At 39.6% G+C, this 72,089-nt stretch overlaps 1 protein-coding gene and 2 non-coding genes across 4 annotated transcripts; 2 read left to right on the top strand and 1 right to left on the bottom strand.

Annotated features, from left to right (window-relative positions):
* The first annotated feature begins 28,435 nt into the window (after nt 1-28,435).
* Nucleotides 28,436-28,542, top strand: LOC142169246 (small nucleolar RNA R71). Its single transcript, XR_012698958.1, has one exon. It is a non-coding gene; the product is annotated as a small nucleolar RNA R71 (small nucleolar RNA).
* Nucleotides 28,543-41,310: 12,768 nt separating this feature from the next.
* On the top strand, nt 41,311-44,662 carry LOC107794138 (uncharacterized). Of its 2 annotated transcripts, none has more exons than XM_016616603.2 (6): nt 41,311-41,526; nt 41,727-41,882; nt 43,482-43,559; nt 43,666-43,791; nt 43,931-44,029; nt 44,249-44,662. In XM_016616603.2, exons 1-6 carry the CDS (start codon nt 41,424-41,426, stop codon nt 44,326-44,328), a joined length of 642 nt encoding a protein of 213 aa, XP_016472089.1. In that variant the 5' UTR covers nt 41,311-41,423; the 3' UTR covers nt 44,329-44,662. The 2 variants fall into 2 exon arrangements, with proteins under 2 accessions (XP_016472089.1, XP_016472090.1); XM_016616604.2 differs by having other exon boundaries at nt 41,316-41,526; nt 44,252-44,662.
* Nucleotides 44,663-55,586: 10,924 nt separating this feature from the next.
* Nucleotides 55,587-55,693, bottom strand: LOC142169269 (small nucleolar RNA R71). The gene has a single exon (XR_012698979.1). It is a non-coding gene; the product is annotated as a small nucleolar RNA R71 (small nucleolar RNA).
* Nucleotides 55,694-72,089: the final 16,396 nt, after the last annotated feature.

Here is a 72,089-nt window from a genome sequence, read left to right as displayed (position 1 = left end):
CACTGCTCTTATGTGTTGCCCGTGCTCCTCCATGCTACGTGAGTAAATCAAAATATCATCACTGAATACAATGTCAAACGAATCAATATAAGTCTTGAACACCCTGTTCATCAAGTCCATAAACGCCGCTGGGGCATTAGTCAAGCTGAAGGACATCACTAGAAACTCATAATGTCCATATTAGTACGGAAAGCAATCTTCGGAACATCCGAGTCTGGAATCTTCAACTGATGGTACCCCGACCTCAAGTTGATCTTAGAGAACACTGTAGCACCCTACAACTGGTCAAACAAATCATCAATACATGGCAGTGGGTACTTGTTCTTAAATGGTAACATTGTTCAACTGGCGGTAATCAATGCACATCCGCATAGTCCCATCTTTCTTCTTTAAAAATAGCACTGGGGCACCCCCAAGGTGATACACTTGGCCTGACGAACCCCTTTGCTAGCAACTCCTCAAGTTGCTCCTTCAACTCTTTCGCAGCCATACGGTATGGGGGAGTAGATATAGGCTGGGTATCTGGAGCCAAGTCAATACAGAAGTCGATATCACGATTTGATAGCATGCCTGGAAGATAAGAAGGAAACACATCGGAGAACTCCCAGACTATTTGTACTGAATCAATCGTCGGAGACTCTGCAGAAGTATCTTGAACATAGGCTAGATAAGCCAAACAACCCTTCTCGACCATGTGTTGAGCCTTCATAAAAGAGATAACCTGACTAGATACACTGACAGACGAACCCTTCCTCTAATCTAGGCAACTCTGGCATTGCTAAGGTAACAGTCTTGGTATGGCAATCAAGGATGGCGTGATATGGGGATAGCTAGTCCATGCCCAGGATGACCTCAAAGTCGGTCATATCAAGCAACAGAAGATCTGCTCTAGTCTCATATCCACAGAATGTGATGATACTGGACCGATAGACCTGATCCATAACAATAGAATCGCCCACAGGAGTGGACACATAAACAGGAGTACCCAAGAACTCACAAGGAATATCTAGAAAATGAGCAAATAGAGATGACACAAACGAATAGGTAGACCTTGGATCAAATAGTACTGAAGGTCCCCTACCGCAGACAAAAATAATACCTGTGATCACTGCATCTGAGGTCACTGCATCTGGTCTGGCCAGAAAAGCATAGAATATGGATGGAGCATTACCTGGTTGTCCCTCGCCTGCCTGACCTCCACCTCTGGGGTGGACTCTACCCACCTACCCTTCGCCTTTAGGCGGCCAGATGGCGGGTGCGGCTACTGGTGCTGAAATCATGACTAGGATCCTCGCACTCATAACAACCTCTCGGAGCGGTGGACTCCTGCCTTGAAGTTTGACGCTGATGCCTGAATACCCGCCAAGAGAATCGTGAAGAGAGGGTGGGTGGTATAAACTCTTTGGCATGTCACTGAAATAGGTACTGGAAGAACCCTGATGACCACAGTACCCACTGGAAGAACCCTGAATAGCTGGCGGGCGGTAAGAACTCTCCGACATAGCACTGAAGTAGGGTTGCATTGGAACACCCCGGGAGGTGGTGGTGCTGAATATGGGGGTCTGCTGGGCTGACCCCTCCCTAAATGACCTCTGCTCCCAGCTGGGGCACCTCTGAACTCTCTAGAAAAATGGGTCCTCTTGTCCCGCTGCATCTGCTCTCGACCCCTCTGGTGGTAGCCATAATTCCTCCGAGCAATCTCTACCACTAGCTGATTCGAAGTCCCCATATCAACCTCCTAGGCCATACTAGCACGAATACCAGAGTGCAACCCCGCAACAAACCTCTGCACTCTCTCTGCGTCAATAGGAAGTATCATAAGTGCATAGTGAGACAACTCAGAGAATCTCGCCTCATAGTCGGTCACTGACATCTGACCCTACTCGAGCTGCTCAAACTGACACCGCAACTCTTCTCTCTGGGAGGGTGGGATATACTTATCCAAGAAAAGCGTTGTAAATTGGTCCAAAGTCATGGGAGGAGAACCCACTGGCCTGCCGAGAAGATAAGACCGCCAACATCTACGGGCCCGCCCTCCAACTGGAAAGTAGTGAAATCCACCCCATCGGACTCCAATATCCTCATGTTGTGCAGTCTATCCTAGCACCTATCAATGAAGTCTTGGGGATCCTCATGCCGCTCCCTTCCATAGACAGGAGGGTGTAGCCTAGTCCATCTGTCCAAAAGCTTTTGCGGCTCGCCGGCCGGAGCTGGTCTAGGTTCAGGTACAACCGCTGCAACTTGCTGGGGCCTGCCCATAGGTAGTATACCCGAGGTCTGATATACGGTAGTTACATGCCCAGGTGCCTGAGAAGTAGGGGTCTGTGCTCCCCCTCCCGCCTGAGATGTGGCTGGGTCTACTGGAAATAAACTAGTCTAGGTCATAGAATCCTTGAATCGTAGCATACGACCCATGACCTCCTGGAAGTCCGGGGCTGGATTTGCTGCGGGCACCTTGCCCTACTCCTCATCAATGAGATCCTCCACTGGATCGGCTGGTGGTGCAACTGGGGCAACTCTAGGACCTCCTCGTCCCCTACCTCGGGCCGGTGCCCTCCCCCTGCCTCTACCTCGGCCTCTAGCAATAAGAGACGCAGCTCCTCTCGGGTTCGGAATGTGTGCTGCGCGCGTTCTCCCCCTCTGTGAGAGAATAAGATAAAGAACTTAGTATACCATCAATTGCATGATAGGAGGTGAATAAAGAGTAGTTTCCTAACACCCTATAGCCTCTCGAAGATAAGTACGGACGTGTCCGCACCGATCCACAATACTCTATTTGGTTTGCCCATAACTTGTGAGACCTATGTAAACCTATTTCTCTGATGCCATGTTGTCATGACCCAATTCAATTTTATGTCGTGATGGCACCCGAGACCATTACTAGGCAAGCCAACAGTGAACAATCCAGTGGTTTCCCGTTATAAATATGTTTGCTAAGTGAATAACATTCCCCGTTGTTAAAAGATTTAGGAATTTATAGATGTAAAATAATTTAATGAAAGCAACTGAGTGCAAATCGTAATCATAAAAATAAATCCAAAATCATAAGTCTACTATTGATTCATGATGGCATCGGGCTACGCGCCGCAGCAGGTACTTTATAGTGCTGAGTGACTGAGTGTGCTAAGTGAGTGAGCGTGATGAGTGGGAGTGTGACACTATGATTTTGAGTACTCAAAGAGTGTGAGTACATGAGTTCATCATTGTGACACATTGCATCTGACATGCATACTTGACATGCAGGCATAGAGATGCATTTCCTCATGTTACACGGTTTTGTGACATTTATGACTTCACATGCACATTGACATGTAGGCATAGAGATGCACTTTCCTCATGCTATTTGAGATATAATAATCTTATCTGTTGTTGAATGTTTTTGGGAAAAATCACAGCTTTCTGACTAACTCATATTTTGGTGATTTCGGTGAAAGATTTGGGTTTACTTTTATACTTGAAAAGTATGCCTATTTTTCATAATTGTGAAAGAGCTGAGCATCATATCTTTGAGTTATTTCTTGTACTATTTTTATTATATTATTATGAGTTGTTGGCTATTGGTGTTGTACTCTGACCGTTGTCCAAGCTCGTCACTGCTTTCAACCTAAGGTTAGGTATGTGACTTATTGAGTACATGTGGTCAGTTGTACTGATACTATACTTGTGCACCTTGCGTACAGATTTTGGATGCTGATGTTGTTGTGTATGGCGAGAACCAGAATTGAAGATGTATCTGCATTCCGGTCATAGCTGCCTCTTGTTCTTGGTAGCTTTAGAATTTTTAATCTTTTCATGTATATTTCAAACAGATGATGTATTTATTTTATACCAGCTTTGTAAACCCTAAATCTTATAAGCTCATGATTTGTACTACCAGTCCTTGGGAGTTTTGTATAAAAGTTTGGTTATTTCATCATTTACTTTTTCTCAGTAGATCTCCTTGAGTTGGATTGTTGCTAATTGGCTTACCTAACAGGTTAGGCTAGGTCCCGTCATGACTAGAGTCTTGCAGATCGATATGTTGACGTCCATACCTTTCTTCGAGAGGCTACAGGGCATTTTGGATAAACTTCCCATTTTTCTTTCCTTATCGTGCGACATTGATTCAACTTGAAGCGTAACTCTTTAAATTCCTTCCACTCACTTGTATGCGTATATGAGCACTCGGTATCAGATGTGCATCGACGGCTTATGATTCCATGGATGAGGTTCGAGATATGATTTTTGTGTGCTGATGATGGGCCAGTCTAGAAGACTTAAGATCGGGTTTTGACTGTAGCTTGAGCACTGGGATTTCGGTTGTGTGAGCATGTACCTTTGGACTTATATGTCCGGTCGTGTCCCTATGATTGGATTTTGTGGCTCGGTGAGTGGTTGGATGGCTATATGATGAGTATGATGTGACTGCGAGATGTGTTCAGATGGTTTGAATGTGACGAGAAGAGTTTGTTTGAGATGTAAAAAGGACTGTTGGGTGCTTGATTTCCATCTTGATGTGACGTATAGTCTCGAGTTATAAGTGTATTGAAGGATCTTTCATGTTGTTTAATTATGGAACGAAGTAGATTTTCATGTCTTGTTGATGAGTTCAGACTCGGGAAGATTAAGTAATTGCATAGTACTTGTGGTTGTGGAAGGGTATAGAGAGATTCCAATTTAAGGCTAAGCAGATGGGTTATCTCCTACGGGGTAATCTACGGATGTGTGATCCTTATGATGTTGTGTGGAGGCTTTCTTTTCTACCAGTGGGTATAGGTGTTGCGATTTGATTCTGGATTGGTTGAGAAAGTTGACCTGACCGTCATGAGGATAGATGCGAGCTTAGCAGATAATTTGAGGTATTATATGGTTTGTGTTACATGAGCTTATGAAGGATTTAGTTGAATCTCACTGCGGTATAATGGTAGTAGTATATTGTGGGTAATGTAAGTTATCAAATGTATTATTGTATGGCTTTGAGCTAAGTGGGGGAGTCTGCTACAGATGATTTGATTGCATGGTTACGTGTTGTATTGGTTTCAGTCTAAGGCATATTTGTGGATCGGTTATGAGGCTGGTTTTGTGGATGGAATAAGCAAGGAAATTTCTTGATGCATGGTGTAGTGTACCTTGTGGATATATAGAAGTAATGGAATGATTTGGGTTTGTTGTGCATGATGGATGTAATGTACTAGGAAAAGGGATTTACTCGGTTGCTTAGAGGTGTGGATTACTTCTTTGGGTGTTGTAGTGCTGATGGGGCACATGTCGTTCGGCCCATTTGGGTGGTACAATTGAGATTTGAGCGGAATGGATGACTCTCGAGAAGATTCTAATGGATTCAAGATTTATATGTAGCAATTGAGAATTTTTCGAACTTATATATGGCTAGAATCTGAGATTTGCATCAGATGGTGTCGGGACTGGCAGTATTTCTAGATCACTATGGATTCTACATTTCAGTATCAGGAAGGTAAAGGAAATAGTTTTAGGTTCACATAAGGTCTCTTCAGAGTGGGTGTCTCAGTTGTGGTACTTTGGGGTGGTAAGAGGGAATACATCGGCTTATGGGCCTTAGGGCGATGTGGCTTTATGATAGGATCTTCTGTGGTGAGCTTCGGGTAAGGATCGTGGTGTTCTGACAATGGGAAGTGTCAACTTGAGGGTAATTCGGAAGGAACTCGAAGTAATAGGATAACTTGGTAGTAGGTTGGATCAGCACAGTAATTGATATGATCGGTTCTTTGGGTACTTATGATGTGGTGAGTCTCTACAGGTATTTTGTGGCAATACTCTTGGGTATGGTGACCTGCGTAGCTTGGTTAAGTTAGAGATATTCAGTTCTTATGGGTTGATTATGTGCAAATGGGTTTCAGAGCATTCTCGATGGTTTCTACCATGGTTTGAGATGGATATTTCCTACTGGCGAGAGGAGCATGTTGCGCATTATGATTTTCTCCTGGGTGAGATCAAATGGAAAGTTTTCGACTGACCGGGTATGAATTCTGCTTGTGACTCAGAGTTGATTATGATATTCTCATACTTTTCATATGATGGCATGATAGATGGGGTGTGTTGTGCGAGATTGAAATTTGCATGTGCAAGGTCACGGTTCAGTTTTGAAGGAAAGGTCATGAATTCTTAGGCAACATGGACGATTTCAGATGACTAGATGAATGATATTACTACTTGGTATTGCCTGAGCAGAGTGTACATTCATAAGGCGCACTGCGTTCTGATGTGTTTTATGTGTTACTCTTCTATGTTACGAGGGGTTGTGATTTGTTCGTTATATGCACACATGGTGCGGGTCTGTTTGGGTCTTGTAGCGCAATTTGAGCGAGATGGTTATTAGGGTGTTGAATGTTTGATTGCGTGTTGATTATGTTCTTTCTGGGTTGTGGTATAAAGTGTTATTCGCTTCTCCATGGTTATGGCCATGCACTTGTGTACTTGGCGTCGAATTTCTTAAGGTTGTTGATTTTGAGCATTGGGGCTCGAGGTATTTCATATGGATCGGTGTTTGGATGGGTGACGTATTACAACGGGCTTATGATGGGATATAATCCTTTGTGATAGATTCGTGTGCTTTGATTCTACTGTGTGTGATGGGTTCCTAGAATTGCGTTGTGGTGGTACTTGTTGAGCTTGCGAAATGGTTCTCTCATTTGAGTCATTTTTCATTTTTGAGTGCATTTGAATTATTGCGTATTAGTGCACGGATTGCATAGATTTGTGGCTCTGGGTAGTATTGGTGTGGCATGTCAGTAGAGTAGCTCGTATTTGATGCGATGAAGCCTTTGGGCCTGAGGTGGTTGCTATCGAATTTGATTACAGTGTATTTGGAAGAGTAATATCGGAAGTCAGCTTAGAATTTAGGCTATGGTTCTGGCTAGGCAAGAGAGGTCCATGACTTGTTGATCTAACTAGTCGTTATGAGTTTCTGCTTGTTTCTTTCATCATCAGCAGTGTACGAATGTTTTAGAATGAGATTTTGTTTGATATGAGGTTTGTTACCGGTACCAGATTTGTTTTGAGCAACTATTGCAGTCAGATGTTATTGTTATGAGTATTTGAGTTATAGAGTATATCATGTGATTACATCTTGGGTAAAGGTTATGGCTCTATATAGCTTGTTCAGACTAATACGTTGTGTAAATGCGAGATTCAGGTATTGTAGGAAGTTCAGGATATTGGAAATTGGATTCTAAGGTTTACAGAGTAAGGTTAAAGTAATGATCTTCAGTTATGTTATGTTGTCGGGACTATATGGAATATGGTGATGTGGGATCACCCCCGGGTATGTGCATGGTAAGGTTACACGGCGATTTGATGGCTTTGGAACTACTCTGGGCACGTTCGAGGATAAAAGTATGTTTAAGTGGGGGAGAATGTAACGACCCGCTCGGTTATTTTGAGCATTCATATTCCGTTCATCTATTTGAAGTCTTGATTAGCTTTGTATGATGTATTATCACTTGTGTGTATGGTTTTGGTTTTCAGGTGTTTCGGTATTTGTTTGGAAGAATGAATTTCATGTTTGAAGCTTTAAGTTGAAATAGTTGACCAAATTTGACTTTTTAGTATTTGACCTCGATTCAAAATTTTGATGGTTCCGTTAGGTTCGTATGGTGATTTTGGACTAAGACATATGCCAGGATTTGCATTTGGATATTTCTAGAAGGTTTCGACGCTAATTGGCGAAAGTTTATAAATTTGAAGGTTTAGAATGTTCATCGGTTTGACCGGGAGTTGACTTTGATAATATCGGGTTCGGACTGTGGTTCTGAGAATTTGAATAGCTTCGTTATATCATTTGGGACTTGTGTGCAAAATTTGAGTTCATTTCGGGTTGATTTAATAAGGTTTGGCACGAGTTTTGGAAGTTGAAAGATTCAAAGATCATTAAGTTCGATTTGAGGTGCGATTCGTGGTTTTGATGTTATTATGCGTGATTTGAGTCCTCAAGTAGGTTCGTGTTATGCTATGGGACTTGTTGTAATGTTCGGACGGGGTCCCAAGGGGCTCGGGCGTGATTCAGATCAAGTTCAGACCATTTTTCTTCATAATTGCATTGTTGGTTCCTGCTGATGTCTGGTGCACCAAGTGTTCTTCGCGATCGCGAAGTTAGAAGTGCGATCGCGTAGAGGAATAATCTGGAGCTGAGTATTTCTTCTTCGCATTCGCGAGTAATTATCCGCGTTCCGTAGGTTGCTGGAGATTGGGCATCGCGTTCGCATAGAGCTGAGCTTAGAGTTGGGAGCTTCTTCAACGTGTTCGCGTGAGAGGGGACGCGTTCGCGAAGGTTGGGCGCCTGTGTGCTTCGCATTCGCAATGCTAATGTTGCAAATGCCTAGAGCTTTTCTTGGTGGCAGTTCTTTTGTGCTTTGCGATCGCGTTGTTTGTTCCGCGATCGCATATAGTATTTCTGGGGCGGTGTTTTTTCTTCTTCGAGATGGTATTTCCACGATCGCGATTCATTGATTCGCCTAGTGATTATAAAGTAGTCTATTTCGGAGGTTTCGGCCATTTTTGCATATTAGGAGCTATGGAGCTCAGATTGAGACGATATTTGAAGCAATGTTTACCATATGGATTGGGGTAAGTGTTCTCTACTCAGTTTGGATTATATTTCATGAATCTATTCTCGTTTTTGGCATTTGGTGGATGAATTCAAAAGAGAATTTGTGGTTTTTTTGTCTAAAGTTTAATATAGTGAATTTTTGAGTTTTGAATAGCGATTCGGAGTCGGATTTGAGTGAAACTAGTATGGTTGGACTCATAATTGAATAGGTTATCGGATTTTGTGATTTTTTTGTTGGGTTTTGAGGTGCGGGTTTGGGTTTGACTTTTGGTTGACTTTGGGCTTTTGATTAAAGATTCCACCTTTATCGATTGGGTTTGTTTGCTTTGGCATTTTTTGATGTTCTTGAGTTGCTTTTTGTTAGTTTTGAGTCGTTCGGAGGTTGGTACGTGTGGGATGGCATTTGTGGAGCATCGTTGGGCTTGCTCGGTATTGGATTTGGCTTGTTCGAGCTAAGTAACACTTCTAAACTTGGTACTGATGGTATGAACCCCATAATATACGTGTTATATTTTCGGTGTTGAGGTGACGCGCATGCAAGGTAACGGGCGTGTGGGCGTACACCGTGTGAAGTATGATTCGGTTGATTTTGCGATATTGTGTAACTACCTAATCTTATTTTTATCCATGAAATTTCTACGTGCTAGAGTAATTGAGTTGTGATTCATGTTAGAAACCATGTTTAGGCTATATGCTTATTCTGTTAGGACCCACTGAAGTCATTTCTATTGTTGAGTTATTTGCCTATATTGCATTTACATACTCAGTCATATTCATTCATTTACATATCATATCTCACTCTCTGTTATCATTTATTGTCACATTATGTTGTGATCATTATTTGTGTTGTTTTGCATGAGATTTGTGATCCCGAGAGACTAGAGAGATTGATGACTGAGTTGGAGCCTGAGGGCCGGATTATGAATGATATTGATGGGATAGGGTTGCACGGCACAACAAGTGTTATTGATTCATAATGGGATCGGGATGCACGCCGCAGTACGTGTTATTGATTCATGATGGGATCAGGCTGCACACCGCAGTAGGTATTATTGATTTATGATGGGATTGGGTTGCACCCTGCAGCAGGTACTATTGATTCATGATGGGATCGGGTTGCACATCGCAGCAGGTACTATTGATTCATGATGGGATCGGGTTGCACGTCGCAGCAGGTTATATTAGCGCTTGGGCAGGATCCGCCCCTCCGGACTCTGCACACCCACATTAATACTGTTGATTCATGATAGGATTAGGCTGCGCGCCGCAGCATGTACTGTACAGTGCTGAGTGATTGAGCGTGATGAGTGGGAGTGCGAGACAATGATATTGATTACTCTGAGAGTGTGAGTACATGATTTCATCATTGTGACGCATTGCATCTGACATGCATACTTGACATAGAGGCATAGAGATGCATTTTCTCATGTTACACGGTTTTGTGACATTTATGACTTCACATGCACATTGATATGTAGGCAAAGAGATGTACTTTCCTCATGCTATTTGAGGGAAAAATCATAGCTTTCTGACTTACTCATATTTTGGTGATTTCGGTGAAAGATTTGGGTTTACTTTTATACTTGAAAAGGATGCCTATTTTTTGTAATTGTGAACGAGCTGAGCATCATATCTTTGAGTTATTTCTTATATTATTATTATTATATTATTATGAGTTTTTGTTGGCTATTGGTGTTGGACTGTGACCGTTGTCCAAGCTCGTCACTGCTTTCAACCTAAGGTTAGGTTTGTTACTTATTAAGTACATGGGGTCGGTTGTACTCATACTATACTTCTGCACATTGCGTGTAGATTTTGGATGCTGATGTTGTTGTATATGGCGGGAGCTGGCATTGAAGATGTACCTGTGTTCCAGTCATAGCTGCCTCTTGTTCTTGGTAGCTTTAGAATTTTTAATTTGTTCATGTATATTTCAAACAGATGATGTATTTATTTCATACCAGCTTTGTAAACTCTAAATATTAGAAGCTCATGATTTGTACTACCAGTCCTTGAGATTTTTGTATAAAAGTTTGGTTATTTCATAATTTACTTTTTCTCAGTAGATCTCTTTGAGTTGGATTGTTGCTAATTGGCTTACCTAGCGGGTTGGGCTAGGTGCCATCACAACTAGTTGGGTTTTGGATAGTTACACATCATGTCTAAAATTTGACTTCATTATAATGTCTATGTTGACACACCTCCTGCATACCTAGGTTGATTGATCTGTCACTAGAACCAAATCTGTCTAATACATGTAAAATCTGCTTGCTTCTTGTGGTTTGGACCTTTATAATGAACAAAATAATCTGATCCTAGATTGCCTGCTCTTCTGTTTTACTCTATAACCTTACAGTCCTTTAGTGAAAGTATTTATATATATTTGAATATCCCTTGTCATGCCTTTGCCTCTAGTTTTCTGTTAATACACTCCCTACTTATCTTTCATTCAAGAGACATTCATGGTGTGCTCTCATGCTTCTCTCTTAGAATTGTATTATGACATAAAGAAGAATATGAACCTTGCTAATGACATAGGATTTGGAACATAAGTTAAACTATGATCACCAAAGAACTTAAAAGAACTCATGGGTATGTCTGCTTTGTTGAATACCATACTGTGTTTACATGAATATATTGACTCTTAATAAGCCTATAAGCCTTTGATAAATTTGAACATAGTCTGATAGCTGTTAAAATATTGTGAATTCAAACTTGAACTTGTCAGTATGACCAATAAGTTGATGTACATATCTTCTCTACCCCTTGAATCACCTAACTTAATATTTAATCCTCTGAACTAGTCTACTAGTTTTTGCCTCTCTTTGTTTACATCTGTGATTGATTTCTTTGGGTATTCTTATGCGTACTGAAGTGTTGACAATGTACTACACTCTTGTGTTTGGGTTGTGACCTCAATAGTGTAATCTGGTATCACACACTTATAATGGTGCTCTATATAACTTATGTGGGAAATATGTACACTAGAATCTGTGTATTTACTGTTAGTTGTCACAATGAATGCCTCATTGGCTACTAAACCTATAGGGAAGAGTAGGTGTGAATGGTTAAGGGTATTGAGGAGTAGGATCTAGCTTGTGGTTGAGATGCCCGCCCTGATACAAGCACTGTTCGGGGTCCTTGAGACCCTTGTGAACTCTTAAGTGCCAGAGATCCAAATAGTGTCTTGTCCATAAATAGGATTTTTCCCTAAGCTCTTAATCATTGACACTTATTGATCCCTTTAGGATTAATGCCAAATGGAAAGAAAGCTTCACTGTGATCCTTATTTTTGTTCACTCTATAGAGCCTTACATTGCCTTTACTACATCTTTAATTATAGCATTTGTTACAATCTCATCGGGCCTCATATTGTTCACGACCCTATTTCCCCTATAGGTCGTGATGGCACCCAACGTCGCCGCCAGACAAGCCAACGGTGAACTAGCCATGTTCTTATTATTTTTAATAAGTTTCCAAGTAATTAAATTCCATTTATTAAGATATTAAGGAGAGGAAAATTTAATAAAATAAAACGAATACAACAGAGTGGGCAAATATAGTGACATAAATACTCCAAAACTATAAAGTCTACTAGTATGTGTGCCAAGACCTAGTGTCACAAGTGTATGAGCAACTAGTAGAATATACAAAACTCTAACTACTATCTGAAATAAAGTAGACAGAAAAATAGATACAAAAGAGAGACTCTAGGTGTTGCAGAACTGCTCGGGAAGCAGCTCAGCACTAGGCCTCGGGGTAACGGGGGTGCGTTCCGATATGACCGCCAGATGCACCTGCCTTAGATCCTGCACGATTAGTGCAGAAGTTTAGTGTGAGTACATAAACAATATGTACCCAATAAGTATCTAGTCTAACCTCAAAGAAATAGTGGCGAGGGGTCGACATCAACATTTACTATGGGCTAATAATAAAATGCAGGAATTCTAAATAAGCATGGGTTATGTAAATAATAAATATAACTCAGTAACAAGCAGTGAATAATAATTCTTTCACTAATAATAAAGTCCAAGTCAATTTCTGTCATTAAATAATTATAACCGCTCAAGCCATAAAATAATATCAAGTATATCTAGGCTCCGAGTATTATCACGCACGATTTATGCCGAGGTCGTACGGCCCGATCCAAAAATATATTGTGTGCACTGTCGAGGGTCAAACGGCACAAACCATTGATGCATCTATTAATCTGCTAAGACGAGCGATCCGCTCCCATGAGAGTAGAGACGTTTACCTCCCTCGCGGAAGTACTTGCGATGCGAGTGGACATGTATTTCTTAGAGTTATTATATATTCCTCAATTCTTTCAAAAAAAAAAAAAGAAATCTAAATTGGAGAGTGTCAACCTTACAATCCCTAATCTCACCATTATTTTACACAATTAATATGCATAATAAACATAATAGTATAATCAAGGCATGGTGTAAATCTAAGACTACACAGACATCTCATGGAATATAGCTATGCACGGACTCACGTCACCTAGCTCCCCATACAAGTAATTCACAACGAAAATACATCTAAGGGGATGAGTTCCCTCTTACAAGGTTAGGCAAGAGACTTACCTCGTTCTCAGCTCACTTTCAATCCACAAATATGCTTTAAATCCTCAACTAGGTGCCAAACAACTTTAAACTAGTCAAATGTTATATAAATTAATCAATACATGTTCAAAAGTTCATAATTTAACTATTAGAGTAATTGCCCAACCCAAATTGGAAGATTCCAAAAATTCACCTCCGGGCCCACGTGCCTGGATTTCAAAAACTTTCAAAGATAGTTGTAACTCGTAACCTCACGAACTCAAATATATAATTTTCATCCCATTCCATAATCATTTTCGTGGTTAAATCTCATTTTTATCAAAACATAGGTTTTTCAACTAAACCCATAATTTTCACAATTTTATATGTTAAAATCTACCCATAATCTATGTATTTAACTTACATTGGATAGAAATTACTTACCTTCAATAGCTAGGTGAAAACCCCTCTCTAAGAAGCTCCAAAATCGCCAAGAAGTGAAAGAAATAAACACAAAATGGCCTAAGTCCCGTATTAAATGGACCTCACTGCCTCCAGCATTTCCACTTCTGTGGACCTGGGGCCGCATCTGCGGCGCTGTACCTGTGGACAAAGCATCGCAGGTGCGGTCCTAGCCCAGGCTGGCTGACTCCACTTCTACGGATGGTCTCCCACTTTTGCGGAGAGTGGAGCGCATCTGCGGTCTTCTCGCACCTGCAAACTTTTCATCGCAGAAGCGAGGCTGCTTATGCGCATCTTCCTCCGCTTCTGCGGACCACTGGCCAAATTCCCAAAGCCGCTTCTGAGGCCAAGAGCTTGCACCTGCGGCCAAAAGCTTGCAAGTGCGGGCACACTAGAACTGGTGCACCAGCAACCCCTTTCAAGCTCTAACTCGATCTGTGCAACGTCCGAGTAGCACCCGAGGCCCCCGAGGCCTTGTCCAAACATACCAACAAGTTTGTAAACATGATACGGACTAGCTTGAACCCTCTGAACATGAAAACGACACCAAAACTAAGAATCACACCCCAAACCAAATTTAATCAACTTAGGAACTTCAAGTTCTTCCAACTTGCTCCGAACACGCCGAATCATACTTAAACTACTTGGAATGATACCAAATTTTGTGTGCAAGTGTTAAATCACCATACGGAACTATTCTCGGGCTTGGAATCCCACACGGACCTCGATAAGCCCAAAACATACTCCTAACCAAATTTAAAGAACGTTTAAACCTTCAATAAGCCAACTTTCACTCTTAGCCGCCGAAACGCACCTAGGTCATCCAAAACTCGATCCGGGTACACGCCCAAGTCCAAAATCATCATACAAACCTATTGGGATCGTCAAATTCTGGTTTTGATCTCGTTTACTAGAAATGTTGACCCAAGTCAAACGTAACCCTCTAAAGCCAATATTAAGGAACTATATATTCCGATTTCAACTTGAACCCTTCCAAACTCGAACTAACCATCCCCTGCAAGTCATAAAATAGTAAAGGCACATATGTGGAGTCTTATTTAAGGGAACAGGGATCTAGAAAGCAAAACGACCAATCAGGTTGTTACATTCTCCACCTCTTAAACAAATGTTAGTCCTAGAATGGGTCTAAAATCATACCTGGAGTGCCGAATAAGTGTAGATATCTGCCCCGCATATCCTCCTCGGCCTCCCAAGTCGCCTCTTCGACTGGTTGGACCCTCCACTCAACTTGTATCGTAGAAATCTTCTTGGACCTCAACTGGTGAACCTTTCTGTCAACAATGGCAAATGGCTCCTCCTCATAACCCAGTCTCTCATCTAGCTGAACCATGCTAAAGTCTAACACATGCGACCTGTCGGCATGATACCCCCGGAGCATAGACACGTGGAAATCCGGATGAACTCCCGATAGACTAGGAGGCAAGGCAACTCATAAGCAACCTCCCCAACTCGTCTCAACACCTCAAATTTTCCTATAAACCTTGGGCTCAACTTGCCCTTCTTCCCGAACCTGATGATTCCCTTCATCGGCGAGACTTTCAAGAGAACCTTCTCGCCCACCATAAATGATAAATCACACGCCTTCTGATCCGCGTAACTCTTCTATCTGGACTATGCTATGCGAAGTCGCTCTTGAATCAACTTTACCGTTTCCAAGGCATCCTTCACAAAATCAGTACCATATAACTTAGCCTCACTGGGATCAAACCATCTGATGGGCGAACGACATCGCCGACCATATAAAGTCTCAAATGGAGCCATCTCGATGTTGGACTGATAACTGTTGTTGTAAGCAAACTCGGCCATAGGCAAGAATCGATTCCACTGTCCTCCGAAGTCAATCATGCATAATCTGAGCATATATTCTAAGATCTGAACCGTCCTCTCCGACTGCCTATCGGTCTGCGGATGAAAGGCTGTGCTGAGCTCTACCCGGGTCCCCAACTCACTCTGTACTGCTCTCCAAAAATGCGAAGTAAATTTAGGGCCTCTATCCGATATGATGGAAATAGGCACAGCATGCAACCGAACAATCTCCTGAATGTAAATCTGAGCCAATATCTCTAAAGAATATGTGGTCACAACCGGAATAAAGTGTGCCGACTTGGTCAACCTGTCGATAATGACCCAAAGTGCATCAAACTTCTGCAAGGTCCGCGGCAACCCAACTACGAAATCCATAGTAATGTGCTCCCATTTCCACTCAGGTATAACTATCTGCTGGAGTAGGCCACGTGGCCCCTGATACTCATACTTAACCTGATGGAAATTAAGGCACCTCGCTACATATTCAACTATGGGTGAATAGAATACCACAAATTGTGTGCTACCTCTAGAATCTTTTCCCTCAATCCATCAATATTAGGGACACATAGACAACCCTGGAGTCGAAGAACACCATCCACACCGATAATAACCTCCTTGTAACCACCCTATAGTACCCTCTCCCTGAGAACCAATAAGTGTGGATCACCGTATAGGCGAGCCTTGATTTGCTTGAATAGTGAAGACTGGGTGACGACGCATGCAAGAACTCGGCTGGGCTCTGAAATATCCAACCTCACAAGTCTGTTAGCCAAGGACTGAATGTCCAAAGCTAATGTCCTCTCCTCTGCTGAAATGAATACCAAACTACCCATACTATCCGTCTTTCTGCTCTGCCTTTCTACTCAAGGCATCCACAACCACATTCGCCTTGCCCGAATGATAAAGGATGGTAATATCATAATCTTTTAGTAACTCAAGCCACATGCGCTGCCTCAAATTGAGATCCCTCAATTCGAACAAATGCTACAAGCTGCGATGATCGGTGTAAACCTTACAGGACATCCCATAAAGATAATGCCTCTAGATCTTGAGAGCATGAACAATCGCGGCCAACTCCAAATCATGTACGGGGTAATTCTTCTCGTGGGGCTTCACGTAACATGAAGCATATGAAATAACTCACCTCTACTGCATCAATACATAACCCGGGCCAACGCGTGAAGCGTCGCAATACATAGTGTACATCCCCGAACCAGAAGGCAGAACTAACACCGGTGCTGAAGTCAAGGTGGTCTTGAGCTTCTGAAAGCTCGCCTCACAATCATCGGACCATCGGAACGGAGCACCCTTCTGGGTCAATCTAGTCAAAGGTACTGCAATAGATGAGAAGCCCTCCACAAACCAACGATAATAACCTACTAACCCAAAGAAGCTCTTGATCTCGCTCGTTGTGGTAGGACGAGGCCAACTCTGAACTGCCTCGATCTTCTTGGGATCTACCTTAATACCCTCTCCTGATAAAACATGCCCCGAGAATGCTACAGAATCTAACTAAAACTCACACTTGGAGAACATAGCATATAGTTTCTGTTCCCGTAAGGTCTGAAGCACCACTCTCAAATGTTGCTCGTGCTCCTCCATGCTATGCGAGTCGACCAAAATGTAATCAATGAAGACAATGACAAATGAATCAATATATGGCTTGAACACCCGGTTCATCAAATCCATAAACATCGCTGGGGCATTAGTCAACCCGAAAGGCATCATTAGAAACTCATAATGGCCATATCTAGTCCGAAAAGCCGTCTTCGGAACATCCGAATCACGAATCTTCAACTGATGGTACCCCGATCTCAAGTCGATCTTAGAGAACACACTGGCACCCTATAACTGGTCAAACAAATCATCAATATATGGCAACGGGTACTTGTTCTTAATGGTAACATTGTTCAACTGGCGGTAATCAAGTCACATTCGCATAGTCTCATCTTTCTTCTTCACAAATAACACAGGTGCACCCCAAGGCGATACACTTTGTCTAATGAACCCCTTTACTAGCAACTCCTCAAGTTGTTTCTTAAACTCTTTCGGAGCCATGCGGTACGGTGGAATAGAGATAGGCTGGGTACCTGGAGCCAAATAAATGCAGAAATCGATATAACGATCTGGTGGCATGCCTGGAAGATCAGAAGGAAACACATCGGAGAACTCCTAGAGCACGGGCACTGAATCAATCACTGGAATCTCTGTAGTAGTATCCCAAATATAAGCTAGATAAGCCAAACAACCCTTCTCGACCATGTGTAGAGCCTTCAAAAAAGAGATAACTCGACTAGATGCACTGACAGACTAACCCTTCCACTCCAATCTAGGCAAATCCGGCATCGCCAAGGTAACAGTCTTGGCTTGGCAATCAAGGATGGCGTGATATGGAGACAACTAATCCATGCCCAGTATGACCACAAAGTCGGTCATATCAAGCAACAGGAGATCCACTCTGGTCTCATAACCACAGAAAGTAATGATAGAGGACCGATAGACCCGGTCTACAACAACAGAATTGCCTACTGGAGTGGACACATAAACAGGAGTACCCAAGGACTCACGGGGAACACCCAAGAAATGAGCAAATAGAGATGAAACATATGAATATGTAGACCCTGTATCAAATAGTACTGAAGCATCCCTACCGCAGACAGATATAATACATGTGATCACGACATCTGAGGCCACTGCATCTGGTCTGGCCGAAAAAGCATAGAATCTAGCTGGAGTGCCACCTGTCTAACCTCCACCTGTCTGACCTCCACCTCTAGAACTGCCCCTACCCACCTGCCCTCCGCCTCTGGTGCGGAAGTTGGTGTTGTAATCATAGGCTGATAACCTTGTTATACTGCCTTGCCCCGAAGTCTAGGACAAAACCTCTTCATGTGTCCAGGATCCCCGCACTCGTAACAACCCCTCGGAATGGTGGACTGCTGACCTGAAGTCTGACCATGATGGCCTGAATAACCACTGGAGGAACCCTGAATAGCTGGTGGGGCGTAGGAACTCTCTGGCATGGCGCTGAAAAAGGGCCGCACTGGAGAAAATCGAGGAGGCGGTGGTGCTGGATATGTAGTTCTGCTAGGCTGACCCCTCACAAACTGACCTCTTCCCACAGTCGGGGTACCACTGAACTCTCCATAATACCGAAACTACTTATCTCTCATCGCCTGCTCTCGACTCTGCTGACGAACACCCTCGATTCTCCGAACTATATCCATAACTAGCTCGTACGAAGTCCCCATCTCAACCTCTCGAGCCATAGTGGCCTGGATACCAGAGTGCAAATCGGCAACAAACCTTTACTCTCTCTGCATCGGTGGGAAGTATCATAAGTGCATGACGAGATAACTCAGAGAATCTAGCCTCATAGTCGGTTGCTGACATATGACCCTGCTGGAGCTGCTCGAACTAAAATTGCAACTCTTCCCTCTGAGAGGGTGGAATATATCTATCTGGGAAGAGGCGTGTGAACTGGTCCCAAGTCATGGGAGGAGAACCTACTACTCTGCCGAGAAGATAGGACTGCCACCATCTACGGGCCCTTCCCTTCAGCTGAAAGGTGGTAAAGTCCACCCCGTGGGACTCTAATATCATCATGTTGTGCAGTCTATCCCTGCACCAATCAATAAAGTCCTGGGGGTCCTCATGTCGCTCACCTCCAAAGACTGGAGGATGTAGCCTAGTCCATCTGTCCAATAGCTTCTGCGGCTCGTCGGCCGCAACTGGTCTGGGCTCCGTTATAGCTGCTACAACTGGCTGAGCTCGGCCCACGGGGGTGCGCCCGAGGTCTTATATACGGCAACTGCATACCCTGGAGCCTGAGCGTTAGGGGTCTGTGCTCCCCCGCCCACCTGAGATGTGGCTGGGTCCACTGGAAATAAACCAGCTTGAGTCATAGAATCCATGAACCGCGGCATACGGCCCATAACCTCCTGAAATCCTGGCGCGGACATGAAATCCGTTGGGGCTGGCTCCGCTGCAGGCACCTCGCCTTGCTCCTCAATAATAGGATCCTCTACTAGATTCCTGCTAGCATAGCTGGAGCAACTCTAGGACGTCCTCGTCCTCTACCATGGGCTGGAGCCCTCCCTTAGCCTCTGCCTCGGCCTCTAGTAACCGGGGGAGCAGTTTTTCCATAATCGGGTACATCTGCCATGCGCGTTCTCACCATCTGTGAGAGAATAAGGGAAAGATACTTAGCATAACATCAATTGCACGATAGGAGATGAAGAAAGAGTAGTTTCCTAACACCCTATAGCCTCTCAAAGATAAGTACGGATGTCTATGCACCGATCCGCCAGACTCTATTAGGCTTGCTCATAACTTGTGAGACCTAGTGCTCTGATACCATGTTGTCACGACCCTATTTTTCCTATAGGTCAGGATGGCACCCAACGTCTCCGCCAAGCAAGCCAACGGTGAACTAGCCATATTTTTATTCTTTTTAATAAGTTTTCAAGTAATTAAATTCCATTTATTAAGATATTAAGGAGTGGAAAATTTAATAAAGTAAAACGAAGACAACTAAGTGGGCAAATATAGTGACACAAATACTCCAAAATCATAAAGTCTACTATTATGTGTGCCAAGATCTGGTGTTACAAGTGTACGAGCAACTAGTAGAAAATACAAAACTCTAACTACTGTCTGAAATAAAGTAGACAGAAAAATAGATACAAAAGAGAGACTCTAGGTGTTGCAGAACGGCTCAGGAAGCAGCTCACCACTAGGCCTCGGGGTAAAGGGAGTGCGCGCCAATATGACTACCAGATGCACCTGCCTCAGATCCTGCACGATTAGTGCATAAGTGTAGCATAAGTACATAAACAACATGTACCCAGCAAGTATCTAGTCTAATATCAAAGAAGTAGTGACGAGGGGTCGATATCGACACTTACTATGGGCTAACAATAAAATGCAGGAATTCTAAATAAGCATGGGTTATGTAAATAATAAATATAACTCAGTAACAAGCAGTGAATAATAATTCTTTCACTAATAATAAAGTCCAAGTCAATTTCTATAATTAAATAATTATAACCGCTCAAGCCATAAAATAATATCAAGTATAATTAGGCTCCGAGTATTATCACGCACGATTTATGCCGCGGTCGTACGGTCCGATCCAAAAATATATTGCGTGCACTACCGAGGGTCGAATGGCATGAACCATAGATGCATCTATTAACCTGCCGAGGCGAATGACCCGCTCCCATGAGAGTAGAGAAGTTTACCTCCCTCGCGGAAGTACTTGCGACGTGAGTGGACATGTATTTCTCAGAGTTATTATATATTCCTCAATTATTTCAAAACAAATAAGAAATCTAAATTGGAGAGTTTCAACCTTACAACCCCTAATCTCAGCTTTATTTTAGACAATTAACATGCATAATAAGCATAACAATACAATCAATGCATGATGTAAATCTAAGACTACCCGGACATCTCATGGAATATAGCTACGCACGGACTCTCATAACCTAGTGCGTACATAGCTCCCCACACAAGTAATTCACAAAGAAAATACACTTAAGGGTATGAGTTCCCTCTTACAAGTTTAGGCAAGAGACTTACCTCATTCTCAGCTCACTTTCGATCCACAAATATGCTTTAAATCCTCAACTCGGTGCCAAACAACCCGAAACTAGTCAGAGTAATTACCCAACTCAAATTGGAAGATTCCAAAAATTCACTCCCGGGCCCACGTGCCCGGATTCCGAAATGTTTCAAAGATAATTGTTACCCATAACCTCACGAACTCAAATATATAATTTTCATCCCATTCCATAATCATTTTAGTGTTTAAATTCCATTTTTATCAAAAGCTAGGTTTTTCAACATTCAACTCATAATCTATGTATTTAACTTATATTGGATAGAAATTATTTACCTTCAATAGCTAGGTGAAAACTCCTCTCTAAGAAGCTCCAAAATCACCCAAGAAGTGAAAGAAATGAACTTAAAATGGCCTAAGTCCCGTATTAAATGGACCTCACTGCCTCCAGCATTTCCGCATCTGTGGCGCCGCACTTGCGGAAAAGCCATCGCAAGTGCGGTCCTAGCCTACGTTGGCTAACTCCACTTCTGCGGACGGGCTCCTGCTTCTGCGCACCTGCGAACTTCTCATCGCAAAAGCGAGCCTGCTTCTGCGCATGTCCCTCCGCTTCTGCGGACCACTATCCACACGCCCAAAGTCGCTTCTGCGGCAAAGAGCTTGCACCTGCGGCCAAATGCTCGCAAGTGCGGGCACACCAGAACTGGTGCCCTAGCAACCCCTTTCAAGCTCTAACTCGATCTGTGCAACGTCCGAGTAGCACCCGAGGCCCCCGAGGCCTTGTCCAAACATACCAACAAGTTTGTAAACATGATACGGACTCGCTTTAACCCTGGGAATACGAAAACGACACAAAACTAAGAATCACACCCCAAACCAAATTTAATCAACTTAGGAACTTCAAGTTCTTCCAACTTGCTCCGAACGTGCCGAATCATACTTAAACTACTCGTAATGATACCAAATTTTGCGTGCAAGTGTTAAATCACCATACGGAACTATTCCCAAGCATGGAATCCCACACAGACCTCGGTAAATCCAAAACATACTCCAAACCAAATTTAAAGAACTTTTAAACATTCAATAAGCCAACTTTCATTCTTAAGCGCCGAAACGCTTTCGGGTCATCCAAAACCCGATCCGGGCACATGTCCAAGTCCAAAATCATCATACGAACCTATTTTGACCGTCAAATTCTGGTTTCAAGGTTATTTACTAGAAATATTGACCCAAGTCAAACTTAATCCTTTAAAGCCAATATTAAGGGAACTAAGTATTCCGATTTCAACCCGAACCCTTCCAAACTCGAACTAACCATGCCCCGCAAGTTATAAAATAGTAAAGGCACATACGGAGAGTTATATTTAGGGGAACGTAGATCTAGAAAGTAAAATAACCGGTCGGGTCGTTAGAATATTCGCCCTATTATATTCTTAGTTGCATTTAAATATTATATTGGGCCTCATCACTAATATCCCTCTTTTCTTTTGCATATATGGATGAGTTGGGCATGTTAAGTTCTCAAGAACATAGGCCCAACTTCTAGCACAGAGTCTGAATCGCAGAAGCCTGCTACTGTTTGTTCGACAGTTGCTGGGCCTGGTATTCCCATTAGGCCCAAAACACTCAGTCCAACCTCCTTCCTCTTCTATTATTTTAAATAAGAACTTGTTATTTGTTTTCATATATGTATGATACTAACAATGTTGATTAAATACCTTTATTATTCTTTAATCCTTTAGAAAACTAGGCAAGCTAAAGACCATAGGTAATTTAAAGGGAAAATCAATGTTTCATTTATTGGTTAGGTGACTTAAAAATGCTTAAGTTATATATTCCTGCTATACGATTTTCGCCTTTATGCAAACTAACCGCTTTTCATGGAATTCTTTCTGAAGTTCAAAATAGATTCAAAAGTGATCAACCTTCCTTCTTTGAAATCCAGAATCGAGAAAAAATGATTTCAAAGACAGTTTTCTACAAAAACGAAACACAGTAGCAATCAAGGAACACCTCAAATGATCTTTCTTCTAAACTTGGATACAAAATTTGAAAATCAATCTTCAAGGTATACCTAAAGCCTACTTCTTTGACATCATTTACTTTACTAAAATTATACAAATAGCCATAGTATTTCAAAGATAAAGTATTTTAAACCTAGCCATATTTTACAAAGCTTGCACATATAAACACTAATAGATATGCTTCCAAAATTCTTTCAATCATGTAGACTTTTTAAAGGCTTTTATAAATGAAACCTATATTATCTTTTCAAAGTGCATATACTATTTTCTTTCAAAAGGATAAGCTTAAAACAAGACATAGAGTAAGCTATAAACCTTTAAGCTCTAACTAAGTAGAATATAGGCATTAAATTCCCTAAACCTAATTTAAGTCGTATGGAGCTACCTTAGGTATATTCTAGGGGGTGCCTAACACCTTCCCCTTAGAAGAACAAGAACCCTTACCCAAATCTCACTGGTTAGCAGACTAATAAGATAATAATTCAATAACTAAAATAGGTACCCTAGTATAGCTTTAAATATTAGGTGGCGACTCTCTTTTATCATCAATAGGAAAATCACTAGTTGAATCTTGTTCTGACTCGCTCAAAATAGGGTGCAACAGTGTCAATATTTAATAATGTTAATATACCACAAAACTCCCCTTGGAGTATATAAAATTTCCATGGCCGAGAGCCTCTGACGAGCGTAAAACACAACACGAACATTATGCTCGCTAGTAAAAGATAGTATATATATGATTATCGTCTCCACATGGATTGGATTTAAACAATGTTCAAGTAATTTCTAGCTTAAAGTTATTTCGTATGACTAACACGTTGGTTGGGGTGATTAATAACTAAAATTAATTATGAACTAAAACAATTAACAATTGATCACAGAAAGACAAGCGTTGAACAACACTGAAATATCAATGGGAGAAATAACAGTCGTGACAGGATAGGTGCAAGATAGAATTTGGGATCCAACTCTCGTTCAATTAACTATAATGTTCTAATGATTCTCATGAATTCACTCGATGATTAGTTTAAATGAGTAGTCAAGACTCGTCTCTCGATTAAATCTTAACTCTACGAGGTGAACTAATATAAGCATTGTGAAAGTATGCAAGCATGCGTTAATGGCTAGTCCTCAGGAAAACGTCTGCCGAATATTCTCCTAACTTGATTTAATTAATAATTCAATAAGCTCTTTCGATTACTTAAGAGAATCACTGAATTAAACCAAATAAAATAATGCAAGATAATCACCACAATGTTCCTCTTTCGATTAAATAAACTGGTGAATAAAGTTGCAAATAATTCAAAGCTCCATAAATAATTCAAAGATCCATAAACAAATTCAAGCAAAGAATTAGAGTTAAGATCCACAAATATCAATTAAAATATCATATCCGTCAAATCTTTAGGGAAACTACTCCATATTCATGGAGAAAATCATCACAAATAAAGTTGAATAATAAAAAAACATGAATTCAATCCAAACTCGGGTGTTGAGTTGAGGAAAGAATGGTGAATTCTTGTGCTTTGAGTCTCCAATGCTCTTCCAATCTTCCGTAGGTCAAAAGTACTCTAAAAATTATGTTTTTGATATATTTATACCATGTTGGAATGTGCCCAGACGAAACTATCCTTTCCAAGCCCAAACAGAAAAATACTCCGAGAAATTTGTACAGGCGCGCCGTGCCTAGCTCCGCACCATGCAGTTTCTGACAGGAAGCAGCAATTTACATAGCTGCACCGTCCCATGCAGCGCGGTAGTGTTAGTTTTCCAGAGTAATTCATTTTCTTTACTTTTTGACATCCAGACTTGACTCTCGACCCCCAAACGCAATCCTAGATTAATTCCTTGGGCTTTTACTGAGACTTCAAAGCTCAAAATTGTTCGATTTAGCTCCAGATTATCTTTTTACCTCGGAATCACTTCTTGCAAGGCATAAAATACATAATAAGTACAATCCACTATCATTTAAGATCAAACACAAGTAAAATACAATAGATAGAGTGCAAAGTATGACTAAAACATGGGTTTCTAGCCTACCATCAACACCCCATACTTAAACCACTGCTCGTCCTCGAGCAATCAAACTGCACTTCACATAGAGACGAACTTATTATCAGACAATTTCCCTAACTCATCATGCCAAGAATTTTAAAGCAGACTAAGCACCCTATCATAACATCCCAGCCTCAAGACTCAACTCACAGATGCGACACGTATTTCAAAAACCTACTCACTTACTCTAACTCAGAGGCCAAAGACATTACATTTCCTTTGCAAATCATGTGCCCTCACACCAAAGATAGAGAGTAGTTCCACACATAATAAAATTCAAGGACAAATAGGAACTCAAGATAAAAAGAACTCACTCACTCTCAGAATCTAAATTCATATGCCATAGAAGACGCACCATATGCTTTCCCATAGTGTAATACTCTACTAATTGACTTATTCAGTCAAAGATCAAGTAGGACTTTAATTGGTTGTAATGTAGGCTGCGGGACGGGTAGGATACATTTGGAAATAATGACTACACCTCCCTCAGCACTTTGATACATATACATTAACAATTCAAACTCCACACTTATGTTGAACCAAACCCCATCCTTCACACATAATAGCATCAAGATCCCAATATCTTTAAGCACAAATAAGGTGAGAACTGCCACTAGCAAGGAATCAATTTTTTTTCTTTTCTAAGTTCTGATTTTTTTTTCAAGAAAACTCATATTTTTTTCTTATTTCAATTCCCTACAAGTGGCTCTCACAATTTTTAAACAATTCACCTTTCTCCTTTTTCAATAGTTTCACTCAAAAACTCGACCATACCTCAACTTAGCTTTTAATGAGCTCATAACAAATTCAAGTGATCAAGAGAGGTAAAAGGTTTAAACAGATAGTCAATTCAAACAAAATAAATTAGGCTTGCAGTGTGATTGCCAAAGAACTAGGATTATAGGCTCAAAGGGGCTAACTAAGATATACAACAATCAGACGGGTTACAGACATATAATTGGCTCAACAAAGAAATTCCCATATCACTTCCTAGACTGAACAAGACTTCTATTTCGCTTTTCAAACACACAGGGAAAGTTCTAGACATTAACTGACATGCACAGAATATCAACGAACACCTCACACACGCACATTGGCACATAACTCACTCAGGATCGGATCTATCCTGACTCTCTAGTCAAAGCAGTTAAGTGACATCAAAATTAAACAATTTAAAGCACTTATAGATGAGTCAAGAATTGAGCCTAGGCGTCACAACTAAGGCACTCACTTCTCTCAAGGCACAAAAAGGTCAAGAAAAAGCATCTTCAGTTAATACCATAGCACCAGACTTCTCTATTCCTAACAAAAGAAAAACTAACTACACCCAGTTCAAGTAAAAACCCCTGGAAAAGAATCGCGGCACTAAGAAAACCCAAGGGGGAATTGTTACACTACTTAAGAAAATAAAACTTTTTTGTCTTCGACTTTGATCCCTCGAGAAGACAGTCAACGAACTCCATCATCGGGAAAAGTCAAATATTTTGTTTTCAAATAAAAAAAAATACACACACATGTACATATTTACATCCCCCACCCCACACTTTACATTGTGGCATGTCCCCATGACACACAAATAAAAAGCAAGAGGTAAAGGAAACTCCCTTGATTCATCTAGGGTCTGAATCAAAGTCGGGATCTCCTTTGCACGCCCAACCCAGTGCACATATTCATGCTGAAAGTTTTTTCTCTTCCTTCTTTGGGTACACCCCACATTTATCATGCTTTCTCTCTCCAGCTCGTTCTTTTAGGGCCCCCACTGCTTCTTCCATCTTGAAGACCACCCTTTCTTCCCCCACTCTGAGCATGAGCTGCCTTTCCTGAATGTCCAGAATCGTTCTGCCAGTAGGTAAGAAGGGTCTCCCTAGAATCAAAGGGATCCCCCCTATTCTCTTCCATGTTTACCACGATGAAATCCACAGGAAACACAAATTTATCCACCTGAACTAGCACATCCTCCATTATTCTTTCAGGTATGATTATGGTCTGATCCGCCAGCTGCAACGACACAGGTATCGATCTGATTTTCCCAATCTCTCCATCCAATTTCCTAAAAATAGACTAAAGGCATAAGATTGATAGAATCACCCAAATCACACAAAGATTTTTCAAACTTAGTACTTCCTAAATAGCAAGGTATAGTAAAACTCCCTAGATCTCCACACTTTTGAGGGAGCGTATTTTGCTGAATGGCACTACAGTGCTTAGTGAGCTTGACTATCTCTTCCACTTTCTGCCTATTAAAATATATCTCCTTTAAGAACTTAGCATAAGCTGGCATCTGAGAGAGCACTTCTGTGAATAGTAGATTAATATGCACATGCTTGAGCACATCTAGGCAACGCCCAAATTGTTTGTCCAGCTTCTCTCTTCTCTGCTTCTGAGGGAAAGGTAGAGCAGGCATGTATTTTCTTTCCTCAGTCTCCTCATTCATTGACTTCCCATCTTTTTTCTTCTGAGCTCTAGTCTTCCCCTTCTTCTTCAGACCATCCTCTTCCATCACATCACCTTCTTGAATGTTGCTACTTTTCTACTCCTCCACAACCTCTACATGTCTTTCAATCAACTCATCCTTTTGTTTTGCCCTGGGATCCTCCAATATGTGCCCACTCCTCAAAGACACTGCATTTATTGTCTCTTTTAGATTTCTTTCAGTATCAACATTGAGAGTTCTCAAAACCCTCTCAGACAATAGATTAGCAAGTTGCCCCACCTGTCTTTCCAAGCTTCGAATGGTCGTGACCTGTTCTCGGATAGCTGTGCCATGAGTTTCAAGCCTCTCATATATTTTAATAATAAAGGCCTTCATTAGATCTTCCATGCTAGACTTACTAGACTGTGGAGGTTGGTATTGCTACCTCTGCTGATTTTGAAAACCTGGAGCTCCTTGTCCCTGGGATCTGGAGTTATTTTGTTGCCATGCATTCGCACTATTACCTGGTGAGCTCCAAGAAAACCTGGGTGCCTCTGCCCTATGGAGTTAAAATTATTGCCACTTTGGTAGTTACCTTTGTCAAAGCTGCCCACAACATTTACCATTTCATCTGTAGTCGAGGCCTGACACTCATGCGTTGGATGACCCATTCCACAAAAATCACAAACCAAGGATGATTGGCTCTGGACTTTGGCTAAGGTTAACCTTCTTATCTCTCTGGCCATGGTGTCTATGTGGGATTGCACTGATGTGTTAGAATCCACTTGATGTACCCCAACCTTTTTCCTTCTCTCATTATCATCTGTATTCCATTGATTTGCATTTTCAGATAATTCATTTAGAGTTGCATCAATCTCCTCAAGAGTTTTCTTCATAAGAGGACCTCCAACTACATTGTTTAGCGTCCTCCTTCTAGAGGTTGTCAGCCCATCCTAGAAATCTTGGAGTTGCATCCACAAGTCTACTCCATGATGCTGACATCTTCTCACAATATCCTTAAATCTTTCCCATGCTTCAAACATCGTTTCTGTATCTTTCTGCTCAAAGTTATGGATCTCTCTTCGAATTTTCCCTATTTTTGCCGCTGAAAAATATTTTTGAAGGAACTTCTTTGTCATGTCTTCCCAGGTTTGAATTGACCCAGTCGGCAAACTCCGTAACCAATGCTTAGCATCTTTCCTAAGTGAAAAATAGAATGTCCTTAAGTATATAGCATCTTTTGATACCCCGTTGTGCTGGAAGGTATTCATAATCTCATCGAAATCCATCAAATGAGTATTTGGATCTTCGTTGGGTTTGCCTCGGAAGACACAATTATTCTGAATGGTCTAAATTAGCCCTTGCTTGATATCTAAATTATTGGTTGCAATCGGAGGAGGTCACACACTAGATACTCCTTGATTGTAGACTGGCCTGGCGTACACTCCCAGTGATCGTCCAAGCTTGGGCATATTATTTTCAAATTCGTCTTCAACCAAAGATCGGTTCATGTTGAATCTTCATCCTCCTTTCCCGTCCATCGTTTCATCAGCTCTGAGAGCTACTTCAGCAATTGCCTGTGCGACTGCTTCCTGTTGGGCTACTTCCCATGCACCCAAATCAACTACCTCCTCATAATTTTTAGCCATGTTCTCTTGGGTTGAAGATTTTCCCAAGAATTTCCCGATGAGTTCTTTCTCCTTAACTATCGCAGACGCTTTTCCACCTCTAGATCGTATGGGATCACTTCCTTAGAAGAAGATCAAGTCATACACCAAAGAGCTTAACATGTTGCCTGCACACGGAAGAGAAAAACCGTGAAGAATAAAACAAAATAGGTTCCTGAATTAGCACCAAAATATAATTTAAATACTATTGATTTCAAATCCCCGGCAACGGCGCCAAAATTTGACGAGCGCAAAACACAACACGGACTTTATGCTCACTAGTCAAAGATAATATAGTTACCATTATCGTCTCCACATGGATTGGATTTAAACAATGTTCAAGTAATTTATAGCTTAATGCTATTTAGGATGACTAACACGTTGGTTGGGGTGATTAATAACTAAAATTAATTATAAAACTAAAACAATTGACAATTGATCACAGAAAGACAAGAGTTGAGCAATACTAAAATATCAATGGGAGAAATAAGGGTCGTGACAGGATATGTGCAAGATAGCTATTTGGGATCCAGCTCTAGTTCAATTCACTCTAATGTTCTAATGATTCTCACGAATTCACTAGATGATTAGTTCAAACGTGTAGTCAAGACTCCTATCTTGATTACATCTTAACTCTACGAGGTGAATTAATATAAGCATTGTGAAAGTATGCAAGCATGCGTTAATGGATTAGTCCTCGGAAAAGCATCTCTCGAATATTCTCCTAACTTGATTTAATCAACAATTCAACAAGCTCTTTCGATTTGTTAAGAGAATCACTGAATTAAACCAAACAAAATAATGCAAGATGATCACCACAATTTTTCTCTTTCGATTAAATAAACTGGTGAATAAAGTTGCAAACAATTCAAAGCTCCATAAACGAAATTAAGCAAAGAACTAGATTTAAAATGCACAAATATCAATCAAAACACCATATCCGTCAAACCCTAATGGAAACTACTTCATATTCATGGAAAAAGTTATCACAAATAAAGTTGAATAATAAGAAAACATGAATTCAATCCAAACTCTGGTGTTGAGTTGTTGAGTTGAGGAAAGAATGATGAATCCATGTGCTTTGAGTCTCCAATTCTCTTCCGATCTTCCGTAGGTCAAAAGTACTCTAAAAATTATGTTTTTGGTGTATTTATACCATGTAAGAACGAGCCCAGATGAAACTACCCTTTCCTAGCCGAAACAGAAAAATACTCTGAGAAATTTGTACAGGCGCGCCGCACCTAGCGCTGCACCATGCGGTGTGGTAGGTAGTGTGGAAGTTCAGAGAGCAGTTTCTGACAGGCAGCAGCAATTTACACAACCGTGCCGCCCCATGCGGCGCGATAGTGTTAGTTTTCCAGAGTAATTTGTTTTCTTCACTTTTTGACATCGAGACTTGCCTCTCGACCCCCGAACGCGATCCCAATTTAATTCCTTGGGCTTTTACTCAAAGTTCAAAGCTTCAAATTGTTCGATTTAGCTCAATATTACCTTTTTAACTCGGAATCACTTTTTGCAAGGGATAAAACACATAATAAGTGCAATTCACTATCATTTAAGCTCAAACAATAATTAAAGTGCAAACTATGACTAAAACACGAATTTCTAGCCTACCATCAGCTTCTCTATCTAAAATTCCAAAACCTTCAAAATCCTTTGTCGTTTCTCTCTCCCAAACTTGGGGAGTATATATAGATCTAACTCAACTATTACAATAGTTGATGGGCACAGTTGATTGCTACGGTCGGGATAAGACCGCAGTTGGGCTAAGCTCTCTTCACACTCTCTTTTGGAAAACATTGAGGATCCATGGCCACGGTTGAAGGCCACAGTTTGGTTGGGGCTTCAACTTCATCCTTAGTCCAAATTTTTCGTCAGTTATGTGCTTGGCCATCCGACCTAGACCCATCTAACTTATATTATGAAGATCTAAATGTCCCAATGACCGTACCCTCGGGTGGGTCTCCACGTGGCTCGAATTTGACTTAAATTGTTCTTTTAGGCTTGAAACTCACCCAAAATTATTGTATAAACTAGTTAATTAGCCTGCGATTCCCGCAGTCAAATCAAAATAAAAGAGAACATTTTCGTAACACCAACATAAAAAAAAATCTAAGATATACGTATGAAAAAATTAGAATAGAAAAGAAAATCCAAATAAAAATATCACATATATAAATTTTTGTACTTTTATAAATTAGGCTTTGAATCCCATTAGTTGCTCTTAAATAATATTATATTAATTATTGTAGATAATAGTATAAATTAGTGGTTGTATTTAGATGCAAATATTGGTCATATGTGATATATAGTAATTATTACAAACAATAATATTTATCAGACTTTTGGCATAAGTAAATCATCTTGCCTTTTGTTCCTACTTAAATTAAAAATTATATTTTAATCCATTTTGTTATTAACACTTTTTTATTTTATTTTTTTCTAATTTTTTTGTCATGTAAGAGTTTTTAGTCATCTAAATTTCTTTAGTTTTTGTATAACCTATATAGGTAATATATGTTTTTGAATTTACGATGCAAGCTTTTCTAAATATCTGATTACTAAAATTAAACAAAAAAATTGGTTTTGCAAAATTGAAGATATTGATAACCAAAAAGTTACTCATAAAAATGATCAGATCATCTCACAAAGTAGAGTATAGAAAAGATAGCATCATGACGTATCTCAAGGACCTTGCATGAATTATAGAGAAAATAGTAGTCTTTGATTACTTCTCTCTGTATATTCTTAAGATAACGCTATCAATTGGTAAGTGATTATCCATTGTATTAATCCTCTATCATAAAGATAAGTTATAGTAGGAAGATATATACAAGCACATGGAAAACTATATTAATTAGTTTAAAATTAACTTGAACTCTATATTAACCGATCATCATATAAACTCGTCAGTTTATATTTTATTTAAATGTCAAACATCCGAAAGGTAGATAAACATGCATCATAATGCAGCAAACGAAAAAAAAAAGAGAAAACGACGTGTCGTTAAAAGAAATATGTGATTTGCTTTGGTGTGGAGGAAATAAGAAGAAGATAAACGATGTGTGGTTAAAATTAAGATGAAGAGTAAGAGGCGTGACTTTTGAAGGAGTAAAAAGAGGCATGTCTTTTGCAGGAAGAGTGAGCACTTAAATAATGGAAAAAAGGCAAGATATAAGAAAATTGAAGAATAAATTTTCTAGCATTTACAATATTGCTGGGAAAAAATAGTTTTCTAATCATTAGTCTTTTATTGTTGTATTATAAATGCATATGCTCTTCAAGTATAACACAAAAGAGTAGAGCACGACAATATAATAATACAAATATAGAGAATTTATATATATTCAAACTAAAATTAGAAAGTATTACAACGGCCATTACAATTTTACTGTGAAAAAATATATTTTCCAGGTCATTACAAAGTTGCGGCTATTAAAAATGCATATATGGCTGCAAGCAGAATACAAAAGTGCAGAGAAGAAGTTGAACAATTATCCAATATCAATTTCAAAGGCTACGCATGAAATGTAAAATAGTCTAAACTCTATATAAGTAAACTATAATCAACATTTAAAAATATTGTTGTCGAGATTTGATCCAAAAGAAATAAAAGTAAAACAACATTTTTGCACCATTAGTAGGCAAATAATTATAGTATCTAAGAATATTTACACCGTAGTTATACATTGTGTAAAAATCATAGTAGTGAAGAATATTATGTTTTTTGCAAACTTTTTAAAATATTTTAGAATCTTTACACCCTTATTTATGAATTAGGAAAAAAGAATCATAGTATTCCAGAATGCTTAAACCATAAGGTATGAATTGTGAATAAAATATAGCAGTGCTTTGGACTGTACCTCAATCTTTTCACGTCGTTTTGGCCTCGTAATCTCTGTCTGTCCACACCTATACATTTAGATTAGGTTGTATAAATTTTATATGTTGCAAATATATAAGAAAAACACATAGATTGTATAGATTAATTTTGAATCATAGACCGGCAGTTGTGGAGTGAATACTAATATTTGCTGAGACCGTAGGCGAGATATGTTTTTCTTTGAAGACTTCATTAGCGGTGAAGTTAGCATTTGGTGAGGTTTTAACTTTCTGGTGAGTGAAAAATATAACGATTACCAGTGAAATAATGAAATTTTTTCTTTCCCCCCAAAAAGAACAAAGAAGGCAAAAAAGATTAGTCTAGAGAAGTTTAACAAAGTAAAGGCAGAGAGAAAATGAGGAGAAAAAAATATGATGAAAGGCTACTGGGTAATTGATAGAGTATGCAAAAGAGAGATAACTATGAAAAGAGTTATAAGTATGGAAACAGAATGGGTTGTGGGAAGAAAAGAATCGTTGTGGAAGAGACGGTTGTGAACAAGAAGCGTTTCGTTTGTAGTGTGAAGAGACTTTTCGTGGTGTAAAATTCGAAAAAATACATAGAGGCAGGAAAATGCATTTCCTGCTAAATAGGAGTGCCACGTAACTGGTCCAAGTCCCTCAATTATATTTATATGTATATATATATATAGATATATATAGATTTATGGGGCTTTACAAATACTGTTTTATTAAAAGCTAATATAATTTTTTTATTTTAAAAATATATTTAGTACTATTTTTTTAAAATATTACTTTTCTTTCATTTTTTTTATTCTCCTTTTTAACACGTTGCTTATGGTGTGCTTTCATATTATTTTAAAACTTCTCATGTTTTACTTTTTTCTTAAAATTCTTTTGTTATTAAACATAAATCCATATCTACTAGCATTATTTTTTATTTAATTAGTAGAAATAATTATTAAAAAAATACCTTCTAAACTCATATCTATCTTTTTGTTATTTAAAAAGTGTAATACAACAACAACAGCAACAACAACAACAACAACAATAACAAATTTAGTGTAATCCCACATAGTGAGTTATGTGGGGTAGTATGCGCATACCTTACCCCTACGTTGTGAAGGTAAAATATTTAAAAAGTGTAAGTAAAATAAATTATAAATTTCATGTTATAATCATATAAGTTTGTAAAGAATTATTGTTTTTAAATTTATTAAATTAAGATATTAATTATTTAAAAGATAAACAAGATACCGATTATTTGTTACGATATTAGTTACCTATTTATAATTATTTATTACTTTTTAAAAAAAATGCAGTTCAGATATCTTGTTATAAGTAGTATCATATTTTTTATATATACATGTACTTTTTACACATTAAAATTTGCTTACATTGTAGTTTATTAGTTTTAGTTTTTAATTATTAGTACATAATTACTATTAAAATATTTTCTAGGCTCATATATAATTTTCTTATATTTAAGAGTTTGTACAAAAATTAAATTTTTATTCAAAGTTTTATAAACTAATTTAGAAATACTATCATTTATTTGTAAAGTATTATTTTTATGATATTATTTACTAATTTCAAATATTTAAATATTATATATATATATATATATATATATATATATATATATATATATTTCGCAATCCGCTAGGCAAACTAAACTAAGCATTTATTTTATTTAACTGTATAATTATATTTGTCCAACTAAATATAAAAGTAAAAATTACTTTCCTTGAAACGAAAAAAAAGAATATAATTATTATACTATATAATTATATACTATATAATTATCAGTATAGTTACTATCCTAATAATTATATCGCCGGTAATTATTGGCTTTCCAAACAGTCTAGAAAAGTCAATATATTTATTGTTTTAGGTAGAGTTCAAAGAATTGGTAGGTATACGGCGTATGATGGGTATAAATTTTGTTCCATTCTATCTAGACAGTTCACATCGTGATCTTCAAATGTACTCAAGACTCATATCCAAATTAACATCTTGCTAGTACTACGGATGCCTACAAGAATTTGCAACTATACATAAAATAAATGTATAATCTCTAAAACATTAAAAGACTTCCATTCCTCTCTCTCCCTAATATTGTTTTCAATTCGAAACGGTTCTTTTTACGAACAACTTAGTAATCAAAAGGTCCCAATTCAAGCTGTAAAATTGTTGAAATCGGTATCGGGGGTATTGACCCTTTTTACGGACGGGGCTTCGAATGTGAAGGGGTCCGGGCTAGGCTTAGTTTTAAAGCCACCCACGAGTAACACTATTAGGCAATCTATCAAATAAATTACTTGGAGCATTCTCTTCGGTTCGAAGACGCATCCCATTTCTTCGGTTTTGGATCTTCCGGAACGGAGGCTCTTTTCCTTTTATTTTCCTTTACCGGCTTTGGGACAGAGGCCAAAGTTTCTTCCTCGATGGACAAGGGCCTCAAAACCGCATCTTTGCCCATATCGATCTAATAATACCCTGTCCTGATTATTTTTCGGACTAATGAATCTGTACCAGAGTGATTCCCACAAGTACCCTCGTGCACCTCACGTAGGATGTAATCGGTATCTCCCGGACCTAAGCATACTGCCAATGGTCCATCGAATGTCCTTCGGTATAGCGTTCCATCCGAAGCCAACGTGAATCGAACACCTTTGGTTCGTAGAACCCTTGAATCTTTAGGGTCCGATGGGAGCTTTCCGTTCTTTAAATATCCAATATACTTATTTCTCCAATCCCAGGTTAAGCTCGTAGAATTTATCTCGGCATGACCTTCTTCGATCATGGATCTCGAGAGTTGAACGACAGTCTCCGAGCTCATCTCACCTTCCTCGACCGATGATCCCAAGTTCGCAAGTACATCAGCCTCGCTGTTTTGCTCTCGTGGAATATGCTGTAAAGTCCATTATTTAAAATAGTGCAAAGTGACATGTAGTTTGTCCAAATACCTTTGCATTCTATCTTCTCGAACTTCGAATATTTTGTTTACTTGATTTACCACCAGCAAAGAGTCATACTTGGATTCAATGACTTATGCTCCCAAGCTTTTAGCTAGCTCGAAACCTGCAATCATGGCCTCATACTCGGCCTCGTTGCTAGTCAACCTGGCAGTTTTGATAGATTGCCTAATAGTGTTACCCGTGGGTGGCTTTAAAACTATGCCTAGCCCGAACCCCTTCACGTTCGAAGCCCCGTCCGTAAAACGGGTCCATACCCCCAATGACGTACCCGATTTCAATAGGAGTTCTTTTTCGACTTCGGTTACGAAGGTTGGCGTGAAATCGAAATAAATGTAGCTCGTAGGCTTAGTAGTCGAGTGAGGCCCGAGCCTCGAGCTCATCTATTCTTCTCGCTTGGACCAGGCCTTTTTCCTTCATTCTTTGAAGTTGGGTTTCGGCCGATGATAACTTGGCTCGAGCAGTTTCTTTCTCTGCAGCAAAGCGGTCCATACCTTCTTTCTACTGCAAAGACTCCGTTTTTATCACATCGACCTCCTCACAAAGCTTCCCGATCATCTAAATTTTTTACTGCAACTGTGAGACCAAAATATTAGCCATCGTTCCGGTATCAAGCCTATAGGCTTTTAAAAGTATCATTACCTGCTCAGACAGATCGGTCTGATCTCGATAAGCCTTGGCCAGCTCAGCTCTGAGGTCTTTTATTTCCTCTTCCCTTTGCCCTAAGAGAAGTTTTAGGGAGTTCCTCTCCTCAGTAACCCGTTGAAGGTCAGCCTCGAATCGACGCAGCTCGTTTTGGGACCAAGAACGTGCTTCTCGTTGAACTGCCGCTGCCTGCAAAGAAACAAGAAGCGAAGTTAGAAACAAAAAGTAAACATGAAGGTAGTACCAACAAAATAATTTTAAGGCTTACCTGATTCAAAGCCTGATGCACCCCGTGAAAAAGAACTGATTCATCACTAGTACCGGCAACGTCCTCGATACTGGTAAATAGGTCACAAAAAGGATCCTCTCCATCATGAGGCATGTCTAGATCGAGGCCCCCAAAAGCTTGGGCTTCCCGAATCACCCCTGCGGAAAAAGCGGGGAAGGTGGTCAAGTCTTTGATTGTTGCTGCCCCAAATGAATCACTTGGAGCATTCTCTTTGGTTCGAAGGGATTCAATTGGGACCCCTTCAGACATATCCCCCATCCGTTGGCTCTGATGGGATGCGTCTTCGATCTCCGACAACTCAGGGACTCCGCCCGAATCTTTCTCCAGTATACCCTCAGCTTGAGGTAGAACCTCATGAAGCATCATCGATTCGGCTTCCGATGGGGCATCAGTTGTTCTCTTCGTTCGGGCTGCCAGTGTGGACCCATCGTTTTCTTCTTCTTCATCTTTTTCCCTTAGACGCAGAACTGATTCTACGGTCAAAGGAATGGCATTCCTGTTCGGCTTACGAGCCGTCCTCTTCTTCGGTTTTGGATCTTCGGGAACAGAGGCTCTTTTCCTTTTATTTTCCTTCACCGGCTTTGGGACAGAGTCCAAAGTTTCTTCCTCGATGGACAAGGGCCTCAAAATCGCATCTTTGCCCAAACCTGCATATGGAAAATTTTATTAAAATATTTGGAAGGCATCTCGTTTGAATTATCAAAGAGTACGAGAAAGGGGCTTACCGTGATTTTTGGCCTCCTACCGACCCTTTGACAAATCAAGGCATGAGCACTCGGCGTATGTGGAGGTCGAAACAAGAGCTCGTACCCAGTTCTTGAGATCGGGTACTGCTCCGGGCATCTAGAGAACCGTTGCATTATAAAAAAAAGAGTATCGATGAGAAAAGAAATGAAAGAGAAAAATAGAAGGAAGTAACAGCAGGATCACAATTACGTTTCATATTCAACTCTTTTCTTATCTGAATCTTAAGGACAGGACCCTACCCTATTCTCGAACCCTCTGCCGAGCTCTACCCTGCCCGCATTTCCTTGTGTTTTGAAGAGGAAAAAAAAATCTCTCTACCTGCTGCCAACAGTCTTTCTTCGGAATTATCTGAACGGGTCGATCCTCCCATCCCGTTTGTTTTAGCAACTTATCCTAAGGTCTCCTCGCCAAGAGCTCCCCGGCGACGACAGAGGAAGCAACCCGTCTGCTGTGGCGGGGCGGCTTTTTTCTTTCACAATAAGACCTGGACGATTATCCCTACCTTCGGTAGCTTACGAGTTTACGTCCATCCCTGGTCGGGTACAGTTTCCTTTCGATTTCTCCCTTGTAGCCGTTACCCGAATTCGCGCAAGTGTGTCCACACCCCCCAAACTTACTTGACAAGGAATCCTTTCTCGCGAACAAACACAACCCCCCTTCGGTCAAGTAAACCAAGCTCACAGAAAAAAGGATCAATCCACGAAGGTGTGGCACTTCTCCACCCTCTGCTAGCAGCTTTCTTCTCTTATGATTTTTTCTTAAGTAAAGCCTAGGGTTATTTGGTATTGACGATAGAAATCAATAATAACGGAATCGAGGGGACCTAACGTGACAGGGTAAGTATACACATTCAAAAACCCTTTCACGTAAGTGGTGATATCTTCGTCAGAAGTAGGAATTATTTTTTTATTCCAATTGCAATCTTTCTTTAACTGTTTGAGGTGCTTCTCGGTTATCAAACACATGTACCTCGATACTGGCTCACATCGGCCAGGGACCGATGAGCCTTTTAGAAGTAAGAACACACGTCTTGGGAACGCACTCCTCAGGCCGTGGTTCTGCCGGTGTCTCATCGACGGCACACTGTGAAGATGAAGCCTTCTCTTTCTGAGGAATGGTTTGTGATGTTTTCGCCATTTTCGAATTCAAAGGTGAGGAGTAGAAGAAGGTGACAAAGATTTGGTAAAATTAAAGGAGGGCTTTTTGCAAAGAGAAATCACAGATTTGCGGGTAAGCCAGAGAATACGAAAAGGGACTTGAGAAATTTGGAAGATTGAAGAGGTAAAAATGGTAAATGATAAAAGAAAGGGTTATTTATAGGTTTGAGTAATGGCGGTTCAGTATCAGCGGTGGCCGACCACCGTTTGACATGCATTAAATGTCTTGAAAGACTAAATCGACGGGACAAATATCACGTGCGTCATGATCGAGCCCGATGAAGACGTCAGCTTATAATCCGATTGAGCTGTTGAAAAATCATATCGTTTCTCACCACATTTTTCCTGAGAAACGAGGGGACTATCTGTATACGGTTGAAATAGATTTCGACCTTCGTACGTCTGATCGAGTTCGAAAGATAATCGATCGAAGTGAGACCTCGAGATGGGTTCCGAAGATGGTACAATCAAGCTTCGAATCCGTGGGGCTGATCAATGTCGAGTTCGATATCATTGTCAAGCTCGGATCCAAATAGAACTATGATGCAAAGTAAATCTATCAAGCTTATGATCCAGAGACCGACCAACATTGACCTCAAATCAATTCGAGCGCTCGAGCCAAGATCGAGAGCTCGAGTTAGAATCGAGCTCAAACCAAGATCGAGAGCTCGAGTCAAGATCGAGCTCGTAGACAAAAGCCGTTGCAATCCCACTAGAGAGAATCTTTGCAGAAATTGTGAAAAAGCTGATTTATCGTGGGTCTCCTACTGAGTGTTTTTTAATTATGTTTAGAGCAAGATCCCTCTACTATAAAGGGCATGGTTATCATTTCTGTAACGAAAAGTTATTCAGGCTTACATTGTAATAAAAATACTATATTCTCCCATAATAAAGAATCGTCTTTTCAGGCTTCTTAAATTAATTTCACTTGTTGAGTCCTAAGATTCATCTTCTTTACAACCTTATCTATTTTGCATTCTTTGCAATTCATATTTATATTTTTATTTATCCTTACAATTTGTATTAAGTTGCGCCACATATCCTTAGAACTACGTACAAATTCAACTCCATCTGTTTTTCGGGTAAACACTAATCACACGTTTAAAGGAATGGTCTTTAGTCACTAATGTGTAATTGTGTCTCTTCTACTTATCATATTTAAAAAGAAAACAAAAAAAGAACCTAATTGAGGCTATCTTTGTTACTCCATTAGAGAGAGAGTTCTCCAATAAAATAATTTTGAGATTATATCAGTAATTCAATAGTTGCAACTCTACTCAGAGGCACTGTTTTAAAAAGCGTGGGCGTAAGGCGATGCGTTTTACATATGCCTCAACGAGGCGTAAGCCCCATAGGTATTTATTTTTAATATTTTATAAAATAATATAATTACAAAAAATATTTATAAACAGGTAAAATTGCATAAAAATGAAGAAAACTATAAGCTCTATATATATATATATATATATATATATATATATATATATATATATATATATATATATATATATATATATATATAGAGAGAGAGAGAGAGAGAGAGAGAGAGAGAGAGAGAGAGAGAGAGAGAGAGAGAGAGAGAGAGAGAGTATCATCTCCACAAAAAACTAGTCAAAACAATCTATTATACGCTACTTAGAAGCTCAAGTAACTTGAGTCGAAAAGAATAAAGTTTTCTACATGGAGGAACAAAAAGGATGACTAACCTTCAATTTGAACTTTGAACTTGCTACTATGAAGGAGAATGAAGTTCTCTTTGTATTTGTAAAAAAAATTGAATATTCGCTGCTTTTGAGAGATATTAGCAGATTAGCGGGCAAGATAAAGAATTGGGAAAGACCTTGAATTGGGGCTTCGATCAATAAAAAGGTCTTGACTTTTAAATTTAATACATTTTAGTTTCTTTTTAAAACTTTTGAGTAATTACTAAGCTGAATTTTGAAAATTTGGATATTATATGAAGGACTTATTCAATAAAATTTGTTTTAATTTGAAAAAACTCTAGGGCTTACGCCTCACTAAAAAAACTCGTCCCGAACGCCCGGGCGTACACCCCGAATTGTTGGGTGTACGCCTTTTGAGACTGAGAGGTCTTTGTTATTCCACTCCCACCCAAAAATTTTAAAACAAAAGAAAAAGAAAGACGAAATAAAAGAGGACTTTGTCTTTGGGAGAGAGAGAGAGCATGTCCCCTTCTAATTTGGACTGTAGTACCGTAAGCTACCAAGTCCAAGAAGCATTTGGGTATTTGAGTATGGAAATTATAGCCACCTCTTCAATGGGATGGGAGAAACAGAGAAACTACTATTATTAATTATTAATTAATTAATTTAAATTAAAAGAAGTAAAACATATCCATAATCCCAACTGCCAACGACTCAGTTTTCCCCAATCTTGATTAAAGCCTTGACTCCTCAATCATCCCTCGTAGCATTCCACACATGACCACGTTATTATTTTTCCAACTTCCTACGTCTTCAGAACCTTCCATTTGAAAAAGGAAAAAAAAAAAAAGTAAGACCGTCCAGCTTCACCCGTTTTCATTTCTCATTTAATACTCCCCAAAATATCTCAGTAAACGCATCAAAATTCTTCTTGTTTTCCTCTGCTTCAGTTTTTTCCCCTCCAACTCATTCTTGATCAGCTATGGCTTCAATTCATATCTTTGCAATTTTCTCTCTAATTTTTATTCTGCTACCATGGTCCACTGCTAACAATGCTCTGCCTCCTATCTTCTCCCCTATCCTCGGTAACTCATAATCTCTATACCTTTTTTGTAAATTTCATTAACTTATATTGACCCCAATAATTGGTGAAAGTTTTAATTTTTATCAAGTGGGGTGTTCTTAATTTGCGTTTCTGTTTGATTCTTTGATTTGGGTCTCGGAAAAGATTCAATCGTGATGGTTATTTTACTGATTTTTTGAGTTTGTTTTTTGTTTGGGACAGAAAACGTGTGTAAAGAGGTGAGTTGTGGAAAAGGAACTTGCAAAGCTTCTTCGAATGGTACTTTTGGTTTCGCATGTGAATGTGATCCTGGCTGGACGCAAACTCGTTCCAAAAACGATAACTTTTTCAAGTTTCTTCCTTGTGTTATTCCCAACTGTAAGTCCCCGTTTAACTTTTATACACCGATAATATAAAGATTCTTTTAGACTAAATGTTATATAAAAAATAATTATAAGTAATGGCTTGTGATAAGAGTGAATTAGTTTCCTTAATAATAAGCTATATGACCTGGTGTAACATGTTAAATATACATTGATAGTTTAAAAATACACTGATATAGGTCAAATTTCTTAGCGTAATCAACTCTGATGTTTCCTCTGTTGGATATTTTTCTCTTTGTTCTTTTATAGTCTCTTCAAATGAATAGAGGAATTTTCTTCTGCTTTTGGTGTTCCCCTTTTGTTTACGAATGTTCTGATTATCATTTTTGAACTTATTTGGTCACACTTACACTCTGATTCTAGAATACTTTTGCCATCTTTTTTTTTTTTTGGTAAATTTCACAAATGATTATATAATTATAATTTTTTTTCGCCAAACAAAAATCACAGTGACCGAAAAATATAACTTTTCAATATAAATTTCTTATTCCAATTTTTATTTTTTATTTTCTGTTAATAAATAATAATTCAATTACAATAGGAATGACCCAACCCGACCCGACCCGTCCGCCCTAATACACATATATATAAATTAAAATAAAAATAATATTAAAAGTGAATCCTTCAAAATACTATATACACTTCTATCTTTTATTTTTTATTTTCAAGATTTTCATTCAAATTTGTAGCATTTTTATTTCAAGTGCTCTCTAATTATACCCTTTTTATATTTTTTTAGAATCTCATGCATTCCAAACTAAGTTTTTTGTAGGGGAAGGATTCATTTTTGGTATTAATTTAATAGTTATATGAACATTTGTGAAATTTGACATTTTTTTTTTCGTTCTCTGTTTTAAGGAACTGTCTAGTGTTTGATTAATATTTGTAGTAGCTAATGCAGAAATATATAAGCAGGTTTGAAGAGTGATTGTGAACGAAGATGTCTGATATCAAAATTTTACCTCGATTGTTAAAAACTGGTCCTAATATGAATCCCTGCTGATTAGAAGTTACAGTTTTTAATATATCCATTATAAGAGAAAAACCAAAAAGAAAAATAAAATCTAATGGAAATTTGAGAGATGTTGGTTGATGAAACAGTTTTTTTTGTTTTTTTTGTTTTCTGTTATTCTCATGTCATCACTGAAGTATTTGTATTTCAAGGTTAGAGTTGGACTTCTGTGATAGTGGAAGATTTTACACGTTTTATCAAAAGGGACACAGAAAAATAATCTATTAAGTAGTAAATGTCTATCTTGATTTTTCATCCTCTTTGACTTCTGATTGATTTTGTTCACACAAATTTGCTTAGCCTAACAAAATTGATTGATTCAGAAAGCTGCCTGATAATACCATTCCCTTCCGAAGCTAATACCAAATTAACAAGTTACACACAAAAAACAATTCTAGCAAGTAATGGTCTTATAATCAAAGTATCATTTTCATTTGAGACTAGTCTGATTTAAAAATCTTAGCTTGATTGAAATGGCAGCCCAAATAAATGATCATGGTTTTTTTTTCCGTTTCATTCATTTTAGCTATTTATTTAAAGATACGTAGTCATTTTCTTGACACCGATGCTTTCTTTCACCAGGTACTACAAACTTCTCGTGTGGAGAGGACGCTCCCGCCCCAGCACCAGATAAACGAACTAATACATCAATCTTTGAACGTAATAGCAATTCATTATTGATGATATTATGCCATACTTTTGTAATCAAATAGTTAATAAAATATTATCTTATTAATGTTATATTTCTTCCTTTGTGATCTTCTAGCTTGCCATTGGGCTGAATGTGGAGGCGGCATGTGCAACAAGACCTCTCCCGTGACCTATTCTTGTGAATGCCAAGAGGGTTACTACAATCTACTCAATCTCACTGCTTTCCCTTGCTTCAAAGAATGTAAGAACTATGCCTTATGAAACCACTTCTAGCATTCAGATACTAATCAAAACAGTGTCCTAATGATGTAACAGTAAATGATATAGAAATGTAGCCAGATAGTTATGACTGAGTGACAACCATCTGATACATGTAATAGGTGCTCTAGGAATGGATTGTTCTCAGCTTGGGATTGATATAATGGGCAACAAGTCATCTTCTCCGCCTCCTAGTTTGCCTGATAACAGCAAAAGTATAGGTAAGAGTAATTTTATGAATGTGGCCATTTACTTGCTCTTTCTTTTTACCAGAACTAAGATGGAAACTCTAATATTCTTGTGTTTTCTAGTACAAAATACACTGAAATGTCCTGTCTATGCTTATATATGAGTAATCTTTATCTCAACATGCAAGACTGCAAGTTAACTAATGATCCCAAATTTAATGTCAATTCCATTTTTCTCTTTTCCGTGTAAAGCAGCTATTTCGTTTTTTGGTGGTGGTTATGGCTGGTCGATCATCACGGCTGCAACTATGGCTGTGGTTTTATTGATATAGTTACCTCTGCCAGAGGATGAGATTCCTTCCGCCTAGATTGATGAATAAGCAAGCTATTTTGCAGCTGGTTTTGGCTTTCGATATCATATTTTTGTAAATCCGACACAAGTGATTTAGAAAATTTTGCTTTGTTATTTAGACAGTAGGGAAATTCCACTTTCATATGCCATTGAGTTATATATTTCCTGTATATTGCATTCTGGGGTTTGAAAAAACATTCGTGAGAGGTTCCTCAATTTGATTGGAGGATTGAACCATTTGTACTTGTGCTGTTGTAGTCCTTAAAATTATTTATGTTTTGTCAAAGTAAAGGAAATGAACAAGAACTTGTGTATGTCTTTTTTTATGCAATGATGGTAGTGAGTAAAAAGGTACAGGTCTATACTTAATACAGAGTATCTGAGATAATGAGCTCATAAAAGTAGCCAAGTATTGATAAAATGTTCCAACACATTCAGGAGTTTTCTTGTGCAAAAAATATTTGGGCTTTCCATTAAGGCACATTCTCGTGTGTCATTTGAAAGGAAAAACACAAAGTTCTCAGAAAAAGAAATTAGAAAGAAAAGAACAAGAGAGTAACTTCATTTTCCTTCATATCTAATGATCTTTGCCGGTAACTCGAACTATTTAGGATTAATCTTTTCCTCCTGCTGTATGTAAGTTGCTATTGAAAGCAAATGACTAAAAGATGAAAATGTTATACCCACATCAGATTTATCAGAATGCTGAGAAGAAATGAAAAGAAAATGACGGGAAGGAGGAGAGTTACAAAAAGCCCAACCTCGAAGAAACCGAAGTAGTCAATCTTGGAAGCGAAGATGACGTGAAAGAAACCAGAATCATCATTCACCTACAAACCGAGCAGAAGGAAAAAATGGTTGAGCTCCTCCGACAGTACGTTGACGTGTTTGCATGGTCCTATGATGACATGCCAAGATTAAGCACCGACATTGTCTCGCATTGACTATCCACTGACCCTACCAGACCGCCGGTCAAGCAGAAGCCCAGAAAGTTCAAACCTGATTTAAGTCTGAGGATAAAGGAAGAAGTGACTAAACAGATAGAAACAAATGTGGTAAGGGTCACCAACTATCCAAGCTAGTTGGCAAACATCGTCCCGGTGCCTAAGAAGGATGAAAAGATCAGAATTTGTGTGGATTACCGGGATCTTAACAAAGCTAGCCCGAAGGACTATTTCCCCTTGCCAAATATCCACATCCTCATCGACAACTATGCAAAGCACGAACTGCAGTCGTTTGTGGATTGTTTTGCTGGATACCATCAAATCCTAATGCACGAGGAAGACACAGAGAAGACAACTTTCACCACTCCTTGGGGAGTCTACTGTTATACGGTTATGCCGTTCGGTCTCAAGAACGCTGGCGCCACCTACATGAGGGCCATGACAACCCTTTTTCACGACATGATTCATAAGGAGATTGAAGTGTATGTGGATGATGTCATCATAAAATCTCGAAAGAGTTCAAAGCACTTGGACGACTTGAGGAAATTTTTTGAACGCCTACGAAGGTACAATTTGAAGCTGAATCCAGCAAAGTGCGCATTCAGAGTCCCTGCTGGAAAAATATTGGGTTTTATTGTAAGTAGGAAAGGGATAGAACTGGGTCCATCAAAAATCAAAGCAATCTAGGAATTACCATCACCAAAGAGCAAGAAAGATGTCATGAGTTTCTTGGGAAGATTGAATTACATCAGTCACTTCATAGCCCAGTCCACGGTAATGTGTGAACCCATTTTTAAGCTGTTAAAGAAGGATGCTGACACGAAATGGACGGAGGAGTGCCATAAAGCCTTCGACAGAATCAAAAAGTATCTTTCAAACCCGCCAGTGTTGGTTTCCCCTGAATTAGGGAAACTATTGTTGCTCTATTTGTCAGTCTTGGACAATACTTTCGGCTGTGTGTTGGGGCAACACGGCGAAACTGGGATAAAGGAGTAGGCCGTCTACTACTTAAGCAAGAAGTTCACACCATGCGAGTCCAAGTATACTTTGATAGAATACACTTGTTGTTATCTGACTTGGATTGCTCAGAAGATAAGGCATTATATGTCAACATACACCACACATCTAATATCTTGGCTCGACCCGCTAAAGTACATTTTTTAGAAGCCAATGCCTACTGGAAAGCTAGCTAAATGGAAAATTCTCCTCAACGAATTTGACATTGTGTACATAACTCAAAAGGCTATCAAAGGACAAGCTTTAGCCGCCCACCTTGCCCAGAATCCAATGGATGGGGATTATGAACCACTTACCGCGTATTTCCCCGATGAAGAAGTACTATTTGCCGGGGAAGATATTGCAGAATTATAGTCGGGGTGGAGGATGTTTTTCGATGGAGCAGCAAACTTCAAAAGAGTCACGATTGGGGCAATCCTGATCTCAGAATCTGGACAACAATATCCAGCATCGGCAAAGATAAGATTCCCTTGTAGCAATAATATGGCTGAATACGAGGCATGCATCTTTGGAATCAGAATGGCAGTCGATATGAACATCAAAGAACTTATGGTCATAGGAGATTTCGATTTGCTAATCCACCAAGTCCAAGGAGAATGGTCAACCAAAAATGTCAAGATACTGCCGTACATGCACTGCGTGAAGGAGCTGTGCAAGAACTTAAAAAAGATTGAGTTCAAACACGTCCCCAGAATTCAAAACGAGTTCGCCGACGCCCTTGCGACCTTATCATCCATGATTCAACATCCAGATAAGAACTACATGAACCCCATTGAGATAAAAATCAAGGATCAACATGCCTATTGCTTCCATTTGAATGAAGAACCGGATGGTAAATCTTGGTACCATGACATCAAGAAGTTCCTTGCGACCCATGAGTACCCAGAAAATGCTACTACTGGTCAAAAGCGAGCCTTCAGGAGGTTGGCAAACCACTTTTTCCTCAACGGGAAGTCTTGTAGAGGAGGACTCCAGACTTAGGTTTACTGAGATGTGTAGACGCCGCCGAAGCAATCAGATTTCTGGAAGAAATACATGCAGGGACGTGCAGACCCCACATGAACGTTAGCCAAGAAGATTTTGAGATCTGGATACTTTTGGATGACTATGGAAAGTGACATCATCCGCTGTGTGCAGAAGTGTCACTAGTGCCAGATTCATGGAGATTCCATCCGGGTTCCACCAAATGAGTTAAATGTAATGGGTTTTCCCTGGCCTTTCGCCGCTTGGGGCATGGACGTGATAGGACCTATAGAGCCTGCAACGTCAAATGGACATCGTTAATCTTGGTAGCAATCGATTTTTTTACCAAATAGGTTGAAGCATCTACTTACAAGGCCGTCACAAAGAAGGTAGTGGCAGATTTTGTACTGAACAACATCGTTTGCAGATTTGGGATACCAGAGTCTATCATCATTGACAATGCCGCCGACCTCAATAGCGACCTCGTGAGGGAAATCTGCGAGAAGTTCAAAATCGTCCATCGCAATTCCACAGCTTACAAACCACAAATGAATGGGGCAGTCGAGGCAGCTAATAAGAGTATCAAGAGGATTTTGTGAAAGATAGTGGACAATCACTGACAATGGCATAAGAAATTACCTTTCTCTTTATTAGGTTATCGGACTACCATGAGAACATCTACTGGGGCAATGCCATACATGTTGGTATACGACACCGAAGCAGTGATACCCGTAGAAGTTGAAATACCGTCCTTAAGAGTCATTCAAGAACCAAAATTGGACTATGCAGAGTGGATACGTGTCAAGAAAGAACAACTCATGCTCATTGATGAGAAAAGAATGTATGTCGTATGTCATGGCTAGCTATACCAGAACAGGATGGCTAGTACATTTAACAAAAGAGTGAAGCTTCACCAATTCACATCGGGGTAGTTGGTTCTGAATAAATTCTTTCCCCATCAAGAAGAAGCAAAAGGGAAGTTTGCACCTTACGTGGTCCATAGAGCACTGTCTGGTAGAGCTCTAATCTTAGCATAAATGGATGGAAGAGTTAGCACGAAGCCGATCAATTCGGACGCAATCAAGAGATATTACGCCTGAAGACAGATAGAGTTAGAATTTTGATGTAACAGAACTACGTTCAATATGACTTCCCATGGAGGGATATGTAGGCAACCCACGTAGGGTTCGGTCTCTCTCCCCCTTTCTCTTGTAATAGAAAAACCAAATGTCATTTTTGTATGTTTTTCAGGAACTACGCCGACTTGATTTCCTTAGAAAGGAATACGTAGGCAATCCTCATCGGATTCAGTCATCTTTTGTAATTGAACTACGTTCTGGCCTGATTCCGCTTGGATACGTAGGTTGTGTGAGTCAGACTTGGCCATTTTCATTTCTTAATCTCATCATTTTGCATCTATTGTAACTAAACTACGTGCTGACCTAATTCCGTTTTGGATACGTAGGCTGCCTGAGTTAGGCTTGGTCGTTTCATCACAATTCATCATTATCCCATGAACTATGTTCAGAACTGATTCCATTTTGGATACGTAGGCAACCTGAAAGAGTTCGGTCATAACCTTAGGAAACCTCTGTAATGCATTAGCCTTAATTAGGATGCAGTCGCAACATCAAGTAGCCGTATTGTCAGAGACACCATGGATGATCAATATCAACATGATGAAGTTCTTGAAGAGATACGTTCGCGTGTGGAGAACCTTTCGTAACATGTCATAATCCGGGACGATGGCGTTTGCCTTAAAAGAAAAAAGTATTTTCAAAATATTTTCTAAAATTATATATAAAGTAATATGTTCCATATATCGAACTTCATGGCGCAATCATGTCAAAGGCTAGGGCAAATCAATATCACGGTCGACGCAAACCAACTTCCCCCTACTAAGAAGTTTTCTTTGGGTGCAGGGTCAATAGGGAGTAAAGAATCGCTGGGACCATACTGGGGCAAATGACGGACCCGCCACTTGCCTAAGATTATCTCTTCTGCTTTTACTTTAAATTTTTGAGAACATCTAAGGCTAACTCTTAAGTCCTTTGTAGGTGCTTCGGAATCAGACTGCTGACACAAAAATCTGTAAATAGCAAACCATCTATGCAATCAATCGGAGCATCCTGTACAAATCGCACGATGGCTTTGCTCTTCGAAGTCTTGTAAATAGCAAACCGTCGGCTCAACCAATCCGAAAACCTTGTACAAATTGCACGTCGGCTTCGCTCATCGAAGTCCGGTAAATAGAAAACTGTCGGGAGAACCAACCGGAGCACCCTGTACAAATCAAAGTCCTGTATATAGCAAATCGTCAGCTCAATCAATCGGAGCGCCTTGTACAAATCGAACTTCGGCTTCGCTAACTGGAGCCTTGTATATAGCAAACTGCAAACTTTGCCAATGTAAGGAAATCCGCAGCACCGCTCCGTCAATCACGGATGCCGGAATAGACAATCGCAAACCTCTTCACAAATGTTCTGCCAATTAATGGCCGCTACCTAGATTCGCAGTCAAGAGTATCTCTTGGGCATGCTTATATTTCATTTCGCTATTACTTTAAATGTTTTAAAGTTTTGTTCGTGCAACTTTAGGCATGATTTCGATTGCTCCCCAGCGGAGAATACTTTACATTTAAGTGCAAAGCTCTCCCAACAAGTGGATACGCACTCTACAAATCAAGCTCTCCCAACAAGCGGAGACATTTCTCAGTGCAAAGCTCTCCCAGCAAGCGGAGATGCACTTTACCAATCAAGCTCTCCCAACAAGCGGAGACAATTTTCAAATGCTCCGACAGTTGTGGAACGGTACATAACCCGGCTAACAAAACGAGTCAGGATCAAGTATCCCATCATCCCACCCCAAATAATGGCTCGCTGGCAGCCAGATATCATTATTCCTGCATCATTTATATCGCATCTTAATATCTGTATTACAATATATTGGTATGCATGTATATCATTTTGTTTTGCAGGGAAAAACATTACAGCGTGGAACTATTTCTTAGCAGCAGACCGAACTACAATGCTATGGGGACAGCCAACCCAGTAGTGGGCCCAAGATCCCAGCTCAAGATGACCAGCGAGCTCAAAATTTTGAATCATTCAATTAGGCCGCAAAATTCAGCCTATCATGAATGACCAATCTTTCATCTTGCCGTATCGTCACAATACGATATTGGGGCAATTCTTTCGAGTTCTGCTTCCTCAAAATCCATACTCCAAAACTACATGAGGCCTGATCCTCGTCAAGCCCGAGGTATGTAAGCAATTCAAAGCTAGAATTCGGCCCAATATTCCTAAACATTCCTAGATTCTTCCTCAACTCAATTCCGGAACTCATAATTTTCATGCCATTCTTGCAAAGCATGCCTAAAGTAGGGACAAAATTGGCTTTGGTTCAATTTCTTTGCCCGAAAACTCTTTCATCGTCTCAAGTCAAAGAGGGGCAGCTGTTGACGGCCAATTTTAACCCTCCTTTTTAAGATTAATTTATTCACGCTTAACAATTTACGATAAATACTTTAAAAATATTTTCTATTAATGAATATCTATTTTATAAATTAATTAAGTATTAGTTTTAAAATTAATCATGTAGTACTGATATTGTGTAATTACAAATGTATTTACTATTATAAAAATAACTTCTGTATATAACTTTTGTATATATATTACATAGGTTTTATAATTTGACAAAATTACTCCTTAATTTCCAATGAATTAGGTTACTATGTTAATATTTTAAAATTAGTGCTATAATTCGAAATATATGTTATTTATAGATAAATAATTAAAATAATTAGTAACATATAGTAATTATAATTTTACCACATTTTATTGAAATTGTTAAGCTTATTTGAATTAATTTTAAGAGGGTTAAAAACTAAAAGGCTACAATTGCAATTCCTTCATTAAAAATGAAGTGTCTATTCATTAAATCAAAACCAGCCCAAATACTAACCAACTAGGTCACGCCATGTCACTCTCTAATCCCACTCACAAAACAAACACAAGCAATCTGAGCCGTTGATTCAAATCATTAACGGTCACAAATTATCCCTATTTTCCGTTTAATCTCGACCCAGTATTAGACATTATCTCAGTTGTTGGATCACACAGATCCAACGATCCTCGTATTTTCTCGAAATTGATTTTCTTAAATGTGTAACACCTCGATTTATCAGGTCCGTTGATCAAACGATCCAACAGCATAGATCCCTTCCCTTGACTTTAACCTTAGAGACACCCCAATACCCCAGAAACCCTAAATCATTTGTCACCTGCATAACCACCCTTCTTTCCCCATCTTCTTTCTTTTCTCTTGCCTGCCCAACTTCATCAATCAACAGACCTTTCACAAATTAGTGCAAGGTCATGAAATTAACTTCGAATCATCCCTTTTGCTTTCATTATCCACAAATCCTGTTGACTTTCCCTCTTTTTTTGGCCAGATCAGAAATGCCAGGACCTGGCTCCTTGAAATCGAAGCACCATTCCATTGTCCCTTCAAATCAACTCATAAATCTACTTCCTTTGTTCCTAGGAGATAAAGCCAGTAAGCTCAGTTTTTCATTCTCGTTGTTAAGATTCAAAAACCCCAATTCGAAACCCTAGACCTAACTGATGATTTTTATTTCATCTGGTTCCCTCACTCATTCTACCAAATCGGAGCATGCATATGCACGATTCAGAGTTCATCATAAATATTCTGTACCCAAAAGTCAAACGCAGTGACCTCTGGGTTTTGGGATTTCCCACAGCGATCGACTGTTCTCCACTCAAGTAAATTCAAATACACACCCTCTGTCCCTTGATTTTATTTCGATTTGCTAACATCATCAACTCATCGTCACTGTCCACTATCTTAGTTTGAAGTATGAAACCCTAAAGCCTTAAATGTCACTATAAAAAGGGGTCTTCAATGCTCTCACCTAACACGAACGAACATACACAGATACGAGCACACTAAGCACAAAAAGAAAACACTAAGAAAATTAGGGTTTTTGGTCTTAGCTCTCTTACTGTTTTCCCTTTCTTTTGTCGAGTTCTTTTGCTGGTTCAAGCTCGAAGATTCTGGGATCCTGAGCAATAAAAAGAATTCATTTAGTCTACTGCCTTTAAGAAGGTGAGCATCTTTCTCTCCCTTTTTCTTTTTTGTTCATCTCTCTGAATGATTTAGGTATGTCAAGTTAAGTTCTGTAGATTATAATTATTCTGTATGTGTTTGACATGTTTGAAATTTATGCTTTGTTAGTTTGCCGACCTTTTATGGTTAGCTTGTTCTGTTATGATTCTCTAAAGTGATAATCGATTAAGTCATTGATAATTGTTGATCATTGTTCTGAGTTTTCCTATAGTCTCCCCGTCTAAATTCTTATATGTTTATGTTCAATACAAACTTCATAGTTCTCAATGACTTGCAGTAAACTCATCTCTGTCTTATTGCACTTCTGTATTTTTGTGAGTTTTGGAAGCTGAGTTTACTACCTGATAGTTATGACTAAAATGAAACCTGAACTAAGATGACTTATATTCCCCTGCTTCTTAACCTTAAATTTGAACTTAAAATGTCTAAATACTTTCTTTTCTGCCCGTGTTTGTTAAACTGTTTCTGAGTTACCACTATAGTCCTTACTATGTTTGATTATTATCATTGTTAAACCAATCACGTTCATGTTTTCCCTTCACTAATGATACTGTTGTGATCTTCACTTCTGCATATAATTCCCTGCATCCTAGTTTCTTTATGATCGAGTTCATTATTTGGTAATCTTAACTGGTATACATTTGAAAGTTTAACGAGTCTATATCACTAAGCTAAGGTGAAATAATTTAAGTGATTAGATACTTTTCTTCTCTACATATATATCTACTAACTCTGAGGGTGATATCTAGGCTATCATTATAACCTTCTCATAATCATACTCAACTGTTTTATGCATTTATAGGAAGCTGTCTTATTTGCATCAAACTGTCCTATTCTCATGAATCTTTGTTTTATATATATTCTGTTAAAGTTAAGCTATCTTCATCTTCACATGTAAGTCATGATCTTGTTTGGATAATGTCAACTGGTAATTGCTGCATAACTAAGTTTGTTTGACCCCATGATTAGTTCAGATCGTCATTTACATGTGTAATTCAAAACTTGTGCTGTACATGATGGTAGGCTATAATCTCATATTTTAGTCGCTTATTGCACTCTAATCCACTACACTTTACTTGTGTTGAGCTTTAACTGGTATTATTTTGCACTTATTGCATATTTTATGCCTTGTAGGAATGATTCCGAGTTATGTAGATGTTGTAAAGCTAAATCAAATAATTGGAGCTTTGAAGTATAAGTAAAAGCCCATAAGATTAAGCCGGGATCGTGTTCGAAGTTGGAGGATCACTTCTGGACGTCAAAAATCAAGGAAAAAGCAACATTCATAGGAAATGAACTAATGTGACGCACCAGGCGTAGCACTGTGCAACACATGAAAAGTAATAAGTTTGAAGTTTTCCTATTTCGTCTAGAAAATGGTGATTTCATTTGGGCCCGACCCTACTTGGTATAAATACATGGAAAAATATTATTTTCTATAACTGTGACACATATTAGACCTAAGGAGGCTAAGGAGGAGTTGGAAGAACACGAGCATAGTTATTTCATCATTCATTCCTCACTCAAGACCCGAGTTGGATTGAATTAAGTTTTCCTATACTTTAATTTTATTTGTGATGAATTTCTCCATATCTATGGAGTAGTTCCCTTTAAGGTATGATGGATTTGGTGTATTTATGATTGTTTGTGGATTATAACTTTAGTTTTATGTATTGAAGCATTCTTTGGATGATTTAACTGTTGCATCTCTATTCACTTGTTCATGTAATCGAGAGATGCATAACTTGTGATGTCTTTGCATTATATTATTGGTTGAGTTCATTAATTCTTCTTAGTAATCGAAAAAGGCTAGTTGAATCATTAATTAAACCTAGTTAGGAGAATAATCGAAAGAGGTTTTCCAAAAGGCTGATCCACTACGCATTCTTGCATATCTTCACGTGCTTAAATTGGTTCATCTTGTGAGGTTAAGACTTAGTCGAGAGAGGAGATTTTGCTGAACGTTTGAACTAATAATTGAGTGAATTCGAGAGACTCACTTGAACATTAGAAGTGAATTATATATAGTTAGATCCCAAAAAATTATCTTGCACCTATCCCATCACAACCCTATCTTCTCCCATTGATAACCTTCTTTGCTTGTTCCATGTTGCGATTGCCATTAGTCAATAGCTTTAGATTCTTAGTTAATTTTAGTTATAAATCATATAAATCTCAATTATTGATCATCTTGGATAGCAATCAAGCTAGAAATTACGAGAATACTATTTAAATATAATCTGGGAGACGATAATTTTACTATACTATATTTGATTAGTGAGCATAATTTAGATGTGTGTTTCGAGCTCTTCAAATTTTGGCGCTGCTGCCGAGGATTGGTAATCAATAGTATTTCAAGTAGTTTGTAGTGCTAATTCAGAAATTTTTCTTTTTCTTTTTCTTTTTTTTTGGTCTCTTTACAGTTGGTGTTCTTTGATTGTGCGCAGGTTACAGCTTAAGATTGGTGCACGCCTCATGCTTCTACTAAAGAAGTGCTACCATATGAGACAAAAATTAAAAAATAACTGCGACAGCTGAGGAAGGAAAGAAATCTCACCGAGACATTAGAAAAGGTTGGGCAATCCTCAAACAAATAAGATATGGCTGGAAACGGTGATGATAATACAGATTTGGCTGCGAGAGAAAAGCAGCCCAACGATGAGAACAAGCTGCATGGGATGCTGAAGAAGAAACTATTAGAGATGCATAGATTATCTACGAAGAAGAGAGAGGTCGTAGAATTGCTCAAAATCAACCTTTGGGTGTAGACCAGTTCGGAAATATAGCTCCCATGCCCGGGAGATGACTTGGCGATTATGCTAGACCGGTCTACATTCAAGGTTTATCAAGTGTTAAACCACCTCCAATTGTAGCAAACAATTTCAAGTTGAAGCAAGGGTTCCTTCAAACCCTTCAGAATTGTTGTGTCTTTAGAGGGAAGCCAAACGAAGATCCAAAAACACATCTAATGGACTTCGAGGAGATTATGAACACCTTTCAATATAATGATGTGTCACAAGATGCAGTGTACTTGAGGGCATTCCCCTTCACACTCAAAGACGATGCAAAACAGTGGCTTCGAAGCTTACCCGCAGGTTCGATTAGAAAATGGGAGGAGATGACAAAAAAATTCCTTGATAAATACTTCTCCTCAGCTAAAACAGGCAAGTTTAGAAGAGAAATCCATAACTTTTGCTAGAAAGATACTGAAACTGTTTTTGAAGCATGGGAGATGTTTAAGGAGATTGTTCGAAAGTGTCAACATAGTGGAATTGAACTCTGGATGCACCTCCAGGACTTTTGGGATGGATTGACACCGGCCTCACGTAGAATATTGAGCAATGCAGCTGGAAGCTCATTGATGAAGAAGACTCCAGAGGAGACAGTTACAATTCTTGATGAGTTATCTGCAGATGCTAATCAATAGCCCTCTGAGAGTGCGGAAAGAAGAATATCAATTGGTGTTTACCATGTTGATGCTAACACATCTGTGCAGGTACAACTTGATGCTATGGCCAAAGAGATAAGGAAGTTGACCTTAGCCTCGATACAAATTGAGCCTCACGCAGCTTGTGATATATGTGGAAGAGGACACCCTACTCATGAGTGTCAAGCCTCAACTGAAGAAGTAAATGCTGTGGGAAACTACAATTTCAATGCAATGGGTCAGCGACACCCCATTTTTTCATGGAGTTCACATGGAGGTATTGGGAATGCTTGGCAGAAAAATAACTCTAGACCGCAGGGACTAGGAGCTCCAGTGTACCAAAATCCACAGAGGCAGTAATTTGAGCCTCAACAGCCCATTTAGTCTGGTCTAGAGGATCTAATGAAGGCATTAATTATCAAGACATATGAGAGGCTAGACGCTCATGGAGCAGCTATCAAAGAATTGGTCACTGGTCTTCGAAATCTGGAGAAACAAGTGGGACAGATTGCAATAATATTATCTGAGAGGGTTACAGGCACTCTCCCAGCTGACACTGAAAAGAATCCCAAAGAAAAAGTGAATGCTGTAACTATGAGAAGTGGGCAAGTATTGAAAGATCCCACCCCGATCCAAAAAGATGTGATACTTAAAACAGAAAGTGGGGAGCAACTGAAAATGATGTTGATAAAAATATGAAAGGCGCTATGAAAACTGAGAAGAAGAAGAAGGAAGAAAAATCAAGAAGGGAGGAACCCAAGAAGAGCGAGCATATGCATGCTTTACCTTTTCCCCAAAAGATATATAGAGAAAAGTTGGACAAGAAATTTGAGAGATTTCTCGATGTGCTGAAACAGGTTCATGTGAACTTACCATTCACAGAAGTGGTCTCACAAATGCCTTCTTATGCCAAATTTATGAAGGAGATCCAAGGAGTTTTACTATACATTTCTCATTAGGAACTATCAATTTTGATAAATATTTATGTGATTCTAGTGCCTCAATTAATTTAATGACTCTATCTATTTACAGGAAACTAGAGAAGGAGATTGGAGAGATAAGGTCTGCACCAATATCATTGCAGCTGGCAGACCAAACTACTTTAATACCTGAGGGGATAGTGGAAGATGTGTTAGTTTGGGTGGATAAGTTTGTATTTCCTGTGGATTTTATAGTGGTGAATATAGAGGAGAACAAGAAGGTCCCCCTCATCTTAGGAAGACCATTCTTAGCGATGGACAGAGTGATATTAGATATACATGAGAGGAAACTCATGCTTAGAGTGGGTGAGGAGACTGTGACTTTCAAGATGGATATAGAAAAGGGGGTGCAAAAAGAAAAACCAAGTGCGAGTGTTGAGTGGAAAGTGAAGGACTCAAAAGAGAAGGCTGCAGTGAGCGAGAAAGATAAGTGTGGGGTGTACCCCAAAAAGGCTGAGAAGAAACTGCCGGCATGGATGTGCGCATTAGTCCCAAGGCGAGGAATGGAGCCCGACTTTGACTCAGACCCTGACTAGATATTCAGGGAAGTTTCCTTTACCTTATGCTTTTTAATTGTGTGTCATGGAGACATGCCACAACTTTAAGTGTGGGATGGGGGATATTTGTATGTATGTATGTATTTTAGTTTTCTTTTTGTTATTTGTGGTATTTAGAGATAGAAAAAAAATGGAAAACAAACCATAAAAATTAAAAACAATTTCGATTTTTTCTGACGATGGATATCATTTGACGGGTTTCTTGAGGGATTAAAATAGAAAGAAAAAGACAAAAAGATTTTTTTAGGTAGTGTAATAATTCCCCCTTGGTTTTTCTTTATGCTGCAGTTCTTTTCCAAGTGTTTGTGTTTGAACTGGGTGTAGTTAGTTTTATTTTGTTAGGAGTAGGAAACCTTGTGCTATGATTTGAATTGAAAGCAATGTCTCTTGAGTTTATTATGCCTTAAGAATAGTGAGTGCTTTAGTTGTGACGCTTAGGCTCAGTTTTTGACTACTTGTATAAATGCTTTAAATTGTATGATCTTAACTTTGCTTAACTGCTTTGACTAGAGTGTCTTGATGATTCTGATCTTGAGTGAGTTATGTGCCATGTTTGTGTGAGGTTTTGTGTTATTCGGTGCATTGCATTTGATGTCTAGAACTTTCCCCGGGTGTTAGCAAAGCCAAATAGTAGTTTTATTCAGTCTTGGAAGTGATATATGCATTTCTTTGTTGAGCTAGATATCTGTTTTACCCACCTAATTCTTATGTATAGTAGTTAACCCCTTTGAGCCTGTAATCTTGTTTCTTTGGAAACCACATTAAAGCCTTACCCATTTGTTTGAATTGACCATCTATTTGAACCTTGTACCTCTCGTGTGGACTTAAATTTGATATGAACTTTGAAAAAGTTAAAGTGTGGGGTGTTGGTTTGGCTTTTGAGTGAAACTATTGAAAGAGGAGAAAGGTGCATTGTTTAGAAAAAGAGTAAGAGCCACTTGAATTGAATAAGAAAAGAAAAAGAAAAATGTTGTATTGTTGTGCAAAATATTCTTTGATACTGGTGACTCTTGATGTAATTGTGCTTAAAGAAGTAGGGAGTTAATATATATACATGTGAATGTGGAGTTTTGGTTTGACATAAGTGTGGGATTTTGAATGGTTAATTGTATGTATTAAAGTGCTTAGGGAGGTGTAGTCACTCTTATATCTAAATGTATCCTACTTGTCACGCAACCTACATTACAACCAATTAAAGTCCTACATGATCCTTGACTAAATGAGCTCAATTAGTAGAGTAGTACACTATGGGCAAGCATGTGGTACGTCTTTTGTGGCACATGAATGTTGTTTCTGAGAGTGAGCAAATTCTTTCTGTCCTGAATTCCTAATTGTTCTTAAATTGTATTGTGTGTGGAACTACTCTCTATTGTTGTGTGAGGGAAATTAATTCATGAAGGAAAGGTAGTGTCATTGACCTCTGTGTTAGAGTAAGTGAGCGGGTTGTGAAAAGTATATGGTGCTTTTGAGTCAAATCTTGAGGTGAGGATGTTACGTTAGAGTACTTAATCTGTTATACTTATTCTTGGTGTGATGAGTTAGGAGAGTTTTTTAAAAAGTTCATGTCTATATGAAGTGTAGTTTGATTGCTCGAGGACGAGCAATGGTATAAGTGCGGGGTGTTGATGTTAGGCTATAATCTCGTATTTTAGTTGCTTATTGCACTCTAATTGTCACAACCCAAAATCCACCTAGTCGCAATGACACCTAACCCAACTTGTCAGGTAAGCCAATTAGCAACTATCCAATTTAATGAGATTTATTAAGAAAAGAAATGATAATACACCGCTTTTATACAAACAATTTCCCAAGGACTGGTAGTACAAATCATGAGCTTCTAAGATTTGAATTTACAAAGCTGGTATGAAATAAATACATCATCTGTTCGAAATGTACATAAATAGATTTTTATAAATTTAAGGCTACCATGAACAAGAGGCAGCTACAACCGGAACACAGGTACGTCTTCAAATCAAGTTCCCGTCAATTACAGCAACATCAGCATCCAACAATTGCACGCATGGTGCAGAAGTGTAGTATGAGTACAACCGACCCCATGTACTCAATAAGTTACAAACCTAACCTTAGGTTGAAAGTAGTGACGAGCTGGAACACAGGTCAGGGTCCAACACCAATAGCCAACAACAATTCATAACAACATAATGGAAGTAATAAAAGAAGTAGCTTAGAGATAAAATGCCCAGCTCGTTCACAGTTCTGGAAAAAATAGGCATGCTTTTCATATATATCAGTGAAAACCCAAATCTTTTATCGAAATCCTCAAATGTATGAGTAAGTTTGAAAACTGTGATTTTTCCCAAAAGCTTTTCAACAACAGATAAGATGTTTCATTATCAAATGGCATGAGGAAAATACATCTCTATGCCTACATGTCAATATGCAAATGAAATCATGAATGGCACCAAAACCGGAGTGGCAGAAAGAAATACATCTCTATGCATGTATCTCAAGTATGCATGTCAAATGCAATGTATCTTAGTGATGAACTCATGTACTCACACTCTCAGAGTACTCAATCTAACTATCTCACACTTTCCACTCATCATGCTCAATCACTCGACACGCTCAGTTATTTAGTACTAGTACTGTATATGGCCAAAATGCCTGGGAAATCCATCCCGAATATATATATATATATATATATATATATATATATATATATATATATATATATATATATATATATATATATCAACCATGCCAGCTAGTCACTCAGTAATGTATAAGGCCAATCCAGCCCAGGGAAGATCCATCCCCAAATATAAATGCTTCGGGGAAGATCCATGCATTGGGAAGATCCACCCCTCAATATAATCAGCTGCGCTCATTGGGGGTGTGTACAGACTCCGGAGGGGCTCTTTTAGCTCAGCGCCATAATAAGCCTGATCTAGGCATAAATCAATATAACATGCTGCAGTGTGCAGCCCGATCACATAATATCACTCATAATCAGGACCTCAACCTCACTCAGTGATCAATCTCTCCAGTCTCTCGAATGCCATAAAACTAGCCCAAAAATTATGATATGGTGTGTCAATATATAGCAACAGAGACTCAGATATGATATGAAATAAATGAACATGACTGAGTATGAAATTGCAATGTAAGCAAATAACTCGATAGAAGAAATGACCTCAGTGTGTCCTAACAGAATAAGCATGTAGCCTAGACATGGTTTCTAACATTGATCACAGCTCAACAACTCTAGTACGTAGAGATTTCATGGTTACAGATAAGATAAGGTAACTACACAGTACTATAGAAATAACGGAGTCACAATTCACATGGATCACGCCCACACGCCTGTCCTCTAGAATGTGCGTTACCTCTACACCAAACACATAACACACAATTTGGGGTTTCATACCCTCAAGACTAAGTTTAGAAGTGTTACTTACCTCAAAAAAGCCAATTCCAATATCGAGCAAGCCACGCGATGCTCTAGAAATGCCATCTCGCGCGTACCAATCTCCGAACGGCTCGAAACAAACCAAAATCAACTCAAATATATCAATTAATGCCAAAGGAAACAAACCCAATCGATAAAGATTGAATCTTTAATAAAAAGCCCACAATCGACCCAAAAGTCCAACCCGGGCCCACGCTTCAGAACTTGACGAATCTTACAAAATCCGATAACTCATTAAATAACGAGCCCAACCATACTAGTTACACTCAAATCCGACTTTGAATCGACATTCAAAACTCAAAAACTCACTCTGTGAAGCTTTATGCTAAAATCCCCAATTTTCTTTTTAAAACTCATAATCCAATTACCAAAAATGAAGATACAATCGCGAAATATAATCTAAACCGAGTGTAGGACACTTACCCCAATCCTTGTGATGAAATTTGCCTCCAAAACCGCCTCAATCCGAGTCCCACATCTCAAAATATGAACAAAACAACCAACTCTTGATTTAAAGGCTTATGCCCAGCCAATTCTACTTTCGCGGACACATGAGCCGCTTCTGCGACACAACCACCGCTTCAGCGGACTCCACTAGCCAGCTGACCCCTCACACCTGCAGATCTCCATCCGCTTCTGCACAACCATAGGTGCGAAGCCAAATGCGCTTCTGCATTCAAGCTCGCTCCTGCGCCTAAGAACATCGCTTCTGCAGGGCCGCAGATGCGCCGCAGTTTCCGCTTCTGCGATCTTCCTTGCCCAGGTCTCAACTCACTTCTACGAAGAAGGCCCCGTATCTGCGACATCGCTCTTGTGACCAATTGTCCGCAGATGCGGCCACACTAGAACCAGCAGCCTTAGCCAAATGCAACATGCGACAAAATGATCCAAACCTCGTCCGAAACTCACCCGAGCCCCTCGGGACCCTTTCCGAATATACCAACAAGTCCCATAACATAATACAGACCTACTCGTGCTATCAAATCACACATAATAAAATCGAATCGACGAATCGCACCTCCATTTGAACTAGAATGAACTTTGAACTTTCAACTTCCTAAACTCGCGTCGAAACATATCAAATTAACCCATAATGAACCCAAATTGTGCACACAAGTCCCAAATGACATAAAAAAGCTATTCAAATTCCTGGAACCATGATCCAAACCCGATATCATCAAAGTTAACTTCCGGTCAAATTTATGAACTTTCCAAACCTTCAAATTTCCAACTTTCGCCGTTTAGCACCGAATCCTTCTAGAAATATCCAAATGCAAATCCGGGCATACGCCTAAGTCCAAAATCACCATCCCAACCTAACGAAACCATCAAAACTCTGTTCCGGGGTCAAATTCACAAAAGTCAAACTTGGTAAACTCTTCCAACTTAAAGATTAAATCATGAAATTCATTCTTCCAAATCGATTCCAAATAACCTGAAAACCAAAACTGACGATTCACGTTAGTCATAATACATCATACGGAGCTACTCATGCCCTCAAACTACCGAACGAAGTGCAAATGCTAAAAACGATCGGTCGGGTCGTTACATCCTCCCCCATAAACATAAATGTGGCGTGCTACACATCCATAATCAAAATTCTACTAGACACGGCTCATAGACAACCCCTAGGACAGACTTGCTCTGATACCAAGTTTGTCACGACCCAACTGGAGGGTCATGACTAGCACCCGGGCCATACTTGCCGAGCACCAACGTATATTTTATCTAACCTTCCTTATTATCTTTAAGGGCCAACAAGATCAATATAAATAGTAGACATGGATCATGAACATCCAACAATGAAAGATAATGTCATGAACATACATAACATGGGACGACAAGACTGTCAAGAAACTATATATAAGGTACGAGCTACCATGATGCCATGAAAGACTATACAACAAAAATCAGCCGACAAGGCATTCTAAACCATACATAAGTCGACACCTGTCTATGAGCCTCTAAAAGAACATAAATGCTACAACATTGCCGGAACAGGGCCCCGACATACCCATAATGTCTATAACAAAAATGCATACCAAGACCACGGCAAGTCCGGAGAAGGGATCTCGCCAATAACCGCTGAACCAGATAGCCTACTGTGATGGGGGAGCTGCGTCTACCCGTCTATCAGGACCTGCAGCACGACATGCAGCGTCCACAAATAAAAAGGACGTCAGTACGAATAAAGTACTGAGTATGTAAGGCAGGAAAGCATAAGTGAGAACAGTAATGTAAACAGGGATAGAGAATATACAACCTGTGACATCTGGGTACCTCTGAGGGCTACTGACATGAAATACATGATACATACATATATATACATAAACTTTTAAAACATACGCCTTTGTGGGCATCACCATCATCATATCATACCCGGCCGTAATAGGCTCGGTAAAACGTACCCGGCCATCATAGGGCTCGGTAGAATCGTACCCGGCCACGTGGAGCTCGGTAAAACCCAACTGATCAGTGGTTGCACAATAGGTGCCATACCCGGCCGACTATAGCGCGGCTCGGTAGAGTAAAATAGATACATATATATGATGCATGCTGGACTCATTGGAATCACATTTTGAACCTTTCGGAGTGACGTAAGGTCGGTATCCTTCGTACATGTTATTAGGATTAACTCTTCATCAAGAATCTTATAAGAATAAGAAAGTACCAACAACATTGATAATATAAGAATAAGAGAAGTAACATCAATATCAATCGTTTCATAAGAAGGGCAGCAATGTAAGTACTGCTAGCTTCTAAGAGTAGAGTATCTTTGGGAGCTCGTTCATTACTTTATGTACAATCGGAGTCGTGCAAATGAATGAAGGGGATAGACTCACATAACTTGTATATACTTCCCAACCTCAAGCTATGCAAATGTCATGACTCCTTAGTCTACAATAAGACAAATGACACTATCATTATCGTTTAAGCGTCGTAACTATTATGTATCGACCACAACCTATTTTACGATGAAACGGACAGCACCTCCCCTATTTATATGACTTCCCACAAGTCAATACAATCACCAAACAGCCCAAACAACATCATTAATAATCATATTGAGCCTCCAAAACAGTCCACCAACCAACAACATTACTACCAAGCCTTTCGATATATATTTCACAAGTTCTAGCTTCAACGACGTAGCTGCAACTTGGATAATCTTAAATATATATAGAGTAAGAGGTTCCTTACCTTTAAACAGAAAGAACAACTCCAATTTGACCTTAATTTTCCACGAAATATCCCTTCAATTCTGCCACAAGAACAACGAAGCAAAACTAGCAATTAATTCGGGTTTTTCGGCACTAGAATTACTTTAGAAGACTTGAAATCACCTAGGGTTGATATTAAAAACTTGAAGGTGTATTTACAGGACATAAAACACTTAAAACAACCTCCCACATGAGCTGGAACAACACAAAAATCAGCAACAACAAGAAGAACAAGAAACTTACTAGCGCCACGGGATTCCTGACATTTGATTTGTGTTGTTTGCCCTTTGTTTGGTTCTTGGATCATGAGAGAACCTTGAGAGACTGATTTTAGGGTTATAAGGTCTGAATATACTGAAAAATAGTGACTTAAAACGGGGTTGAGGTATCTTATATATGTCCATATGTCTTAAACCGCCTTTGTGGGCCCCATAGAGAGCAGCTTGGTGCACTCTCGCAAAATTGCGAATATCTCTCTATTCCGAGATCATATCGACAAACGGTTTAATGCGTTGGAAACAAGACTCATAGATCTTCAATTTGATAGGTAGATCACCCCATAATTCCAAGCACATTGGGAGAAAAATGCAGTAACATTTGACCTAAAGTTTAAGTAAATTTATAAACCTAAGTTGCGACAACTTTTATCGACTTTTGTTTCATAACTCGCTTGACTTCAAGACTTATGATGCGGATATTATATGATTCAAATACATTAAAACAAGACCTCTTGGGACAGTTAATCACCTCTAGTGTTACCCGAAAATACGGGTTACGCCATCCTTGATTCGTTTAACTTCTAATATTTGTTAACCACTCTTATAAACCCTTGTATCGTTTAAGACCAATAGGATTAACTTCTTATCATCTCAAAGATAATCTCTTCTTGGATTTACGTTGACTAACTTACGGTGTGATCTATGGTATACGAATTTGGGTTGTAACACCCTCTCCCCCTTAGGAACATTCGTCCTCGAATGTAAGGGTTTATGGGGTGTCTAACTCATCGTGGATTCCGACGGAGATTTCCGGCTGAGTTTCTCCCATAAAATGGACACTAGCCAAACTTGCAAGCAGTTAAACCCAACCTATGGCCTTACAAGACTATACAAAGCATTATGGATATGTACATTATCTGCATATCACCATTTTGTATTAAAAAAAGAGTATTCACAAGCTATTGCTTACCTCATAGAGCCGTTTCACCTTATAATGCGTCCTTCTTTCCCCCGACATCCTCGTTATCTTCACTCTGGAATAGGTAAGGGTATTTAGACTTCATCTCCTCTTTTGCTTCCTATGTCATTTCTTCTATATTCTTGTTCCTCCATAATACTTTCACGGAAGCTACATCCTTTGTTCTCAGCTTGCGGACTTGTCGATCTAATATAGCCACTGGCACTTCATCATATGATAGATCCTTTGTAACTTGTACATCTTTGATAGGGACGACCCGAGAAGGGTCTCTAATACATTTTCTCAACATAGATACATGGAATACCGGGTGGACAAATTCCAATTCAGATGGCAATTCTAACTCGTAAGCAACCTGTCCAATTCGTCAAAGAATTTTGTACGGCCCAATATACCGCGGACTCAACTTACCCTTCTTCCCAAAACGCATAACACCCTTCATCGGCGAGATCTTCAGGAAAACCCAATCACCAACCTCAAATTCCAGATCACGACGTCGGACATCGGAATAAGACTTTTGCCTGCTTTGTGCCGTCCTCAGTCGCTCTTGTATCACTTTCACCTTCTCAATGGCTTGGTGAATCAAATCTGGCCCATATAATTCTGTCTCACCGACTTCGAACCATCTAACTGGTGATCTACATCTCCTCCCGTACAGTGCCTCATACGGGGCCATTTTAATACTGGAATGGTAGCTATTATTGTAGGCAAATTCTATAAGTGCCAGATGGTCATCCCAATTCCCCTTGAAATCACGAACACATGCTCGTAGCATATCTTCAAGCGTCTGGATGGTACGTTCAGCCTGTCCGTCAGTCTGCGGATAGAATGCAGTGCTGAGATTTACTTGTGTACCTAAACCCTTCTGAAAAGACCTCCAAAAGTTAGCCGTAAATTGAGCTCCTCGGTCTGATATAATAGATACCGGCACACCATGAAGCCTAACAATCTCCTTGATATATAACTTTGCATAATCTTCAGCCGTGTAAGTTGTCTTAACTGGTAGAAAATGGGCAGATTTTGTAAGTCGATCAACTATCACCCAGATGGAGTCAAACTTATGATAAGAGCAAGGTAATCCAATAATGAAGTCCATATTAATCACCTCCCATTTCCAGGTCGGAATCTCTATATTCTGAATCAATCCACTAAGTTTCTGATGCTCGATCTTTACTTATTGACAATTAGGACACTGGGCTACAAATTCTGCAATAGACTTCTTCATGTTATCCCACCAATAATGCTCCTTAACGTCATGATACATCTTTGTCGAGCCAGGATGGATAGAATATCGGAACTGGTGAATCTCAATCATAATCTTCTCTCGCAACCCTGCCACACTAGGTACACATAATCGGCCCTGGTATCTCAGTGTCCCATCTCCTCCGATCTTGAAAGCTGTAATCTTACACTGCTGAATTCCCTCTCTCAATCTTACTAAGGTAGGATCTTCATATTGCCGTGCTTTTACCTCGGCTACCAAAGATGATTCTGCTGTATTCTGTACAGTAACACCTCCATCATCAGAGTCCAACAATCTGATTCTCATATTGGCCAGTTGGTGAAGCTCTTTGGTCAACCCTTGTCTACCTGCCTCAATATTTATTAAGCTTCCCATTGACTTACGGCTGAGAGCGTCTGCAACAACATTGGCTTTACCGGGATGGTACAATATCTCGACGTCATAGTCTTTCAGTAATTCAAGCCACCTACGCTGCCTCAAATTCAACTCTTTCTGCTTGAAGATGTATTGTAAACTCTTGTGATCTGTGTAGATGTCAACATGGACGCCGTATAAGTAGTGCCTCCATATCTTCAAAGCATATATTACTGCAGCCAATTCCAAATCACGAGTCGGGTAATTCTTTTCATGCTTCTTCAATTGTATTGATGCATAAGCAATCACCTTCCCACGTTGCATCAATACGCACCCCAAACCTATACCTGATGCATCACAATATACCACATAACCTTCTGTTCCTTCTGGGAGAGTGAGCACTGGCGCGGATGTCAATCGATTCTTTAGCTCCTGAAAACTATGTTCACAAGCATCAGACCACTGGAACTTGGTAGCTTTCTGTGTTAACTTAGTCAATGGTGCTGATATAGAGGAAAACCCTTCTACAAACCGCCTATAATATCCTGCTAGCCCCAGGAAGCTGCGGACTTCTGACGGTGTTGTCGGTCTCGGCCAATTCTTCACTGCATCGATCTTCTGAGTGTCGACACTAATACCCTCATCAGATATCACATGGCCAAGGAATGCTACTGAGTTCAGCCAGAATTCACATTTAGAGAGCTTAGCATATAACTTATGATCCTGAAGGGTCTGTAATACTATCCGTAAGTGGCCCGCATGTTCCGCCTCCAAACGAGAATACACCAGAATGTCATCAATGAATACGATCACAAACACATCAAGATAGGGCCTGAATACACTATTCATGAGATCCATAAAAGCTGCTGGGGCATTTGTTAGCCCGAACGACATAACCAAGAACTCAAAATGCCCATATCTTGTCCGGAAGGCCGTCTTTGGAATATCCTTCTCCTTAACCCTCACCTGATGATACCCTGAACGCAAGTCAATCTTGGAGAAATACTTGGCACCCTGGAGTTGGTCAAACAGGTCATCAATTCTTGGAAGTGGATACTTGTTCTTTATTGTAAACTTATTCAACTGTCGATAATCGATACACATCCTTAACGACCCATCTTTCTTCCGCACGAACAAGACTGGCGCACCCCAAGGTGAAGTGCTAGGCCTAATGAAACCCTTATCCAGCAAGTCCTTCAACTGTGCTTTCAACTCTCGCAACTCTGCCGGGGCCATCCTATATGGAGGGATAGAGATCGGTTGAGTGTCAGGCAATGCATCAATGCTAAACTCAATCTCCCTTTCAGGAGGAAGGCCTGGGAGTTCATCTGGGAAAACATCTAGAAATTCATTGACCACGGGAATTAATTGTAGAGTAGGCGGCTTCGCCTCCGCATCCCTAACGTGAACAAGATGATAAATGTAACCTTTTGAGATCATCTTCCTTGCCTTAAGATAGGAAATAAACCTACCTTTCGGCGTAGCAATGTTCCCCTTCCATTCAATGGCGGGTTCACCTGGAAACTGAAACCTAAGCATCTTCGTACGATAGTCAACATTTGCATAGCATGAGGCCAACCAGTCTATTCCCATTATCACATCGAAATCAACCATTTCTAACTCAAATAAATTTGCCGAGGTTTGACGACTACAAATCATCACAGTGAAAACTTTATAAACCCTTCTAGCAATCACAGAATCTCCTATCGGAGTGGATACCACAAGTGGTTTACTTATCAATTCAGGTTCAATGACAAACTTATTAGCCATAAAGGGTGTAACATATGATAAGTTAGATCCTGGATCAATTAGCGCATATACATCATAAGAAAACACAGACAATATACCTGTAACAACATCCGGAGATGACTCGAGATCTTGTTGACCTACTAGAGCATAGGTTCGATTTTGAGCACCACTCGAACTCGGCACTGAACCTCTACCTCTACCACGACCTATCGACTGTTGAAAACCTTGTGCTGGAGGTCGAACTGATGAGGAAGAACCAGACACAGATCCAGTCGGTTGAGCCATACCACCACCTCCTCTGTTAGGACAATCCCGCATCATATGGCCACGCTGTCCGCAAGAATAGCACGCAACAGAACCTCGACGGCACAGTCCAAAGTGGGCCTTGCCGCACTGATCACAACGAGGTGTTGGGGGTCTCGTCTGACTAGTATCTCTATGAAATTGTGAGCCTGATGCCCTCGAACTCTGACCTGAACCAGAATAGGTAAATCGATCATACCGAGGCCTCTGAAACTGTGGAGGAGCACTAGCTACAGGTGGCGCCGAACTCCTCAAAGATTGGGGCCTAATACTGCCTCTGAACTCATCAGAATACCCTGCAAATCTCGCCCTCTTATGCTAGCCCCTATCCTGCTCCCTATCTGCCCTTTGCTGGCGCTTACGATCCTCTAGGGTCTGGGCATAAGCCTGAATACGGGAAATATCCATGCCCTCTACCAAGGAGGCTGTTGTGCACTCATTTATCAGATGTGGTCCCAACCCGTTCACGAACAGATGCACCCTATCACTCATCTCTGACACCATATGGGAGCATACCTTGCTAAAGAATCAAACTGTATACTATACTCTCGTACACTCATATTACCCTGTCGAAGGTTCAAGAACTTATCAGCTCTAGCTCGTCGTATCTCAACTGGCAAGTAGTGACGAAGAAAGGCCTCAGAAAATTCCTTCCACATGGCTGGAGGAGTGTTCGGACCCCTAGATCTCTCCTAACTATCATACCAGAAAATCGCTAAATCCCGTAACCGATAAGAAGCCAACTCTACTGCCTCCGTATCACTAGCATGCATAACCCGCAATGTACGATGAATCTGATCAATAAATATTTGTGGGTCCTCCTTGGGGTCTGATCCGGTAAACACTGGAGGGTCTAGATTAATAAAATCACGAACTCTCGCACTAACCGGTTTATCAGCAGCATCGATATTCTGCCTCTGAGCCTGAGCAGCTACCAAGCTAGTCAACAATTGCACCGCACTGCGTATATCATGGTCTGTAGTGCCAGACGGAGGAACTGGATGTACTGGGTGCCTCCTAATATCCTCTGGAGGAGACGGAGAGGTATGAGACGGCATTTCACTCTGAGCCTCACTTTGGCCTGCTCTGGCTGGAGGCACCTGAATGTTACCCTCTCCCATAGCTGTATCAAGCCGTTTACTAATTGCTTGCTTCCTAGTCGAAGGCATCGCTGAAAGAAAACAAGGTGAATATTAGATATGAACACTTACTACTCAACTCTACGCACGATCTAGATTCAGGAAGAAGGTAACAACCCTATATGTCACGTAGCCTCCTGATTATAAATGTGGCGCGCTACACATCCATAATCAAAACTCTACTAGACACGGCTCATAGACAACCCCGAGGACAGACTTGCTCTGATACCAAGTTTGTCACGACCCAACTGGAGGGTCATGACTAGCACCCGGGCCATACTTGCCGAGCACCAACGTACATTTTATCTAACCTTCCTTATTATCTTTAAGGGCCAACAAGATCAATATAAATAGTAGACATGGATCATGAACATCCAACAATTAAAGATAATGTCATGAACATACATAACATGGGACGACAAGACTGTCAAGAAACTATATATAAGGTATGAGCTACCATGATGCCATGAAAGACTATACAACAAAAATCAGCCGACAAGGCATTCTAAACCATACATAAGTCGACACCTGTCTATGAGCCTCTAAAAGAACATAAATGCTACAACATTGCCGGAACAGGGCCCCGACATACCCATAATGTCTATAACAAAAATGCATACCAAGACCACGGCAAGTCCGGAGAAGGGATCTCGCCAATAACCGCTGAACCGGATAGCCTACTGTGATGGGGGAGCTGCGTCTACCCGTCTATCAGGACCTACAGCACGACATACAGCGTCCACAAATAAAAAGGACGTCAGTACGAATAAAGTACTGAGTATGTAAGGCAGGAAAGCATAAGTGAGAACAGTAATGTAAACAGGGATAGAGAATATACAACCTGTGACATCTGGGTACCTCTGAGGGCTACTGACATGAAATACATGATACATACATATATATACATAAACTTTTAAAACATACGCCTTTGTGGGCATCACCATCATCATATCGTACCCGGCCGTAATAGGCTCGGTAAAACGTACCCGGCCATCATAGGGCTCGGTAGAATCGTACCCGGCCACGTGGAGCTCGGTAAAACCCAACTGATCAGTGGTTGCACAATAGGTGCCATACCCGGCCGACTATAGCGCGGCTCGGTAGAGTAAAATAGATACATATATATGATGCATGCTGGACTCATTGGAATCACATTTTGAACCTTTCGGAGTGACGTAAGGTCGGTATCCTTCGTACATGTTATTAGGATTAACTCTTCATCAAGAATCTTATAAGAATAAGAAAGTACCAACAACATTGATAATATAAGAATAAGAGAAGTAACATCAATATCAATCGTTTCATAAGAAGGGCAGCAATGTAAGTACTGCTAGCTTCTAAGAGTAGAGTATCTTTGGGAGCTCGTTCATTACTTTATGTACAATCGGAGTCGTGCAAATGAATGAAGGGGATAGACTCACATAACTTCTATATACTTCCCAACCTCAAGCTATGCAAATGTCATGACTCCTTAGTCTACAATAAGACAAATGACACTATCATTATCGTTTAAGCGTCGTAACTATTATGTATCGACCACAACCTATTTTACGATGAAACGGACAGCACCTCCCCTATTTATATGACTTCCCACAAGTCAATACAATCACCAAACAGCCCAAACAACATCATTAATAATCATATTGAGCCTCCAAAACAGTCCACCAACCAACAACATTACTACCAAGCCTTTCGATATATATTTCACAAGTTCTAGCTTCAATGACGTAGCTGCAACTTGGATAATCTTAAATATATATAGAGTAAGAGGTTCCTTACCTTTAAACAGAAAGAACAACTCCAATTTGACCTTAATTTTCCACGAAATATCCCTTCAATTCTGCCACAAGAACAACGAAGCAAAACTAGCAATTAATTCGGGTTTTTCGGCACTAGAATTACTTTAGAAGACTTGAAATCACCTAGGGTTGATATTAAAAACTTGAAGGTGTATTTACAGGACATAAAACACTTAAAACAACCTCCCACATGAGCTGGAACAACACAAAAATCAGCAACAACAAGAAGAACAAGAAACTTACTAGCGCCACGGGATTCCTGACATTTGATTT

Source organism: Nicotiana tabacum, chromosome 14 (genome assembly GCF_000715075.1).
Source record: "Nicotiana tabacum cultivar K326 chromosome 14, ASM71507v2, whole genome shotgun sequence".
In the NCBI taxonomy this organism is placed as follows: Eukaryota; Viridiplantae; Streptophyta; class Magnoliopsida; order Solanales; family Solanaceae; genus Nicotiana; species Nicotiana tabacum.
The sequence above is the reverse complement of the archived record's forward strand: the minus strand, read 5'-3'. Positions and strand labels throughout refer to the sequence as shown.

Bases quoted from the DNA above. Each gene is read 5' to 3' on its own strand.
- LOC107794138 (XM_016616603.2), top strand. From the start codon at position 41,424: ATGGCTTCAATTCATATCTTTGCAATTTTCTCTCTAATTTTTATTCTG. The intron at 41,527-41,726 runs GTAACTCATAAT...TGTTTGGGACAG, and splicing joins TATCTTCTCCCCTATCCTCG to AAAACGTGTGTAAAGAGGTG. The intron at 43,792-43,930 runs GTAAGAACTATG...TACATGTAATAG, and splicing joins TTTCCCTTGCTTCAAAGAAT to GTGCTCTAGGAATGGATTGT.